Source organism: Narcine bancroftii, chromosome 3 (assembly GCF_036971445.1).
Source record: "Narcine bancroftii isolate sNarBan1 chromosome 3, sNarBan1.hap1, whole genome shotgun sequence".
In the NCBI taxonomy this organism is placed as follows: domain Eukaryota; kingdom Metazoa; phylum Chordata; class Chondrichthyes; order Torpediniformes; family Narcinidae; genus Narcine; species Narcine bancroftii.
Genome location: NC_091471.1, coordinates 76,673,331 through 76,745,419, shown reverse-complemented (window position 1 = coordinate 76,745,419; position 72,089 = coordinate 76,673,331). Strand labels below are relative to the sequence as shown.

Below are 72,089 nucleotides of genomic sequence, written 5' to 3'. Positions count from 1 at the left end.
TAACGTCCATGTAGTCAACATCCACTGCTCTTTCTTTGTCACCTTTCCTGGTATTAACCTCAAGAAACTCTATAAGATTTGTTAGACATGACCTACTACAGACAAAGCCATATTGACTATTCTTAATCAGGCCCTGACCACCCAAGTTTATATACAATCTCTTAAGATACCTTCTGAAAGCTTACAGATTACTGATGTCAGGCTCACCATCTTATAATTATCCAAATTATTCTTAGATCCTTTCTTAAACATCAAAAATCCAAATTCAATGTCCATGTTGAACCAAAGGGAGAAAATTAGAATAGAAAGATCACAGAGGGAAAGAAGAACAAAATAAGAGGAACCCTCCCACCCCCAAGAAACAAGAAGAAAGAAGAAGAAAATATAAGAAAAAAGAAAAGACTACCTTCACCAAGGATAAACACCACTCCCATCAAAGGATAAATAACCTGACTTATCTAGGGTCTTCAGCGCTGTGAGGACCAGGGGGGAAGAGACAGTGGGGGGGGGGGGGGAAATCATTAAAGTTTTACCCCAATGTACCTTCGGCATGAATTCCATATTCTTGAAAATACATCAACCTTTTTCTGAGGTTATAGGTGATCTTCTCTAGCTATGTATTTCTATCTTCCAGTGGGCTAAAGCTAATTGGAAATCATATTTCCAAGTAACTGCTATGCATTTTCTGGCCACTGCTAAAGCAAGCTTAACAAATTTTAATTAATTGACAGCCTCATTTTAGGTCTTATGACTTCTAAACTCCCCCAAAAAATAATTCAGGTACCTGAGGGTATTGAATTCCAATAATGTTTTCCAGGAGGTTACCCAAATCTTCCCAGAGTGGTCTCACTTTAGGGCATAACCAGGTTGAATACAAGAAAGTGCTTATTGTTTGACCACATCAAAAACATTGGTCTGATATTTCTGATTTGTATTTATGTAACTTTTGTGGAGGAAGGTATAGCTGATGCAATAAGTTGTATTGCACCAGCCGATACCTTACATTAATCGTGTTAATCATGATGTCCCGACATAAGTCGGACCAGCAAAATGGATCAATTTCTATACCCAAATCTGATTCCCCCTCTGTCTTGATTTATCAAGCCCTTGTTTTAAGGGTTCCCACCTGAAGTAAGGATCACATTTTTGAATTTTTTTTTGTTCTCCCCTTTCGAACATGAGTCTCTATTTCACGGTGGTAAGGTTAGTGCTGGACCTAATTTGTGCCTTAAATAAGATTTTAACTGAAGATAGCAGAAAAAAAGACATTTAAAACTCTATATTTATTCCTAATTTTATCAAATGTTATAAATTGTCCCTGCTCATAACAATCCTCAATAGACTTGACCACTTTCTTGGAAAATTGGGCTGAAAGATGACAGATGGAATTTAACGTAGAGAAGTGTGAGGTGCTTCATTTCAGAAAAAAATAATCAAAATATGACATATGTAGTGAAGGGGAGGACATTGGGGAATGCACAAGAACAAAGAGATCTTGGAGTTATGGTGCAGTATTCATTGAAAGTGGATTCCCATGTTGACATAGTGGTTAAGAAGGCATTTGGTATGTTAGCCTTCATAAATCATAGCATAGAGTATAGGAGCTGGAAAGTGATGCTGCAACTGTTTAAAGCATTGGTGAGGTCAGGTTTGGAAAATTGTGTTCAGTTCTTGTCTCCAAATTATAGGATGGATATAGATAAGGTGGTGAGGGTGCAGAGAAGATTTACCAGGATGTTGCCTGGCTTAGAATACCTAGTGTACAGAGAAAGATTGAAGAGGTTAGGACTTTATTCATTGGAACATAGATGGTTGAGAGGGGATTTGATAGAGGTGTTTAAAATTATGAAGGGAATAGATAGACTAGATGTAAGTAGACTTTTCCCTCTGAGAGCAGGGGAGGTTGAAACAAGAGGACACCAGTTGAGGATAAAGGGACAAAATTTTAGGAGAAACATTAGAGGATGCTTCTTCACTCAGAGAGTGGTGGCTGAATGGAATAATCTTCCAGAGGAAATAGTGAGTGAGGGTCAATTCTTTCATTTAAGAGGAGGGTTGATATATACATGGATAGGAGAGGTTAGAGGCTTATGGGCGGAGAATAGGTGGGGGGGATCTAGTGGAGTTGTTTGAGTGAACCAGCGTGGACTTGAAGGGCCGAGATGGCCTTTTTCCATGCCATAAACTGTTATATGGTTATATAAGTGTCCAGGAAATTATTATCAATTGTTAATGGAATTAACATATTTTGAGCCAGGGGTGTTTTAGGTGAAAGAACCACCTTGTCCCCAATTTGACCATTAATTTTATTCTGTATTGTAATTATATGCTTTAATGGGTGGGGGTGCTTCTTTAGGTCCAGATAATAATTTAGAATTCCATTTAGATATATATATATAAAACATTTTCTGCTATACTTTCATCAACTCCAATTTTACCCATGAAGACTTGTCTCTTCAGTCAACGAGGAAGGTAACAAACTTCAGTTGAGGTCGCCCAAAAATATTTTTTGAAATCTGGAAGCTTTCATCCTCCCAATTCATAATTCCAAGTTCATTTATCACTAGAGGCTCTGGAAGGCTTATTTTTCCACTGAAATGTCATGATGCATTTAATAAGGTTTTGAAAAAAATCACTGAGGTATAGAAAGAGACAAATTTTGAAAAAAATATTGTACTCTAGGCAGAATATTCATTTAATACTGTTGACCCTTACAACCAAAGTTATTGGGAAGGTCCTCCATTTATTAAGATCTTCCTCAATTTTATGAAGGGAGGAAAATTCAGTTTATATAAATTATGCAGGTTGTTATCTACCTTAATACCTAAATATTTAATCCCATTGAGTGGCCAGTTAAATTGAATTTTTTTTCATAATTCCCACCCATAAGTGGCATAACTTCACTCTTGTCCCAATTAACTTTATAACATGATATAATCCCAAAATCTTCCAATTTAGACTGAAAATTTTATTATGAGTTAACCGGTTCTGCCAGATATATCAGAACATCATCAACAAATAAATTGATTTTATGTTCTTCCTGATTGATCCTGAAACCCTTTATGTCTGGATCTAGACCATTAAGTAGCCAGGAGGAAAAGAGCTAGAGATAATGGACAACCTTTTCTATTAGATCTGGACTGTGGGAATGTTGATGAAATTTGACCATTACTTATTACTTCAGCTTTAGGCTCAGAATATAGAGCTCTAACCCAATTAATAAATGATTGCCCTAATCCAAATTTTTCCAGCACTTTGAATAAAAAGTCCCACTCCAGTCTGTCAAAGGCTTTCTCCCTGTAATAACACCTTTACCAATGCTACAGCAGTTTTGTCCATCCATCAACTAAAAACATCTATTATTACTTTATTTTTCAATCTTTTTATTGATTTTATAATAATAAAACCCATAGTGTATATGGAATAAATAATAAATACAGAAAGTAACAACACTTTATACAAAGCTATTTTAATCAGTACCCATATCACTAATCACTTCGTAACACTACCTAGACCAGAGTTGTATAGTGAGAAGTTTAATACTTTTCAGAGAAAAGAAAGTGTGAAAAAAGAACATAATATCATCATCAAAATTGTTATTATTCCTATCAGTTCTGAAAGTAATTCACAAATGGTCTTCACATTTTTTGAAAATTCATGTTTGTGTCAATTACAGAGCATCAGATTTTCTAAAAGATCTATGATTACTAAACACTGCTTATAACTATGTACATGTTGTAACTCAATAAAATCAATCTGTAAGCATGAAAATGGTCCATCTGATGAGGGTGTTTGTCCTAGAGCACAAAATATCCCCCCTTTTATGCATTATGCAGCTTTTAGCCTTTCTCTCTGCTGCCTGTGTTAATTTTGGGTGCCACCACATTTACAATAGTACTTCCACCATTCCCTCCTTGCCAAGGTAGGTACAAGTATGAAGGTAATCAAGCAAGAGTGGTAAAAATACATCTGGTACACATATTTTACCTGCCAGTGTTATCCACAATCCAGTGATTGGATGGTCTTACATCCCATTTCAACCCATGACTGTTGTTCTGTGGCTGGGGGAATCCCCCTGCCATTGTTTTATCTATGACATGTCTGGAAGTGCCAGTCTATTTGTTAATTCACATGCAATATCAGTGGAAACTCCACTGCCTGTTTTTCTGCTACATCTGCCATTGCATTGCCCTGAGAGACAGGGTCTGTTTTATTAGCATGTGTTTCACATTTAATAATGACCAATTTGCTTGAAAGGTTAATGGCTTTGAGCAGATTATGAACAAAAATTGCATTTTTGATAGGTATACCCACTGCCATCAAGAAGTCCATAGACTGACATAATGCACCATAGTTGTGATCCACCCCAAAAACATACTGGTAGTTCATATAAATGATCACAGTCTGGCCTTTGGATAAAACACATAGTCGAGTGAGGGCAAACAGTTCCGCTTTCTGTGCAGATACTGTTTGTGTAAAGATGGCTGCCTCAATTATCGCTGTTAGGGCAAATTTTATGTTCCATCCCTCCATTTCCTCCTTTGTCCAAATGATCAGCTGAGGGTTAGTGAGTAAATGAAAGGGAGAGAGAGAGAGAGAGAGAGAGAGAGAGAGAGAGAGAGAGAGAGAGAGAGAGAGAGCATATGGTGGTCCATCAATTCCACATGTAGCCTTAATAGCTGCATAGGGTTTATGTACAGTATGTGGTGATCTGGTTAGTGTTACTTCAATGTGGTGGAGACTTAATGACACTTTAATGAAGTGAGAACAGCTACATGAATTGCCCAAAATAGCAATGCCATTTAATATGGTTCAAGTGACGCCTTTGTAATTAACACAATGGTAATGAAAAATATTAGCTCGACATACACAGCCAGATAAGAGCAGAATAAATTGTAGGGACTGATCGCCACAATTTTCTGTTTTAAAAAATAGATCAGCATATTTATTTAGTAGCCCTTGAGTGAAATCTTGAAGAAAGCACATGAGACTTTCTGACCTAACTGGCAATCCTTCTACTGACACAGAAAGTCATTCACTCATAAAGTAGTAAAGCACCGGAACAGGTCGTTGACCCTAATTCATTCATGCCAAACAAATTGTCTAAATGAGCTGGTCTCATTTGCCTGCTTTTGCCCATATCCCTCTAAGCCCTTCCTCACCATGTACCTGCCTAACCTAACTACCTAGGCTGGATATGGGACACCTATTTCATTCGATCCAAGAATCTCTAATGGCTGTCATTGCATCATTGAATCTTAAGTGGCTCAATGAGAGAAGTCCTTCTCTAAATATCCCCCCTCTAGTCTTTGATGACCAGTAATACCAGTAATATCAGGAATTCACCAAGTATAATGTTGCAATTATTTTTCACCATTCTAAAATAGAACCTTAGAAAAAAATTACAATTTGTATATATTTAATAAAAATGAAAAAATATCATGAAATATAAACATGAACACAGTCACAATTAATAAAAACAAGGCATCAGTTTCCTATGCCTTTTAACCTTTGCCTACAATTCCCACAGAAACATTTAACTTGCATGGGATCTAAGGGGTTATTTCCTAATTCCATTATAACTGGGATCTTCTGGTGCATCCCATAGGAATTCCTTGCAGAGCAAACTGGCAGATTTATCTTTTTACATCTGTCTGTGAGTCCCAGGACTTTGCCTTTGGCAGTACTGGCACGGAGGTTTAAATCTTAGGCAGTTTTATGGCCGAGTTCTGAATCACTGCCTATATCCAGTCCAATTCTTTAGCGTATTGACCATTACTGGTATCAACTATTGAAGCTGCTATTCAATTGCTTTACAACCAATTTCTGTAAAAGACAAAGAAAGGAGTTAACAATGTGCACCATCATTGGGTCATGGAAGCCAGAATGAATACAGTGAAAATGCTGATAAATCTCCGCTCCATCCTCAACATTCATTGGAGCGACTTCATCCCTAACATCGAAGTACTCGAGATGGCAGAGGCCGACAGCATCGAGTCCACGCTGCTGAAGATCCAGCTGCGCTGGGTGGGTCACGTCTCCAGAATGGAGGACCATCGCCTTCCCAAGATCGTGTTATATGGCGAGCTCTCCACTGGCCACCGTGACAGAGGTGCACCAAAGAAGAGGTACAAGGACTGCCTAAAGAAATCTCTTGGTGCCTGCCCCATTGACCACCACCAGTGGGCTGATATTGCCTCAAACCGTACATCTTGGCGCCTCACAGTTCGGCGGGCAGCAATCTCCTTTGAAGAAGACCGCAGAGCTCACCTCACTGACAAAAGACAAAGGAGGAAAAACCCAACACCCAACCCCAACCAATTCCCCTGCAACCGCTGCAACCGTGTCTGCCTGTCCCGCATCGGACTTGTCAGCCACAAACGAGCCTGCAGCTGACTTGGACATTTACCCCCTCCATAAATCTTCGTCCGCGAAGCCAAGCCAAAGAAATGTAGAATGAAATTGAGTTATGATTATTTTCATTTCAGAATTCACAGTGCTTTGCATTTGCATGGAGACAATGTAACTGACTGGTCAGAAACAAACCTGCATTACCTTTATAGCACCAGCAATCGGGAACGGACCTTGGGTTAAAATCCTGGGCTGCCTGTAAGGAATTTGTATGTTCTCCCTATGTGTCTTCATGGGTTTCCTCCCACCCTTCAAAGTGTACTGGTGGTAGAGGTTAATTGGGTATAAGTTAATTGGGTGTAAATGGGTCTGCTTTTAAAAAGTTTAAATGAGTATAAGTCTGACCACTGCAGCAAGGGAATTAAAATTCAACTCATGAAACAACATTTTGGATATAAGGTTAAGGTAGAATCAGTATTGATGATCATGAAACTACCAGATTTTCAGAAGAAATGCATTTGCTTTATTAATGTCCTTGAGAGAAGGAAATTTGCCTGCCTTTTTTTTAAACCTTGCCCATATGTGACTCCAAATCCACAAACTGACTTTTAATTGCCCTTTAAAATGGAGCAGCTAAGCATTCAGTAAACTGTAATTAGAGATGGGAAAGAGTGTGTATTTCCTAAAATTTTCAAGTATTAAAAAAAAGCTGCAAGGCACAAGTCTGTCGTCCTGGTTGCCTAACCTCCTCCTGGCAATTAACATTTCAGAAAAGTATGTATCAATTAAAAGCATGCAGAGCATTTAGATTTGTTAAAATTACTAAATGTCTTGATTTATAATATTAGTGTCTTCTTATTTATTACTCTTTGATACAATTTCAAATTTTGGAAAGTTCTTTATTTTGTCTCTTATTTGTCATTTTTTACTAAGTTTTGAACACTCTTGAAATATTGTGGGCAGGTGAACTATGGTAAATATCCATAAACATGTAGGAAATTATCCTAGTCCTTAGTTTGATCCCTTCAACTGGTTGGCATTGATTTCACTCACTGAGAAATATTTACCACGCAATGATTGCAACAAACAAATATGGATTTAATTGAAAAGTTTAATAGGAGTACTTTACTGTAGTGTTTACATAGCTTCAGCAATGTTTTAGCATTTTTGCTTTGAGCATCAACAGGAAGTCCATTAAGAGGGTTGCAGATTATAAGATTATTTCATCACTTGGTGAATGTCAAGCCCCTTAAATTCAAACCTTGAAACTTCTGAATTTGTCATAAAAATCCATCTGATTCATTGACATCCTTTGGGAAGGAATAAAATTTGCCATCCTTAACCAATCTAGTCCATAAGTGACTCTATATTCGTTAAATGCTTGATTCCCAACTGTCCTCAGCATTGATTTACAAACCACTTAGTTCAGGCCTAATTAAGGATGGCTAATAAATGCTGTCTTCTCCAGCGCTTTCTGCATCCTCTGGAAAAAAAAATAAAAAGAAAGTGAAAAACCATTGTGATGAAAATCTTTTGCTTGTCACTGCCCCTTTTACTTGATGATCTTTGACTTCTGGAGAGGGGCAGAGTCCACTCCCCTGGACATATTGGCATTGATACACTCAAAATAGAATAGAGGATAGTACAGCACAGAAACAGGCCCTTTAGCCCACGAGTCTGTGCAGAACCTGATGTCCAAATCAAACTAAAAATCTGCTGCTTGCACCTCAATCCTCTTCATATTTATGTAGCTTTCTAGAAGCCTCTTAAACACGACTAATGTATTTGCTTCCACTGGGACTCCTAGCAGTCCATTTCAGGCACCCACCGCTCTCTGTGTAAAATACTTGCCTGCACATCTCTCTTAATCATCCCACCCCCTCAACTTTAATACATATCCTTTGGTATGTGTCAATTTTTCTGAATGTCTACCCTATCAACACCTCTCATGATTTTACACACCTCTATTAGGCCTCTCCTCGACCCCATTTATCCAAACTCTCTTCATAATTCATCCTATCTAACCCATGCAACATCCTGGTAAGTCTCTTTTGCAAAGCCACCACATCCTTCCTGGAGTGAGCGACCAAAATTTCAATCAGATCTAACCATGTGTAAGAGTGCACTGAACTCCAATTTAGCAATGCTAATCTCCACAGCGTGCCAATTAACTACTCTGCTGATCTCAGGATTAACTTCAAATACATTGACAAATTTCTGCTTTTATTTACCAAGAGGATGTCATCTGCTGAGTGCCTTGAGAGGTGATGCATGGCAAAGGTGCAAAACCTATAAGAAGCTTGCTACACTGGTGATAGTTAAAAAACGAGGCAAAGAAAATTGTCACGGTAATTTCCATAAGATAAAGAAATTCATACCTGTGGAGTAAAATCTATTGTTTTTATAGAATAATTTTAAGTTCATAATATTAATGATATACATGGTTGTGGTGAACTGCTGTGCACTCATTTATCTGGCTCCACTCTGCTTTGTGACTGTATCCATGGCCCCTTCCTCTTGACCCTGTATAAAGGCTCCAACACCATCACCCCTCTCCAGAAAGCCTGGGTCACAGCCCAGGATGACCTTCAAGTTTATTGTAAACAAAAGCCTATTGTTCTGTAACTCCAGTCTTTCGAGTTATTGATAGCGCATCAATGGTATTCATTTAATCATTTTTCTCCTCCTGTGCAGATGGAGTTTGCTCTATTGAACAAACTGCAATTGTCCACTTGTAGAATGGAGGGGTTTTTTTTCTGCACAGAGTGAAACACAAAAGTTTGCAGATGTTGTAATTGAAATAAAAACACAGAATTGCTGGAGGAACTCAGCAGATTTCACAGCATTCATAGGGGTTAAAGATACATAACCGACATTTCAGGTCTGAGCCCTTCTTCAAGGTATGATGTAGAATGCTTCCTGCACATTTTGTTTTGAAGGTCTGTCTATAAAATATAATCAGTTCCAGTTACATTCAAGTAACACTATTCTCAGACATCTGTTAATACACAATAGACAATAAGTGCAGGAGTAGGCCATTTGGCCCTTTGAGCCAGCACTACGTTCACTGTGATCATGGCTGGTCAACCACAATCAGTACCCCATTCTTTTCTTGTACTTCTCTTTTATTTTTGTACTGACCTTGACTTCCTTTGTCAGGCATGGTCACCCCTTACTCCCCTTAGGATCTTTCTTCCTCTTTAGAATGAACTGATGCTGCACCTTCTGCATTACTCCCAGAAATACCTGCCGCTGTTGTTTCACTGTCATCTCTGCTAGGGTATCTTTCCAGTCAACGTTGGCCAGCTCCTCTCTCATGGCTCCATAGTCCCCTTTGCTCAACTGTAATATTGACACTTCTGATTTTCCCTTCTCCCTCTCAAATTGTAGATGAAAACATTATATTATGGTCACTACCTCCTAATGGCTCCTTTAACTCAAATTCCCTTATCAAATCTCATTGATTACACAACACTAAATCCAGAATTGTCTTCTCCCTGGTAGGCTCTAGTACAAGCTGCTCTGAGAATCCATCTTGGAGGCACTTTCATGATATAATATTGCAGGGGTGCAGTGCTATTTTTTTTAGGTGCTGGAGCTCACCAAAAACAGTGACAAGGAGATTTCATGAGACCTGGCTTTGGGGGCTGCCATGTTGTATTTGGTGTTGTATAATTGAGAGCGAACTGCAGAATGAAAAAGGAGGATGACTAGTCGTGGAAGAAACAGGTTCCTTGTAAGTCCAGAAAAGTGCTTGGTGTGAGGGCACAGGAGGGGGGATGGAGGCAGTCGCCAGGAGCTATGAAGTGCCAGAATGGCCCTGGAGCGGCCCCATGAGGTGTCGGAGCAGCAGCGCTCCAATGAGCTCCGGCAGCTCTGCACCCCTGTATATATTAATATAATATCACTTTACTACCTCTGTGAGAATAGGAAGGAGACTGGAAATACTGACAATCATTCACAGTCTCTTTTAGAATCCACAAAATGTAGTTGTATCAAGGTCAAAGGACAATAGTGTTTTGCACCGTTACACCTTTACATTTTTCACTTAAGATTATTAAGAAAACACTTTAGCTAGTCACTTACAAGATTTTGTCTCCAGTGTATGGGTGAATGGTTGTATTTGGACCACAGTCTTCAATATGTCTATTGGCATGGTAGTCATAAAACCATTTTCAGTTGTAGTCTCAGTAATGTAGATGGCTGTGATAATAATTGGCAAATTGAATTATGCCTAAGGCACACAGAGGTCTTCGAGGCCATGATTGATATCTTTTAAATGTCAGATTTGATTCCTGAGATGGTGGTGCTTGAGTGTATCATGACCTCCAGACTCTATGATCTACAGGGTATTAGATTATAATTTACAGAATTAATATTATTGGTTTATTACCATCAAATCCAGTGTAGGAAAGATGTTTTGAAGACAATAATAGATGGTCTGCTCAGGAATACTGGGTCACTGAGTGCCAATTTCTTTTTGGTAGGAGTGGGTTTGACTCAGAATTAGGATTGTCAATTATACATGTTTGTAGTGAGTCTTTTTTGACTGTTTAAAATGGGATGCAAGCTTATTTTGTGTATATGGCAAATATTTCTGGAGATGGCAGTTGCTGACATCAGTTCTCATGTAGCACAGATTTAATACCTGCCCTGACAAATAGTAAATACGTCCATCTCGGTGCATTGTAAAGCACATGATGAACCTATCTTAACAGCAGGAAAAGCCAATCCTCTCCCTATTCTACACAACATCATTCTTCCCCAACATACACTATTCACAATTGTCTGCTTGCACTTTTAAGAGCTGAAGAAAAGTTTAGCTTGTAATTTTCCACCTGATTTGGAAATCTAAGGTGAAATTCAAATGTCTGTATGAATGCAAAATGTTCCCTCAGGTCCTGACCAGTTGATTTAATTATCATTTCAGAAGACGTCTGAGATGACCAGAAAGAGGAGGAGTTCAACACTGTAGGCTGCCTTTCTACTAGATTTCAAGAGAGAAGTGTTGGAGTCTCTCTAATCCTTCATGGGAGTTTAACTACCTCACATAGGAACAATGAGTTCAAGAGATACTCTAAAGAAGTGATCGCTAATAATTGGTAGATCTCCAGCCTCAGATCAAGGGCTAGATGTATCAGTAGAGGGAAGTTTATCTGTTCCTCCCAAGATAGAGAGCAGCAAGCAATGAGATTATGCAGATTGGCAGGGATAGTCTACTTCTCAATGGTTCAGGGAGTGAGTGATTGCATTTCTGTGGTTTTAAGAGCTCTACACAACTTGTTCTGCTTGGTTACAAATGTAAAGGGCTTTCACCTACTGCTTGCGTGATAATCCTCAAAGTATTTGGGAAGTAGTGGTCACAGTTGCACAGATGTGTTTTGTGCCATATCTGAGGTCTTGATCTTTAATGACCCTCTTCCACAATCATCCAGAGGCTGCGCTGATACATTGAAACGGGTGGTGAATTTCTTTGACCATGTCTGCCCTTAACAAGATTTGGTTCCAGTGATATTAGAATTGGTCTACATTTTCCAGGTCTTAACAGTTATTGTTGGATGACAGGGTATTCAGCAGTGGCAGAAGGAAAATCTTTGTCATGCGGATGTTGAGTATGAGGCTCATCCTCCTTGTATCCTTCAGCCAGATTTACTTGAAGCTTGACCTCTGAGCATGATGCAGCTGCTTTGCCAAAGGTTTGGGTCACCCTTATTCTGGTCTGCACTTACTGTGGGAGGGGATGGTAGTTGTTGAACACTTTATCATTAGTTTTGAGGATAAGTTCCATTTCAACAAGATACTTGTTGGAGATGAGATGCAGCTTTGTGGCAAGTGAGGTTGAACAAAGTATGGGATCATTGACAAAGCTTCATTTGACACTATTCTTCACTGATAATGATTCTGATATAGATCCTGTGGTTAATGGCAGGCTTGAGCAACATAATGGAGCATGTGTGAGATGGAGATGGATTTCCATGGCAGCTGAATTTGAAAAGGATATATTTATGGAAGGATCTTCTTGTTAGAGAAGCCAAGAGTCTCTTCATATGTGCTAGTTATATGTAACCCATGAATGTGCACAATTGGTAGCTCTGTGGGCTCCTTTGGGTTTTAACAGTCTTATTGTGAGGCACTGTCTGAAAAGACCTGCCTTTGTGGTGTCATTGAGATCCTTGCCACTGATCTTTTTACAACAAAGTATCCATCAACATTGATGCTTTGGGGCCAGGTTGTTGGAGATATTCTAGAGGTTGAGGTGGTGGGCAAACTAGCAGTTGTTAGTGCCTGTCACAGATTGACTAACGCAAATATCTTTGCATACCATTGGATGATGTTTGGTTGTGATATAATCTGGCTGGTATCACTGCTTGGCTGAGAGTGTGGCTAAGGCAGTTAATTCTTGTCTTTCTGATGATGCCAGATGTTGGCTATGAAGAAGCCACACTCTAAACATGAGAACCCCCAGTGAGCTTAGCCTTTCCCACTCCTTCCTTGCTGATCACACAGTGCCAGAGGATTGCATCCATACCTATCAAGTCAATGAAGTCACCCAGAAGATCAGTTTTGTTTTCATTTAGATCATAGCCCAGGGTAGTTTCAAGGTCAGAGTAAAAGTCCTCTTTGTCTTTTAATTGTCCATTTTGTGTGGGGTGGTCTCAGGAGCTAAAGGGCCAGAAGTCATTCATTAATCCTGGTAGATTAGTCATTGAGATGCCATTGCATACGATTCTTGAAGGCAAAGCTCACTCCATTTTCCCTTGTAAAAGGTCTGTTCATCCCCTTGTTCTTTAAACTATTTCCTGCCCTTAGAATAGGGCTGTCAGGCACAGGCATCTCATGGCCTTGGAAAAAATACCACAAATGCTATCTCCACAACATTCTCTAAATTATTTGAAAGGACAGTGTCCTTCCCAGGCCAATACCATATTCAGGCCCTTATTACAATCAGTCAACCACATTTGGGAGATAAGCTTGATACCATTCTCTCAATCTAGACATCCAAGTTCTGCTATGGCTTGAGATTACCAGGTGAACAGAGGAAAAGATTTAAGGATATGCTCAAAGCATCTTTGAAAATCCCAAATGGACATTTGAAATTCTCTGATTCATGGCTGCTCAAAGTAGAGAAGGAGCAGTTGAGGTAGATTGTGAACCTGGAGGCTTTAAATTGGGAGCACACAGAGTGTACACAGCTGATTAAGTTATACAAAATCTGATAAAGTGCATGACCTTATAAACCTCTTACCTGCCCTTTTGCCCCCTTCCTTTTCCATGTGCAAAACAGTTAGTGGTGTCCACATTGGCCACATCAGTCACCTTAGAATCCTGAAAAACATAGAGAAAGATGTCATTTTAAGGGACTGGCAAGAAAGAATTGCCAAATACAGCAGGAAATTACAATGTTATCTGTTGTTTGTGGCCCAGACTCTCTTCTGTCTTAACTATAACCTACTTTATGATCATTAATTTTCAACTATCACAGAGGACATTACGCAGGTTTTTGTGGGTCAAGATCAATGCCTGTTTCCCTAACTTAAGAATGGAGAATATTGTGGTGTAACATGGTACTGCGGGAATATCCAGGCATGACCTCACTGGGGTGGGCAGGCTGACCCACCTTCTGTATCTGTAGCCCCTCCCCATAAGATCCCCTAATAATATTTGAAAGCCCTAGTCTTCTGCCTCATACCTGTCTTGGACGTGAGCCAGCAGCATGTATAGGAATGTCTGGGTCTTCTGACCAATAAAGTCTTTGACTACCTGCTTCATGCCTGCGAGTGGTCATTGGACGCGCTACACATATTACCAAGTCCTCTTATAATGAGGTCAACAGAATAAGAAGGAAACAGGTTCATAAAAAGGTTCAAATGCCTGGACAAGTAGAGGGACTCAGTGCAGAGAGGATTACTAGCTTGTCATCACCTACTGCACCTTGCATAATCTAGCAATTATTCAGGAACAGAAATTGTCCTTTGCACCACAACAGAAGGAGGGAGAAAGAGAGGAGGAGGTAGAAAAGCAACATGTGGAAGATCAGAATGCAAGGTAGGTTTAACAAAATCTTACCTGCGTTCCAAAGATTCAATTATAAGGAGCGAATACAAGCTGCATTGCAAATAATTTAAGTTAAAGGACAATTTGACGTTTTAGTGACTTCTAGGAGAACTGTTATGCTAGATGGCGATGCACTTTTTTTTGTTCGGAAATCTGTCATTGAAAAATTAGAAACAGCCATTATGTCAATATAAAAGTAAGCTGTGTTGCTCTCACTATTTTGGTGAGACACAAGGCAATTTACGTCCATTTTGATTTATTGTGAAACGTAAGTGCAGGTCCTTCTGTTCAGAAGTCATTGAACTATTGCAGCATAGAAGGTCACATGATTCAACTAGCCTGTGACAGCCTTCTTTTAGCCCTCAAGCCAGTTTAATTCCCCCAGCTATACCCCATAGTCCTGATATTTGTTCCCTTTTAAACATTGATCGATTTCCTTTTAAAGTAAGACTACTTCCATACTCTTGCAATCAGTAAATTCCAGATCACATTTTCTTTTTGTGTGGGAAAAATGACTTATTCTATTGCCCTTCATTGTTTTGTATGACTATTAATGTGTGCCTTCTGGGTCATGATATGCTGCCTGTACACATCATATTTAGGCAGTTCAGACAGCTAAATGTCATTTCTCATGCAATGCTTCTCTGATGCCGATGATGTTGAAAACTGTGTCACAATGATCCACCTTGGCCCTGTTCCCAAATAACAAGTCACTTCAAATCTTTACCATACTTCAATGACAATATTGTGCTTTGGGATATTCTGATTGGGTTGAGAAAAGTGCAATGTGCATCCCTTTATTTAAATTTATTTGTTAACCACACTAAGGAGCCAAGTGCACAGCAACAGGATACTTGGTTTTATCCATCATCGATCCACACAGTGTATTACTAATCTCAATAATTCATGCATCCTCTAAATACTGATAGACACTAGAAACAATTTATTCTTATTTCCTCTTTAAAAGCTATTCCTGGCTAACATTCAATATCTTCTAACTTTTTGTGGTCAAAGGAGACCAACCATAGCATCTCCAATCATCCTGTGCCACTGACTTCCCACAGTACAGAATTTCTTTAAATTTATTCTTTAACCTCTTCATGGCCTTATTTTGGTTATTGGAACTAAACATAGTCTTTCATCTGTGACCTGATCAGTATTTCAGAGAAGTCCTATCAGCAAAGTAAAGATAAGATATGCATTGTAAAAGTGCTCTTTAATTTGTTCCACTACTTTCAAAGACTTTCAATTGTTCTGTCTCCCATTCAAAATTGTACCACTTAATTTATTTTGTTCTGATTGTCATGTATCACTCAGTAATGGTCTCTGTTAAACTTTACTTGTTTTGACAGCACATTTTGTCCTTGTTCTTCTGAACTCTGCCCCAACTCAACTTAGCGTCCACTATATTTTCAAGTCTTAAATTAATATTTTAAATTATTTGACTCTAATCTTTGGATCACTAGCTTTCCATTCTTACATTGCTCGAAAGATGAACAGCACATCTTCTGACTCAGCACATTTCAGCCTTCTGTGCTCCCTTTCAGCTGTCCTACATTCACATTACAAGCCTCTTCTAATTTGTAATATGTGTACAACATTTACACATTCTGCAGGATGACCTTTTGCTTCTTTGTCTCTACTTTGTTCATATTTGTTGGCTGGAACTGGATGTCACAGGCAAAGCAAGAGTTATCACTCTCCTTGGAGTGCTTTGATAGATTATTTAAGACTCAAACACACTGTTGAGTTTGTACTCATACAAAATGTGAACATTAGATTTCTTTCCTGAAGGGGATCATGAACAAAATTGTTTTTATGACAAGCTGGTAGTTTTATGGTGTCAGCCTTTAAGCCATATTTATTTAATCACTTGAATTTGAATTCCCAATTTGAAGGATATGAATTTTGTGTCCCTGGATACATTTTTGTACATTTGTCCATTAGCTTAACAATTTGGATGCAACATCTTTCACCTCAAACATTAAATCTGCTTCATTCTCCACAGATACTACCTGCCCTGTTTTCAGCATTTTCCAATTTAAACCCAGCATCTTTAGTTTTCATGATTTTCTTTGAACATAACCACAGTACTATCATACCCTAAATATTGTACCTTCTTTACCATTTTTGAGAAAGTTCATCAATTTGAAATGGCCACTCATTTCAACTACACAACTGCTTCTGGGAAAAAGGGAGAGTTGAATTGATGGGAATGCTTTTCTAGGGAGCTGGCATGAAACTGATGTATTAATTGGTCTCCTCTGTGTGACTACAAGTAAGTAAAGGACATTCACAAACTTTCAAATTCCTGCAGCCACTTTAGCTTTAGGATAAACATCATAAAATTGTAATTGTGGATAAAGATGTTGTTAAGTCTGTGGTCAAATAGAAGAATAGAAAGGTTGAATGTGATGGGAGTAATGTTCTGAGTTGCATCTATTTCAGTGCAAAGAGTATTGTAGGAATGGAAGATGAACTTTGAATTTGGATCAGCACATTGGAATATGACATTGTGGTGATTAATCAGACTTGGTTGAAGGAGGGGCGGGACTAGCAGCTCAAATGTTCCAGGGTTTTGTTGTTTTAGACATGAGAGAGAAGGAGGAATGAAAGGGGAAGGAGTTGCATTGATCATCAGGGAACATGTCATGGCAGTGCTCAGAAAGGACAGATTAGAGAGCTGATATCCTGAGGCTATATGGGTGGAACTGAAGAATGACAGAAGGATGACCATGTTAATGGGATAATATTATAGGGATTTGTTGTGCTTGGAAGAGTATCAGGTTCGGTGAGTTCAGAGCCAAATGAGTCTGGCCACAAGTGCTACGATCACAGGCAACTTTAATGAACCCACAGGAATCAATCAGGGGAGAACATCAAACGATACTCAATAATTATATCACTAAACAACTATACGTTCATTTACATTGGACCCAGGTTAGACTCCGATACCAGTGGCTGCCTATACTCTAAACACTCACACACATGTATCCACTCTACAGACAGGGACTTTCACACACACACACTCTCACTTCCCTGTGGTGGTGGTGATGGGGGTGGTGGGGGAAGGGGTGGGTACAGCTCTCTTCAAGCACTGATCTATCGCAGTACAATGGCTCAATTTAAGTGCAGTGCGCATCTTGCCCACGACATTTCCATCAATGTGCACAGTCATGACCTGGCATGGAGCGATGTCCAGGGTTTGGACCACAAGGTCTTGAGAGAGAATGTGCTATTTGTTGATGTTATATACAGTTCAGATCTGGGCACCTAGCCAATAATAATCCAAGGTAATTTAAATGAGGCAATGGCAAAGTGGGCACTGATGGATGGCGGGAGTCCAACCTTGATTGACAGATGATGTGACTTCTGAATAAGTTTCAGACAGGGAGGACATGTGATCACCTACAATTCACAATATTCTGGACAGGTAGGAAGGCCATTTGTTTCTCCCCAATCCACTTATAACATTCCGCCTTTTGGAATCACATCACTCTCCAATCACTACAAAGACAATCAATAATTGACTTCTATACAGTAAACTTTGTGTATATGTTTTAACTACATATATAAAACAAAAGAAAAGTGGGAGAAAAAAGTGAGGCAAACCAAGTGGATCAATATATAGACAAGAGCCTTCCAAATGCTGGACAAGGCACATAATCAAACTGAATGACAATGCCTCCCCAGCTTCCTGACACCCCCCTCCCACCCCCACCCCAAGCCAACCCTGACAAAACAGGGTTGTTGTGTTCCTGCTGGAGCAGGGTGCTGTGGAGAGCTACCCTCTCTTGACTTGTGCATTCAGTGCCTTGACTTCACATTTGGGAGCTCCAGAAGCACAGTACCCAATTGCGCGTCACCATGCTATTCTTTGATGAGGCAGGGGCAGGCCAGCAGGCTAACAACCTGGATATAGCCTTATCTCCTGTTTTACTGGGCTGTCGTCTGAAACCAGGATGCCGATGCTGCTCGCATTCCTTTTAAATGGGTGCCACAGGTGCCTGTGTTGGTTCCCTGTACAATAGCCAGGAGGAGTCAGGACTGAAAGTTGGCCAAATTAATAGTTTCAAATAAAAGCTCCTGAAACTCCCACCCTATAAGCTATTTTTTTTTGTTAATGGGATGGCTGGTGGGCACACTGTCATTGTCGAGTGGAAACAAAATATATACAATATTTCTTTGGTAGTATTTGATCTGTAACACTGTACTTATAAACTGTAACATTGTAACAGTGACCTGTAATTCCAATTCCCTGTAAGCTGCAGCACCCGGGGTAACCCTCCTGGGACCCAGGTGTGATTAGTGGAGCAAAGGTACCTCCAGCTCCTTTTAAGCTGAGGGGGGGATAGCCCCAGTAAATCACCAACCCAGTGATTTAAGGGGTATCCCGCCCCCGCGATGATGCGGTAAGTGATGCATCATGCAAATTAGTCTCCCCCGTTCCCCCCACCAGCTGTCAGTCTCTCTTCCAATGTCATTGCACTCCCCTGCCAACCCAGGGCAGCCGACCCCTCTGCCCCCATGGTAGTGTCCCCTCTCCTCTCTCCCCTACGACAGCCAACCCCTCTCCTCTACCCCCCCCCCCCCACCCCCACCACGGCAGCGACCCTTCTCTCCTCCCGATCACCACAGACACTTCAGCTAGGGTTTTCCTGTGATGCCAGTGCGCAAGTGCTGGCATCACAGGAGTAACCAGGTCAGGCATTTTGCTGTTCATGCCACTGGTCAATGCATCATGGGTAAGTTTAACTTTTAACTGTGTTCCCTGACTACCTCCAAGGTAGGGCAGGGACCTGCTTGACTTTGGTCAACGCTGACCAGGTCAGACCCTTTCAAGCTCCCTTGTGAATGGGGTACTAACTGGGCAAATTGCCTGGTCAACCCCATTTTACAAGGCAGTTTGAAAGCACCTATTATTAACACAGCTCAGGGGGCAATTAAAGAGAGAGAGAAAAATTTAAAAAAAAAGAAAAGATCCATTACAAAAGTTGCACTCAGAATGTGCATAACAAAAGATGCTGCCTTGTTGAGCTCAAGTGTCCAATGATGAGTTTCCATGGCAACAGCTGTCATATGTTTGCTTCAAAGTTATGTACATAATAAGTGACAACAGGTCATTGCTGGTTAGACAGAATGGTGTGATGGCAGGTAGTCTGTGAAGACCAGTGTGGGGATTCACAGCTTTCAGTTGTGATGAAGTGGACTTTGCCCTGCAGGGTGGGTGGGTGTAATTTCTTCACTCCCTCTTGGAGAGTTTGTAAGTATGGTGACATGATAATGCAGTTACTCCTGGGAACACAACCCACTGGATGCTTCGTGGTCCCTGAGTAACTGCATCCCCCTTTCTGGGTGGTCCCAGAAAGATAGTCTGATAGTATGGCTCCTCAGGGTCCTGAAGGTCAACAACCTCATCTAACTTTTGCTGTACCGATGTGGCCAAATGTCTAGAAAGCGGGGACCGCCCTGTGCTGTGGGGACTGAATTAAGATGGTCCACCACTTCTTGCAGCATGCTGAGACAACCCTTGTGTGAGTTGTTAGGCATCAGCATGCATATTGTTTGTTTGATAAGACAGTTCATTTGCTCTACTAATCCTGATGTTTGTGGGTGGAAGGGGATGTGCAACAGCCATGAGATTCCAGGTTCTGTTGCCCAGTTTTGTACCTTAGACTCATAAAGTGTGAGCCCTGATTGGACTGTACCTCCCATTTATGTTCCATAAATGCAGGAGAGGTATTTCAGGCCCCGAATGGTATTGTCCTGGTTGGCCCACTCACAGGGTACTGCCACCAGGATGACAGAGTAGGTGTCCACCATATGATGGCCTTTTTCTCTTCTTTTAGTGTGGGAGAGGACTGACATAGCCTACTTGCCAGACTTGGCCCTCTACCATGCCGCAATGATTGTGCCCCAGTGTCCCTGCCAGCCGGCCTGTGGTTCAATCCTACTGTCATGTTGGGCAATTTTCTACCATTGTCTTGGGTGCCTAATCTTGGGTTAATGCCAACCCTAAACCCTCTGCCCACTATCACGTTCTGTCGGACCCCAGGTATCTGTGCTTTCTGTGGACAATGTTGTCATGGCATCAGAGTCTACATTTTTAGAGCAGATAGAGGCTATGCTGCACCATCCACAGGAGCATTGTGGATGGCCTCCACTGTAGCCCTGTCAATGTGGGATCCATGTGGTGGACTGTGAGCACCCTCTACCCAGCCTGCTCCCAGATGTATAATACCTCCCATGCTGCTGACCCCATAGTGGGTAATTGTAGTCCTCCCATCCTGTGTCATGCCAATGAGGCATCCAAACCACCATCCTATTCGCCACTGCCTATGAGTCAGTGTGGATAGGCAGCAGACCTGTCATTGATTTGATTGCAAGTGCTACTGCAGCCAATTCCATGACCTGACTGGATCCCTCATCCTCTCTTGAGAGAGGGTCTTAATGCTACCTGGGTGGAGCACTGCCACTCACCATAGGTACTTCCTGTTTTTCCAACAACGTGAAACAAGCGTGAAACACGCTTGCTGCTGTTCTTTGGTGATGGAATCGAACAGCTGACTCCAAGATACAGGAGAGGAATTGAAGGGAGGGATTGGATGGAGATCTTGATGCTCCAAGAGGGACATAACTTTTTCATGTAGACTAATGACCACTTCTGGCCCTGCATCTGAATGGTCAGCAAAATACCAATGTCACTTGGCAATGGAGGAATTCTGCACGCGTCCCTCCTTGTGTTTTGGACATGCCCCAGCCTTGAACAGAACCAGAACTATCAATAAAAGAATTATATAAGAAATTGAAGGAATATGGAGAAGTGTCGGGTTACAAGATAAATGTAAATAAAAGTGAAGCAATGCCTATGAATAATGCAGATTTCTCAAAATTTAAGAAGGAATCTCCATTCAGATGGCAAATGCAGGCAATAAGATACCTAGGTGTACAAATAAACAAAAATCTAGGCCAATTATATAAACTCAATTATAATCCACTAATGAAAAAATTACAGGACGATTTGAGCATTGGAAAGATCTACCACTAACACTGATAGGAAGGATAAACTGTATTAAAATGAACATTTTTCCAAGGATATTATACTTATTTCAGGCACTGCCAATACAACTGACAGAAAAATTCTTCAAAGAGTTAAAGAAAATAATAAGGAAATTTTTATGGAGAGGGGGGAAACCGAGGATAGCACTAGATAAATTGACAGAATGGTATAAACAATTGCCAAACTTTAAAAATTATTATAGAGCCGCACAATTAAGATACCTATCAGATTTTTATCAAACAAGGGAAAAACCAGACTGGACGAGATTAGAATTAGATAAAATAGGGGAAAAGATACCTGAACACATATTATATAAATGGGACGAAAAATTGATACAACATAGAACTTCTCCAGTATTACATCATCTCCTCAATATTTGGAAGAAGATCCATGTAGAAAGAAATAAAACAAATTATCAATTACCAAAACTAATATTGACGCAAAATAAGCTACTCCCTTTTACAATAGACAACCTTTCCTTTAGAGAATGGGAAAAAAAAGGGATTAAAAGAATAGAAAATTGTTTTTCAGGAAGTAGATTCTTATCCTTTGAACAAATGAGAGATAAGTACAATATAACTGGAGATACAGCGCTGGCATATTACCAACTGAGATCCTACTTGAAGGATAAATTAGGAAGCAATCTGAGTTTACCACAGGGAAGTAACCTTGAATATGTGATTACAGATACAATGTTAATCAAAAGATTTATAACAAATATGTATATTAAACTGCAAGAAAAGGAGAATGAGGAAACAAATGGTAAAACTAAACAAAAATGGGAACAAGATTTAAATATAAAGATAAAAAAGGAAACATGGGAGAAATTATGTTCTGGAAAGATGAGAAATACAATAAATACGAGGCTACGTATGATACAATTTAATTGGTTACACAGACTATACATTACACCGCAAAAGTTAAATAAATGGGACCCAACAGTATCTGATAGATGTTTTCGATGTAAAAAAGAAAGGGGAACAACAATTCATGCAATCTGGACATGTGAGAGAGTAGAAAAATTTTGGGATGATCTCAATCAGATATTAAATAAAATAACAGAAAACAATATACCAAAGAATCCAGAGATCTTTCTCCTAAGTAACATAAAAAACAAAGAATTTGGAATTGATTTGGAGGATGCACAAAAAAGATTTGTTAAGATAGCCCTAGCTGTACCAAAAAAATGTATTATGTCAACCTGGAAATTGGAAGATAATTTGAAAATACAACAATGGTATATAGAAATGAATAAATGTATTCCATTAGAAAAAATAACATATAGTTTAAGAAATAATATTGAAATATTCGAACAAGTATGGGAGCCTTACATTAAATACAATAGCAAAAACCTACCGGGGACAAACATTACCTAAGTTGATGGAAGGAGAAGGAAAGAAAAGAATGGACTCTGTAGAATTTCTGGTGTATTTTTGTTGAATGACAACATTGTCTGACTGAATTAATGCAACCTAGATTGTATACCTAAAATGGATGAGGGGGGGGGGGGTGGGGGGTGGCTTGGGAGGAGGGAGGGGGTGGGGGAGAAAAAGTCACTGTAAATGTGTGAAAAAGAAAAAGTGTATATCATTGCTATTGTGATTTATGGTGTGAAAAAAAAAATTAAAAAAAAATAAAAAAAAAGAAAAATACTGGAGAGATGTTTTCCAAACCTTGTCCTTATTCCTTCATTTAAATCTTAAACCTAACCTTCTGGTTGATCTCTTTGGTACCACTGGAGAGGATGACTCCAATTAAATCTTGGGTTCTGTCTGTTGCCTCTCTTTTGGGCAGATGAGTGATATTACTGAAATAGAGGGACACTGCCCCGCCCACCCATGTTCAGTGACTGAGGGATATTATGCCTGGTTTAAATCTAGAAAAGATTCACTATTCTGTTAGTAATTTAGATACAAGATTTCAAAACCTGTGGGGACCTTCCCTGAATGACTTTCAGAACCTCTAGTTTTTTTTTTAATTAAACCTGTCTTCCAATACTATTACTCCAGGTATAAAATATACTTTAATTATAGAACTTCAGCTTGGTAACAGACTCAAGTGAGGGGGAGAAAATGAAAATATAATATTCAGGTTAAAATTGTAAGATGTTCTGGTACCTTATAGATGTCAATGAAGTCAAGTCAAGTCATCTTTATCATTCATACCATGCTTGCATGGTAAAGATGAGATAGCATTTCTCCAGGACCACAGATCATATTTCCATAAATATGTTAGAATAGAAGTTAAACACTTTGAATTATTAAAATATTAAGATACAGTAAACATCCAAAGTAAACTATCCACATATGTTCTGGGAATTCAGGAGCCTGATTGGTTTGGGGGAAAAAAAATACCATTGCCCAATCTGGTTGTAAGGACCTGAGTGCTATGCTACCTCCTACCAGTTGGCAGAAGGGAGAACAGTTTAGATGAGGGGTGTGTGGAGTCCTTCACAATGTTTATTGCCTTTTCCATGCATTGAGCATTGTAGATGTCCTTCATGATAGGAATAGAGTCCCCAATATTTTCTTCCGCTGATTTCATTATCCTCTGCAGCGTAATGTGGTTCAAGGAGGTACGACTACCAAACCGGGCAGTGATGCAGTTGCACAGGATGCTCTCGATACATCCTCTGTAGAATGTAGTGAGGATGGAGGGTGAGAGATGAACTTTCCTCAGCCTTCGAAGGAATTTTCTGTACATATCTGTTTATTTATGTAAAACTTAATTGAAAATATTTAGAAAGAAAAAAAATGCAGAAACACTGCGCTTGTCCCTCCTTGTGGGTGGCATCAGAATATGTGATCCACCACGTCATGGGCAGGTGTGGCCAGCAGTTAATGGTCTTGTTAGCTGTTTTGTGCTCCTGGGTGAGGAGAGCCAAATTTCACACCAGGAGCTGGCATTTGAAGGAGGTGTAGCAGGAGGTGGGCTCAGGTAGGGTTATCATCCAAAAGCTGAGTGGAACTCTGCGGCCATTGATCTTTTTTTTGCCAGAGGCTCCACTCAGCTGTTCTTCTGCAGCAGAGATCTGGAGTTCAAAGAGGACTCCAGTCTGTTGGGAGGCTAATGGCAGCGCCTACTCCATAGCTTGTTTTGACACCTGCTATTCAGGGTCTCAGTGAAATGTACTCTTCTTCCTGGAGATGGCATACAGAGATAAGATGGGGGATGTGCTTCCGCCAGAAGCTGGAAAGGCTGACAAAACTGTGTTTCGGCATCTTTGGTTGGCACTGCACTATTCAAAATTTTACTTGCAGTGTCTCTGGGATATCCCTCTGGCTTGAGTGCCACTGGATTCCCAGGAAGTGGACTGTCTGGCTGGAACCTTGTATTTTCTCCTGATTAATAGCCCAACCAGGATTGTGGAGCGCAGAGATGAGGGAGTCCTGTGCCTGTGCTACTCCCCCCTCCGTGGGGCCCTGGTTGAGGATGTCATTGATGCATCACTTTTTTAAAAATGTGGGCTATTAACCTGTGGGAGAGGGAGGGACTGTGGACAATACCCCTGGGGTAGGTGGCAAAAGGTGAATTGTGTACCACCCCAGGTGAAAGCCAACTGATCATGGGAGTTGGGGCTTAAGGGGAAAGAAAAGAATTCATTGGCGAGGTTGATCATGGCAAACGAGGGCTTGTTATCCCTGCCCACGATATCTTTGAACAGTGACCACGTCAGGAAAAGCTGCAGTGAGGAGGAGGGGGTGGAATTTGTTCACTTTGCAATAGTCAATGATCATGCACCACATGCCAATAGACAATTGACAATACATACCTAACTTTCTATCGTTTTGATAGGATGTATACACTGGAACATTAATTTCCCAATCCTGTCCCTCCTGCACCCATGTCTCCGTTACTCCGATAACATCATATCCTCCAATGTCCATTTGTGCCTCAAGCTCATCCATTTCATTCCTTTTACTCCGGGCCAATTTTCTTGTGGACAGGCCAGAATGGACGGTCATAAGGGGACATGGTGGGTCTTATCACCTCCTCATGGAGGGGGACATCAATCACTTCCACAATCTCTTCATTGCCTCCCAGCACCCAATACTGGTGGGTGCAGTCTACCTGGGGTTGGGGGGGTGAGGAATGACAAGGGGACTCCATCCGACTCTTCCAACAAAAATGGTTGCCCTGGGGATCCCAAATGTAAATTTTCCCTTGCTGGCTCACAGTGACTGCCCCTTGAGTATATTCATTCTGAGAATGCACTTGCTACCACAAGGGACAGGACAGGGAGGTTCATTGCTGATGGAGATACAGAGAGCGACTCTTCTGACAGAGAGGATGGAGCTGTCTCCTAGCCCCCTCTATACTAATCTTGGGCACCCTCCACCCCTCAGGATTTCCAGGAATAATTGTGTGTTCCGGCCCCGGTGTCAATCAGCGCCATCCAGCACTGCATATTTCCCTTTTTGTAGTGGATGGCCACTGGGATAAATGGGCTCTGAACAGATCTACCAGGATCGTGGCCTCCATCCTATTGGACAGGAACTGCATTGTTTTATACAGCGGGGCATGACTGGTGTGTTGGGGGGGGAGCATATGTTTCAGAATGGTGCCTTCCCCACCCACCCCTGCTCTGGGTCCGCTGCCACTTCCCCCTCCCTCTCTGGTCTGATGCTGTTGCCACCCCCTCCCCTGCTACAGTCAAATGCCACCACCCCCCATGGCTATGATGTTGCCACCACCACCACCACTCCGGTCCGATGCTTCCAAAATATCATTGTGGCCCCGCCATTTAACCACTGACTCACTCTCTGGTATGTATTGTGGTGCCTTTTTTATGTGCACACACTCCCTAATTTTAGAACCTGGCTATGCCCTGCCAATGGGGTGCCTTTGTTGGCCATTTCCTGCCTCACCAGGGAGATAATCTCTTCCCTGAGGGCAATAGCAACCATCTCAGCTGAGGGGAGGAGCAGAAGGCTGAGAAGTGGGAGGTGCATTGGCCAGCATGGTGGGAGGTGTAGTGTGTAGAGCAGTGGGCAGTGCAGTTTTGCGCAGTTTCTCCTGCAGAATTCCTGCAACATGGTGAATGGGGTGGGGTGGGGGGTCTAGAGATGCCACGTATGCGGGCATGGCCTATGCCAGCTCCTGTTAGGGCATAGAACACGTCCCTCCAAATACTCTAGCCTCTAAAGAAGGACAATGGCTTCATGGGCTGTTTTGCCACCTGGTTGTCCCATCAAGGGCAAAATCACCCACCCCTCTGAGATCAGGGCAGACAGTAGTGACTAAGTGCCCTGCTAAGGTGGGGGTTACTCTCAGGGAGGTTGCGCCTGGGAGCCCCGTGGTGGAGGATAGTGATAAGGGCCCATTCTCTGATGATGTTCGTGGCCTTGCTAAGTGGTACATCAGATCCAATTCTAAAGGCATGGGGAACCTGGCCTGAACCACAGTCACTGCCCAATCCCACAGAGTGCTCTCCTCCTCAATCCCCTTCTTTCCACTTGCAAGGAATTGTTAACCAAATGCTGTGTGGAATGATTGCCCAGAGTACTAGCCTCTAGGTGGGAAAGGCAAATACGGGGGGACCCCGTAACCCACAGCAGGAGTAGCCACGTGGCTAAATGCTCGCCTGGCAGCTGGCACATGTCCATCAGCTCAGCCGACTCCTTGGCGGAGTATTTCTGGGCCTCTATAGCCTTGTACTGGTCTCCTGCCTGTCTGCTCGGACTCTTGACATTCTTGGCAATCTCCCCATTGTGGAAAGCTGATGGGGGTGGATCCTCGTGACAAGTTTGGGATGACGTGGTTAACCACCAGGCTTTCAAAGTCTTTGGAACATGGGGGGGGGGGGGTGCATAATCAGACTCGGCCTTCTCAAAGTCATCATTGTCCATCCACACATCCCCATGTTCCAACCACGCATCACTCTCTTCCCCACGCATGTTGATGATTCTGATCCTGACAGGATTGACCTGCCAGCTGGATCAGTGGGCTGCCTGAAGATGCTGCACTTTGACTAGCTGCCCAGCAGCTTCAGTGCATCTAACTTCCAAGCTGCTGATACATCCTGGTGGCCTCGAGTGCTTCCTGCAAGGACCTTCACTGGAGCTTTAACAGTTTGATTTGCTCACCTTTCTGAGCACCACAACTACATAAATCAGACATCATAACACCTCAGTAGGGATATCAGTAGCCATAGGGCTCCCCCATAACTCCCCTGGTCCTGGGAAACCCCAATTTCTCCAGGCAGGAGATCATGTGGTGCTTCTCTCCTTGGGGGTCCAAACTGTCGACCCAGTTGACCAGCATGTCATAGCTTGCCAGCTACTCCGCCAAATAGTTGAACCCTGACGGTCATCGGTCCACTCGAGAATTTTACATTATGAACCCATGGATCCTCTCCTCTCTGTGAGTTACCTCCTGCTACCCCTGTTGGTGAGCAGGTACATAATAAAACAGGCACCCGACAGGACATCAACGCACACACTTGTTAGTCCAATCTCCCACATGGTTAGTACTCCACGTGTGTCTAGCCGAAACTGAACCTTGCTTGTAGCAATGAATTCTTTTCTATCCCCTTAAGCCCCAACTCCCATGATCAGGTTCAATTGGTTCACAGAGAGATAAGTCAGGCTACAAGTGTTACAATCACAGGTAACTTTAATGAACACATAGGAGACAAATAAGGGAGAATGGCAAACAATACTCAATTCTTTGGCTTGGCTTCGCGGACGAAGATTTATGGAGGGGGTAAAAAGTCCACGTCAGCTGCAGGCTCGTTTGTGGCTGACAAGTCCGATGCGGGACAGGCAGACACGGTTGCAGCGGTTGCAGGGGAAAATTGGTTGGTTGGGGTTGGGTGTTGGGTTTTTCCTCCTTTGCCTTTTGTCTGTGAGGTGGGCTCTGCGGTCTTCTTCAAAGGAGGTTGCTGCCTGCCAAACAGTGAATACTCAATTACTATATTATTAAACCACTATATGGACATTCACATCAGAACAGGTCGGACTCTGATACCAGTGGCCAGCTACACACTCACACATGTCTTCTTTCTTTGGCTTGGCTTCGCGGACGAAGATTTATGGAGGGGGTAAAAAGTCCACGTCAGCTGCAGGCTCGTTTGTGGCTGACAAGTCCGATGCGGGACAGGCAGACACGATTGCAGCGGTTGCAAGGGAAAATTGGTTGGTTGGGGTTGGGTGTTGGGTTTTTCCTCCTTTGCCTTTTGTCAGTGAGGTGGGCTCTGCGGTCTTCTTCAAAGGAGGTTGCTGCCCGCCAAACTGTGAGGCGCCAAGATGCACGGTTTGAGGCGTTATCAGCCCACTGGCGGTGGTCAATGTGGCAGGCACCAAGAGATTTCTTTAGGCAGTCCTTGTACCTTTTCTTTGGTGCACCTCTGTCACGGTGGCCAGTGGAGAGCTCGCCATATAACAGGATCTTGGGAAGGCGATGGTCCTCCATTCTGGAGACGTGACCCATCCAGCGCAGCTGGATCTTCAGCAGCGTGGACTCAATGCTGTCGACCTCTGCCATCTCGAGTACTTCGACGTTAGGGGTGTAAGCGCTCCAATGGATGTTGAGGATGGAGCGGAGACAACGCTGGTGGAAGCATTCTAGGAGCCGTAGGTGGTGCCGGTAGAGGACCCATGATTTGGAGCCGAACAGGAGTGTGGGTATGACAACGGCTCTGTATACGCTTATCTTTGTGAGGATTTTCAGTTGGTTGTTTTTCCAGACTCTTTTGTGTAGTCTTCCAAAGGCGCTATTTGCCTTGGCGAGTCTGTTGTCTATCTCATTGTCGATCCTTGCATCTGATGAAATGGTGCAGCCGAGATAGGTAAACTGGTTGACCGTTTTGAGTTTTGTGTGCCCGATGGAGATGTGGGGGGGCTGGTAGTCATGGTGGGGAGCTGGCTGATGGAGGACCTCAGTTTTCTTCAGGCTGACTTCCAGGCCAAACATTTTGGCAGTTTCCGCAAAGCAGGACATCAAGCGCTGAAGAGCTGGCTCTGAATGGGCAACTAAAGTGGCATCATCTGCAAAGAGTAGTTCACGGACAAGTTTCTCTTGTGTCTTGGTGTGAGCTTGCAGGCGCCTCAGATTGAAGAGACTGCCATCCGTGCGGTACGGGATGTAAACAGCGTCTTCATTGTTGGGGTCTTTCATGGCTTGGTTCAGCATCATGCTGAAGAAGATTGAAAAGAGGGTTGGTGCGAGAACACAGCCTTGCTTCACGCCATTGTTAATGGAGAAGGGTTCAGAGAGCTCATTTCTGTATCTGACCCGACCTTGTTGGTTTTCGTGCAGTTGGATAATCATGTTGAGGAACTTTGGGGGACATCCGATGCGCTCTAGTATTTGACAAAGCCCTTTCCTGCTCACGGTGTCGAAGGCTTTGGTGAGGTCAACAAAGGTGATGTAGAGTCCTTTGTTTTGTTCTCTGCACTTTTCTTGGAGCTGTCTGAGGGCAAAGACCATGTCAGTGGTTCCTCTGTTTGCGCGAAAGCCGCACTGTGATTCTGGGAGAATATTCTCGGCGACACTAGGTATTATTCTATTTAGTAGAATCCTAGCGAAGATTTTGCCTGCAATGGAGAGCAACGTGATTCCCCTGTAGTTTGAGCAGTCTGATTTCTCGCCTTTGTTTTTGTACAGGGTGATGATGGTGGCATCACGAAGATCCTGAGGCAGTTTACCTTGGTCCCAACAAAGCTTGAAAAACTCATGCAGTTTGGCATGCAGAGTTTTGCCGCCAGCCTTCCAGACTTCTGGGGGGATTCCATCCATACCTGCTGCTTTGCCACTTTTCAGTTGTTCGATTGCCTTATATGTCTCATCCAGGGTGGGAACCTCATCCAGCTCTAGCCTTAGTGGCTGTTGAGGGAGCTGGAGCAGGGCGGAATCTTGGACTGAGCGGTTGGCACTGAAAAGAGATTGGAAGTGTTCTGACCATCGGTTGAGGATGGAGATCTTGTCGCTGAGGAGGACTTTGCCGTCTGAGCTGCGCAGCGGGCTTTGGACTTGGGGTGAGGGGCCGTACACAGCCTTTAGAGCCTCGTAGAAACCCCTGAAGTCGCCAATGTCCGCGCTTAGCTGGGTTCGTTTGGCAAGGCTAGTCCACCACTCATTTTGGATCTCCCGGAGTTTGCGCTGAAGATGGCTGCATGTGCGACGGAAGGCTTGTTTCTTCTCTGGACAGGACGGCTTTGTAAGGTGAGCCTGGTGGGCAGCTCGCTTCTTTGCCAGCAGCTCCTGGATTTCCTGGCTGTTTTCGTCAAACCAGTCCTTGTTTTTCCTGGAGGAGAAGCCCAGTACCTCTTCAGTGGATTGCAGTATGGTAGTCTTCAACTGATCCCAGAGGGTTTCAGGGGACGGGTCCGTGAGGCGGGTTGCAACGTCGAGCTTTGCTTTGAGGTTTGCCTGGAAGTTTCCTCTCGCTTCGTCTGACTGCAGGTTTCCAACATTGAACCTCTTTCTGGGGGCTTTATTGTTCCTGGGCTTTGGCTTGAAGTGAAGGTTGAGCTTGCAGCGAACCAGCCGGTGGTCAGTGTGGCATTCCGCGCTAGGCATGACCCTGGTGTGGAGCACATCTTGTTTGTCACTTTCTCTCACCAGGATGTAGTCCAGGAGGTGCCAGTGTTTGGATCGGGGATGCATCCAGGTGGTCTTAAGGCTGTCCCTCTGCTGAAAAAGGGTGTTTGTAATGACAAGTCGCTGTTCTGCGCAGAGCTCCAACAGGAGGCGCCCATTGTCGTTGCACTTGCCGACGCCATGCTTGCCCAGGATTCCTGGCCAGGTTTCTGAGTCTTTGCCGACACAAGCATTGAAGTCGCCCAGGATGACAACCTTGTCGGCTGTAGGGGTACGTTGGATGAGGTTGCGCAGGTTTTCTGCTGGTTCCGCCTGGAGGGTTGGAGCATAGACACTGATGAGGGTGATGTGACGCTTGTTTTGAAGTGGGAGTCGCATGGACATGATTCGGTCCGAGAGGCCTGTCGGAAGGTTTTCGAGTTTGGAGGCAATGAAGCTCTTGTCCATGAAGCCTTCACCAGATAGGCGTCGTTCATCCGAAGGCTTGCCAGACCAGTAGATTGTGTAGCCCGTGCCGCGTTCTTGGAGGCTGCCTACATCTGCCAGGCGGACTTCACTGAGAGCGGCTATGTCGATGTCAAGTCTGAGGAGTTCATGTGCAATGAGGGCAGACCGACATTCAGGTCAGTGGCTGTCAGCCTTGTCTAGCATGGTTCTGATGTTCCAGCATGCTAGCTTGAGTTTGTGAGCATCTTTTGAGGGGGAGGACGTGGAGGGGGAGGACGTGGAGGGGGAGGACGTGGACCTGTCCTCGGGCCTGCGCAAAGGAGCTTTTAGGTGGAGTGCAGTGCGCGCAGTACTGGCCCCACCCTTTACACCCATGGTTCGTGTGCCGTGGCCAAGCAAGCTGGGACGTGGCAGCGAGGTCCTTGGGTCGTAGGTTTTATATCGGAGTGGCCTTCTCCTATGCATGTTTCTTACACGGGCTGGAGGGGCCTGCCTCCCCTCCTAGGTCGGTCCATACTGCCCGGACCGGGGCCGAGGCCGCCGCAGTTCACCCTGTGCCTGGATTGGGGCCGCCGCCTCCCACTCTCTGCCCGGATCGGGGCCTTCGCCTGCCCCACTCGACCGAGGCCGGGGCCGCCGTCTCCCCCTTGCTCCTGCCCGGATCGGGGCCGCCGCCGTCTACCCTTCGCCCGGACCGGGGCCGGGGCCGCTGCTGCTCTCCCTGTGCCCGGACTGGGGCCGCCGCCTCCCACTCCCTGTCCGGACCGGGGCCTCCGCCTGCCTCACTCGACCGAGGCCGGGGCCGCCGTCTCCCCCTTGCTCCTGCCCGTATCGGGGCCGCCGCCGTCTACCCTTCGCCCGGACCGGGGCCGGGGCCGCTGCTGCTCTCCCTGTGCCTGGAGTGGGGCCGCCGCCTCCAACTCTCTGCCCGTATCGGGGCCTACGCCTGCCTCACACGACCGAGGCCGGGGCCGCCGTCTCCCCCTTGCTCCTACCCGTATCGGGGCCGCCGCCGTCTACCCTTCGCCCGGACCGTATACTCACACATGTATAAACTCTCTATAGGCAGGGACTTACACAAACTCTCCTTGTTCCCTGTATCAACAGGGGTGTGGCTGTTTACTAGCACTGATATATTGCAATACACTCAGATAAAGGGCATACAATCGTGGGAAGTAAGTAAGAAGCAGCGAGGTCATGGAACCTTCACAGATTAAAGAGGAGGAAATGCTTGCTCTCTTAAAGTGAATAAGGGTGGATTAATTCCCAGGGCCTGACAAGATATTCCCTCAAACCTTGAGGGAAGTTAGTGTAGAAATTGCAAGGGCTCTGACAGAAATATTTAAAATGTCATTAGCCATAGCTATTGTGCCAGAGGATTGGAGGATAGCTTACGTTGTTCCATTGTTTATAAAAGGCTCCAAATGTAACCCTGGAAATTTTAGGCTGGTGAGCCTGGCATCAGTATAAAATAAATTATTGGAAAGTGTTCTAAACGATCGGATATACAATTATTTGGTTAGCATGGATTGATTAGTGATAGTCAACATGGCATTATGCATGGTAGATCATATTTAAGCAATCTTATAGAGTTTTTGGAGGAGGTTACCAAGAAAGTGGAAAAGGAAAGGCATGTTGTCTACATGGAAGGCCCTTGACAAGGTCCAGCATGGGAGGTTAGTCATAATGGTGCAAACGCTAGGTATTCATGGTGAAGTAGTGAACTGGATTTGATAATGGCTGGGCGGAAGAGGCCAGAGAGTAGTGGTGGATGATTGCTTCTCAGATTGGAGGGCTGTGACTATGGTGTGCCTCAGGGATCGGTACTGGGATCATTGTTGTTTTTCATCTATATCAATGATCTGAGTGATAATGTGACAAATTAGATTAGTAAATTTTCAGATAACAGTAGGTTTGGAGGTGTTGTGGACAGCAAAGAAGGTTTTCAAAGTTTGCAGAGAGATCTGGACCATCTGGTAAAGTGGGTTAAAAAATGGCAGATGGAATTTAATGCAGACAAGTGTGAGATGTTGCATTTTTGAAGGACAAATCAAGAAAGGACGTACATGGTAAATGGTCGGGCACTGAGGAGTGAGGTAGAGCAGAGAGATCGAGAAATACAGATATATAATTCCCTGAAAGTGGTGTCACATGTGGATAAGGATGTAAACAGAGCTTAGCATATTGACCTTCATAAATCAAAGTATTTAGTACAGGAGTTGGGATGTTATGTTAAAGTTGTATAAGAAATTAGTGAAGCCAGATTTGGAGTACTGTGTGCAGATTTGGTTGCCTAACTGCAGGAAGGATGCTAAGATGCTGTCCGGACTTCAGGGACTGAATTACAGGGAAAGGTTAAAAAGGTTAGGACTTTAATCCCTGGAGCGTAGAAGAATGAGGGGTGATTATGAGGGCAATAAACAGAGTAAATGTCAATGGACCTTTTTTCATTGAGGGTGGGTGAGATTCAAACAAGAAGACATAGGTTATGGGTGAAACAAGAAACGTTTAGGGGAACCATGAGATGGTGGGAGTGTGGAATAAGCTTCCAGCTGATGTGGTAGATGCAGGCTCGATTTTAATATATAAGGGAAATTTGTACAGGTATATAGATGGGAGTGGTATGGAGCGCCATGGACTGAATGCAGGCTATTGGAACTACTCAAGAAAAAGTGGTTTGGGACAGGCTAAAGTGGACTGTTTCTATGCTATAATTGTTCTGTGGTTCTATGGTTTTACGATGGCTCAGCTTGTGTAGTGCACACCTTACCCGTGGCACTTCCAGCAATGTCCATAATAGCATCCTGGCATGGAGCGATGTCTGGGGCTTGGACCACAATGCAGAGAAATGTGCTATCCATTGATGTTATATGTAGTTTTTTTTCTGGGCGCCAAACCAAAAATGACCCTAGGTAATTTAAATGAGCCAATGGCAAGATGTGCACTAATGGGTGGTCGAGTTCAACCATGATTGACAGGTGATGTGACTTCCAAATAAGTTTCAGACAGGGAGAACTTGTGACCACCCACAATCCACAATATTCCAGACAGGCAGGGAGGCCACGTGTTTCTCCACAATCCACATAAAAGAACATCCAATTAGTCAGTGGCTAATGGAAGAGCAAATTTGTAGAGAGGTAGCAGATAGCAAGAAACATAAAGACATTTTAACAGGATGGGAGGTAAAAGGGTGGAGTAGGATTACTGGACTGGAACAGTATCATGGCTGTAGAATGAGATGACCTGTAGAGGGAGTCAGTGTGATTGAAGTCAGAAATCAGAAGGGAACTATCACTGTACTGGAAGTAGACTATGGGTGCCATATAGACCTCAGGACACCGAGGAACAGATATGTAAGCAGATTTTGGAATGGTGAAGAAATTACAGTGTTGTTGTTATGGAAGACTTCAACTTCCATAATATTAACCAGCACCTCCTTACTGCAAGAGGGATACCTTGGGCAGAACACATCAGATGTGTCCAAGAAGGATTCCTGACTCAGTAGGTGGACCAGCCAACTAGAGGAGAGGCCATACTTGATCTAGTACAGGGCAAGAACCTGGTCAGGTGGTGAACCTCTCTGTGGGTGAGCATTTCACTGAGAATGACCACAAATCCCTAAGCTTTAGCATAGCTATGGACAAGGATAAAAGTAGACAAAATTGGAAAGTGTTTAATTGGGGAAGGCCTAATTATGATGGGATGAGGCAGGAACCAGGGGGAGTAAATTGTGAACAGATGTTCATGGGAGAAAGTACAGAAGTAATGTGGAGGATGTTTAAAGGCTACTTACGCTGGGTTCAGGATATGTTTGTCCCACTGAGATAGCAAAAAATGGTAGGAAAAGGTTGTCAAAACAATGAGGCAGCTGGTTAAGAGGAAGAAGGAAGCATACATTAGATAGAAGAAGCAGGAAACAGGAAGAGCTCATGAGAAATATATGGTAGCCAGGAAGAAACTTAAGAAAGGACTGAAGAGAGCTCAAAGCAGGCATGATAAGGCCTTGGCGTGTAGGATTAAGGAGAACTCCAAGGCATTCTATCCATATGTGAAGAACAGAAGGATGATGAGAATGAAGGTGGGGCCACTAAAGGATAAAAGCAGCATGTGCCTGGAGGCGAATGAAGGTGTGGAGGTCCTAAATGAATACTTTGTTTCAGACCTTGTTCAAATTAGGGAAGAGAAAGTGTTGCATCTTTATTGATGTCCCTGGGACTGGACCCATTATACCTCAGATTGCTGTGGGAAGGAAGGGAAGAGATAACTTGGGCATCAGCTATGATATTTAAGTCATCCTTGGCCACAGAGGAGGTACTGGAGGATCGAGGAATGGCATATATGGTTCCTGTTTTAAAAAAAATTGATTAGGTCAAATCCTGGGAATTATAGATCAGTGAGACCTATGTCAGTGATGTGCAAACTATTGGAGAAGATTCTTAAGGATAGGATTCATGGGCATTTTGAAAAGTACAGTATTCTCAGAGATAATCAGCATGGCTTTGTGAAGGGAAGGTCGTGCCTTATGACCCTAATTGAGATTTTTCAGGAGATTTAAAAGAAATTGATAAAGGTAACATGTAGATGTAGTCTATATGGATTTTTGTAAGGCATTTGACAAGGTCCCCCATGAGAGATTCAATCAAAATGTCCTGAGGCAGGAGATCCTTGAAACTTTAGCTGAGTGGATTAAAATTGGATGAAGCACGAAAGTAGGCTAGCAAATAATATCAAAGAAGATACAAAAAGCTTCTTCAAGTACATAAAGAGTAAAAGAGAGGTGAGAGTAGATATAGGACCACTAGAAAATGACACTGTAGAAATAATAATGGGAGGCCAGGAGATGGCAGAGGAATTAAATGAGAATTCTGCATTCTTCGCTGTAGAAGACATTAGATGTCGAAGCGTAATAGAGAAGGGAAATTAGTGCAGTTATGATTTCAAGGGAGAAGGTGCTCAGAAAGCTGAATGTTTTAAGGGTGGATAAGTCTCCTGGACCAGATGGATTGTACCCTCAGGTCCTGAAAGAAATAGCATTGAGAATGTAGAGACATTAGTTGTGATCTTTCTGTAATCTGTATGTTCGGCTCCGAATCATGGGTTCTCTACCGGCATCACCTACGGCTCCTAGAACACTTCCACCAGTGTTGTCTCCGCTCCATCCTCAACATTCATTGGAGCGACTTCATCACCAACATCGAAGTACTCGAGATGGCAGAGGCCGACAGCATCGAATCCACGCTGCTGGGTAGGTCAAGTCTCCAGAATTGAGGACCATCGCCTTCCCAAGATCATGTTATATGGCGAGCTCTCCACTGGCCACTGAGACAGAGGTGCACCAAAGAAGAGGTACAAGGACTGCCTAAACAAATCTCTTGGTGCCTGCCACATTGACCACCGCCAGTGGGCTGATATCGCCTCCAACCGTGCATCTTGGCGCATCACTGTTCGGCGGGCAGCAACCTCCTTAGAAGAAGACCGCAAAGCCCACCTCACTGACAAAAGACAAAGGAGGAAAAACCCAACACCCAACCCCAACCAACCAATTTTCCCTTGCAACCGCTGCAACTGTGTCTGCCTGTCCCACATCGGACTTGTCAGCCACAAACGAGCCTGCAGCTGACGTGGACATTACCCCTCCATAAATGTTAGTCCGTGAACCCAAGCCAAAGAGAAGAAAGATGTCTGAAATAAATGAATAAACAGACAGATAAATAAATAAATGTATATGCCAAAGATTTTATGTGGAATTTTTGCCAAGTGCCTGCTGAAAATTTATCTCAAAATATATATTTTCCTTACTGCGATATTATTCAACAGGCCATAGGTAATTATACAGGAAAAAGATAGAGAATACTGAGAATGTACAGTTTGACTTAAAGAGCACACTGATAAAATTTCATTGTGGCAATTTGCAATTTCATGTCTTTGCTTTGAGTGCTATTGCTTTGCAACACACTGTCAAAGTACTCATTATGTTATATTTCTTAACGTGATTAATTTCCAAACAGAAAAGAGTTGAAATTCCACCAGATAACATGAACATGAGTGCCTTTTATTGGACTTAGTACTGTAGTATGTCAGAATTTAGTCCTTTAACTTGTAAGAAATGTATGATTCTCCTCCAGACTCTTGCTTTTTAAATTTCCTTCCTCAAATGTTGGTTGGAGTTCTTCATGAGTGATTTTGGGAAGTCTCAAATCACCACAAATTAACTGTTTAGAACATAGCTTTGCTCATAATTAACACCTCTTGAAACTAAGTGGGCAATCATTTCAGTACTTGGAAATGGAACATTCTAGTCCATAAGGAGTGATTCTGATATTGAAAGTTTAAGAGAAAGTAGATTACAAAAAGGAATACCCTTGTCAGGTTGGGTTTAGTACAATGTTGGACCAGTGTGTAAACATCATGGCATTGGGTATCACTTGGATGCAGCTTGCAGAATAAAAACCTGTTCCTATCAGTTACTAAATCTGTGCTGCACTGCTTGGCACACCTTAAACCCACTAAGAACTCAAGTTCAAGTTCAAATGTATTGGCAGAGTACATACATTATATTACATACAACTCTGAGATTCTTTTCCTGCAGGCCAGGCAGATTTTCTAATTACCAGTAGCGTGAACTATACTCAAGAAAAAATATATGTATGCAAAATAGAGAACTGTTAACAAAGAAAGAAATGACTGTGCCAATGCAAAAAATAAATATTCAGTAATAAATTATGTGCAAAATAAGAATCCTTAAATGGGTCGCAGATTGAATCTGTTGTTTAGGAGTTAGATGATGGAGGGTAGCAATACTTATGTAGCACCTCTATCTCTTTCCTGATGACAGCAGCAAGAACAAAGCATGTTCTGGGTGGTGTGCATCCCAGTGGCATAGTTAGGGGAGGGTGGAGGGGGAGCAACTGCTTCCTCTAGCACATTCTTTGAATGCAGGGCCTTCTTCAACTGTGTGCTCACTGCTCAGTCCCCTGTGATGCACTGGTGGCCACACTTTTGAAGAATATGCTCAGAGGGAGCATGTGGTCTGGCAGCTGGCATCAGAAAAATGCCATGGCCAGCCGTCACTGATGGCCACAGTGGCTGACCAGCGAGATATCCTCTTATACGTCTGGAACACAATCTGTTGTTCACGGGTGTGGAGGTCAGCGTACTTCCCCCTCAGCCTATAATACCCGGAATGGGAAACCGGGCCCGCCCCTGAGGGCAGCGAACATCAGCGGCACCTGAACTTTTGGCAACTGCATCATCCCACTCTATCTCAGCAACAGCTGCTTCATGTGGACCACTCCTGGGCACACTGCCTACTGGTAGACCTAAAAGGGCAGCAGTTGGTACATGCCAAAACTTTCCAAACATTTTCCCTGGCAAGGCAAAGCTACCAGCACACTCCCTCCCACCCCTACCCTGACTCAATCACCCTCTTAGGCAATGAGTTCACCTGCATCCAAGTGGAATTCCCCTCCACAGTTCACCTCAACCAAGCCCAAGCACTGTGGTGAGGCACCACATTTTCTCAGAGGGGCCTCAGATTCACAACAGAGGATACTGCCTCCCTCCAGAAAAACTGAACCCTAGCCAAGGAAGTTAGAGGAGATGGGGATCATGCCCAAAGCAAATTGGGCATTATGCCAGACAGATATTTTGAACCGCACATACAGGATTTCACAGTAAATTTACAGGGGCCCTCCATATTCTCCAAAGTCAACATCATCCGGGACTATCATTAAATCCCGACCCACCAAGACAACATACCAAAGCCTGCCCTCATCACCCATTTTTGCCTGTTCAAGTTCCTCAGGATGCCCTTTGGACTCAAAAACACATTTCAGACATTCCAGAGGCTGATGGACGTGGTGGGACAGGATCTCAAGTTTGCATTTATGCAACTGGATGACACCCTAGTTGCCAGCTTCGACCACAATGAACATGCAGCCCACCTGCCTGAGTGACTTTGGCCTAACAATCAACCTGGCCAAATGCCAGTTCAGGCTCGAAAACCTAACTTCCTGGGCCACAGGATTAACAGGCACGGAGTAACACCACTGCCGGGAGAGGTAGAAGCTGTCAGGTTCTTCACCAAATCTTTCACAATGAAAGGCTTCCAAGAATTAGCCAGTATGATCAACTTCTATCACTGTTCCATACCAGCAGCAGCCCACATAATGTGCCCCTATTCAGGTTAATTGTAGGGAAGACGAAAGAAACCACCTTGGACAGGAAATTATTGGGGGCCTTCGAGAAGGCAAAGGAGGCACTGGCCAATGCCACATTGCTGGTGCACCACAGGATAGATGCCCCAACAGGCCTGATGGTGGAGCACGGCAGTCAGTGGAGTGCTAGAGAATTAGTCGAGGGACAATGGCGGCCTCTGGCTTTCTTCAGCAGGCACCTTCGACCACCCGAACTGAAATACAATGCTTTGATCGTGAACTCTTGGCATTATACCTCAAGGTCTGACACTTCCACTATTTTCTGGAAGGAAAACAATTCAAAGTCTTTATGGACCATAAACCACTGACTTTTGCATTTAATTAAGTGTCAGACCCGTGGTCTGCTCAGGAGCAGAGGCACCTGTCATACGTGTCAGAATTCAACACTGACATCGATCACATAGCTGGGAAAACGAATGTGGTAGTTGATGCTTTATCATGCCCAACAATGCAAAGCATACAGACCCTGTCCCACGGGGTAGGTTATATGGCTCTGGCAGAATCACAGCAGGCAGGGCCATATCACCTAGGATACAGGACCACAGTGTCAGGACTCCACCAGGAAGACATCCCAGTAGGTCCAGGTAACATAGTGCTCTTCTGTTTCCTATCCACCAGCCACCCCCCATTCCATAGTACCTGCAGTCTGGAGGCAACGTCTTCAATGTGGTACACAACTTGGCACATCAGGCCATCAGGACAACATTTCTCATGGTAGCCAGCAAGTTCTTGTGGCACGGCCTCCAGAAGCAGATCAGTTAGTGGGCCAGAACCTGGACACTGTGCCACACATCAAAGGTCCAACTGCCCACAAGGGCACCCCCACCCCAGTCCTTCGAACTGGCACAAAGGTTCAGCCACATACACATAATCATTGTGGGACCACTGCCAGTGTCTCGGGGGCATGATAGCTACTGACAATGGTTGATCGCTTCACAAGATGGTCGGAAGCAGTCCCACTGACAGAGACAATGACAGAGGCCAGCACCAGACCCCTGATAATCACTTCCCAGAACACATGACCACGGACAGAGGCACACAGTTCACATCAAACCTGTAGACAGCACTGGCAAACCTACTGGGGATGCAACTCCACCATACCACAGCATACCACCCCCAGGCAAATGGGGTGGTGGAGCGGTTCCACAGACACCTAAAAGCAGCACTGATGACTCGGCTCAAGGAACCCAACTGGATAGACAAGCTTCCGTGGGTCTTCTGTGGATCCATACAACTGCCAAAGAAGACCTAAATGCCTCAGCAGCAGAGCTAGCTCACCTTTGGGCATTCCTGGAGAATTCATGCCCACAGCCCAAGACCCAGACGAGTCACTCACAGCAATCCTGGAAAAGTTCAGGGAAAGACTGGATACCCTGGCCCCCATACCACCTATACAGCAAGGGCAAATAAAAACTTTCATCCCTGTTACAACAGCCCTTATGAAGTACCGTACAAGCTAGTCAGGCACAATGCGTCAACATGTGTGCTGGACGTAGCCTGGAAAGAAAAGACATTCACTGTTGTCTGCCTCAAACCAGCACACCTGGATGCAAGCCAACCGGTCAACACACAGCCACCACGTTACAGGGGTAGGCCACCCAAGCAAAGGCAGATCATAATCGAAGATGACAGCATCTGCATCACCAGTTCTGGGTGGGGGGTGGGTTGGGGGGAGAGACGTGTAGCAGCCTGCTACTCGGTAAGTGAACCAGCACTCAAAATGGAGGACTAACATGGTGAATGCAGAAAGCCTGCGCTCACTAATGGCCTTCACGGGCCAGGAGTCTGCAGGGCAGGAACACAGCCAATCAAAGGTCAGCTCACTGGTGACATCACATCCACCCGCAGCAGCGGGAATACTGGACCCAGTGGTGGGAATTTGGGGCTATAAAAGCAGGGTTGGGGAGATCAATAAATCAGCCTTGACTTCACTTAAAGCTGAGTGTGTGTCATCCTTCTCTTGCTCTGCAGTACCATCTTGCCACAATGCTTTGATTTTAAATACAAATAAAAATTATATACTTCCTTTAAAACTGTATCATTCTTAATTTCATTGTGTTTTGATGTTAAATACAAAATAAAAATGTATAATGAGTTTAAAATTATTTGGTATGATTTGTGGACATAGTGAGGCTGCCACCTCCACCTCCCTCCCCCCCAACCCACTAGGGGCCTGACGCCACCAAAAAATAAGTATGGTCCACCATTCCACCACTAACTCACCATGTTGTATGTATCATGGAGCTTTTTTATATGTGCTCATCTCCTTAATGTTAGAACCTGGTGCATCCTTGATGATTGCTGCTGCTCTCTGATGGCAGTGTTCCACATGGACGAACTCGATGGTGGGAAGAATTTTGCCTGTGATCTACTGGGCTGTGTTCTCTAACTTTTATAGGGCTTTTCACTCAGAGGTATTGGTACCCCCCCCCCCCCCCCCCCACCAAGAGCATAGCTCTAGACAGCATCGCTGTCGAGATCTCAGGACCACACAAGCTTCTCCACTCTCCACTGCGGTAAGGTCGAGGGTGATGTCCCTGACAAAGAACAATCCAACTAAGACCTCAACGGTGGAACAGGCATATGACGTTACTTTGAAATCTATGGCTGTGAAGGTGGATGAAGGCTGCAACAAATCCATCATCTCCAATCGTCGTAGTTTTCATGCCATTGGAATTAGTTGATTGATTTGTGAATTATCACGTGCTTCTTGGAGTGCGACATTACATGTTAAACAAATACACACGCAGGTATCCTCGCTCTGTGGAAAATGGAACAAAGTCTATCATCCTTGACCTCACGGGATAGCCATGACCAATGTTGAATGGTACTCCCATAATAGGCCGTGATGCATCTGCTCAGCACATTTTCCACAGCACAATTGTAGAAGTTTACCAAGGTATCTCATGTCATAGCGACCCCACCCCCCCCCCCCATAAACTCCTGAGGAAGAGGAGGCACTGATAGGCTTTCTTCACAATGACATTACCATGTTGAGTCCAGGAGAAGTCCTCCAAGATGGTGACTCCAAGTAATTTAAATTTGTTCTCCTTCTCCAATTGCACAGTGAGACCCAGATCTTGGAGTTTGCTGATCAGGTTTGAGGGGATGATGACACTGAATGTCAATCTGTAGTCAATAAAGAGCATCTGATGTATGCATCTTTGCTGTCTATATGTTCCAAGGATTTGTGAAGAGCCAGTGAGGTGGCATCTGCCACAGACCTGTTGCTCTGTTTGGCAAATTGGAATGGATCCAAGTCACTGCTCAGGCTGGAGCCACTATCACCCTTTTCAACTATCACCCTTTTCAAGAAAAGACAGAGACAATTACAGAAATACCTTTCTAAAATAGAGGAACTAATTGTCAAGGGTAAAACTGAAAATTACTTACATTAAAACAACGGTAAATTTTGAGAAAGGAGTGATTGTATTGATTGATGGAGCAGGCCGGAAGAGACATGCTCTCAATTTCTATGAAGAACCCCAACAATCAATTCTCTGATTTGATCTAAATAACAGCAGGTCTGATACACAATTATATTGTGACTTGTGATCATATTGAACGTGATGGTTTCTATTTAAATTTAAAGCTTTGGGAATTCAGGGAAAGTGGTTTAGGGAATGTAAAAGAGGTTGAATGATGAGTGCAAAACATCTGAGAAGTTGTTTTATTTGCAGTCTGGGGAGCAAATGAAAAGAATAGAATGCAATTGCTAGTTATTAGTGTCCAAATGTGATCTTAACCTTGAGTCTGTTAAACTAATGAGTGCTCAGTACCCTCTTTGTTATTAAGAGATTCTCCCAATTCCAAGATGCTGAAACCATGCTCCATCATGTCAGACTTTCAGGCAGAGTACATCATCCACATGTTGGTTTGTAATGTGAAATCACTTTCTTGATAATAGATTGAAAGGCAACATTTCTTATAAATAGCAAATTGTTAGTTGAAAAAAAATTAAGTTAAAATTGGCAGTTAATTGGAAACTTAAGTGCTGGAATACAAGGATTGAGAGTGCCGAATAAAGGCAAATTGTAACATTTCTTGTATCAGACTTGGAAGGGATACAAATATTTGATGGTCAAATTTCATCTGCCGGATGGTGGGATCACAGCACTTAAGCTTCTATTCCTATCTCCCACCTATTTTTGAAGAAGGCGTGAAATAGACAGCCCTGCATTTCATCCGCCAATTAAGTGGGGGAACTTTATGGCAATATTACAAGGCATTCAGTTATATAATGACAATTAATGAATCTCTGAATGGCTGAAGGTCCTAATGATGAACAACAATTGTTATTTTTCATTTCCTGGGGAGTAAAACAGATAAGGGGGAGTTTGGTGCATTTATTTCTGAGGATTTACGAGAATTAAATATTTTTCCAAGCATAATAAAATTATCTATGATAGCCTATAGAGATTGAGGCACATTTTTCATACCAGTAGAAGGTCATGATTAACTTGGGCATCTGATCATCAACAATGATTGTGCAGGCACAGAGAATGATTTATGATCCCATGTGTATAATTCATGCACAGAATTCCTCCATCAATTTTTTATCTAAATTGGGGCATTTTAAATTATTAGAACATTAGCATGAAATCAGCGGGATTTCATATTCATGCAATCACCAAATGGACTCTTTTCCACCTGGAAAGTTTCTCAGCCATGCGTTTGTTACCACTTCTAATGCACTCTCCATTTTCCTTCTTTGTTTTCATGTTTATAAATGAGGTACTAACATGTACCAGGACCCACTTATCCATTGTTCCTACTTCCACTGATGTACAGTGACATCCAATTGAACAACACCTCAATTTAAAAAGTCTCATATTTCTATTTGAATGTTTCCATGATGTCATCACTCTGCCCTATCTCCAGCCATACTAGAAACATCTCAGTAATCTCCACAGTGTAAAACCTGGCATTACTGCATATCACAAGGTAAAGGAACAGAAGTAGGCTATTCGGCCCATTGAGTCTGCTCCACCTCTCCATCATGAGGAAAACCATTCTCACTTCTACTTCCAATTTCCAGTCTTTTCCCTATATCCCTTGATACCCTGACTAATTAGATACCTATCAATCTCCTCCTTAAACTCCGCAGTGATTGGGCCTCTAAAGCTGTACGTGGCAACAAATTCCACAAATTCATGACCCTCTGGCTAAAGATATTTTTCCTCATCTCTGGTTTAAATGTCTAAGACTAAGACTGTACTCTCTTTCCCTGGAGTCATCCACCAAGGGAAACATCTTAATCACATCTACTCTGTCCAATCTTTTCAGCATTAGAAACATTTCTATGAGATCCCCTCTCATTCTTCTATACCCAAATGTAATTAGTTGCATAGCCCTGCCATCAGTTAGTAAACCTACCTCTCTTTCCTTTTTAGAGATTCTTCTTGAATCCTGTCTGATCACAATGAGTACAATGTGCATATGTCCCAAAATTCTTACTTGATGTAGCTAATCGGGTTCTTGTAATGGAAAACCAGAATAAAAAATAGTGAATTAAATTAGAAGAGACAAGAATTACATAGGATAGATCTAACAATACTGGTGCAAAAAAAAAAGACAGTCCATGATCAGTGACCAAGGGGAGAGCTTCAAGAGTCTGTTAGTTGTTGGATTTCTTTAATGTGGCTTTTACTCAAGTGTCCCACATCTCCCTATAATGGCTTGGCATCAGTTATTTTCTTTGAATTATTAACTGTGTTTGTGATGCCTTTGCTCTCTATAAGAGAAGCCATATTAATGTGTTAGTATTGTTGGAAAGAAGGGATTAATTTCCCCAAATTGCTAACTTAAGGGAAAATGAACTTTTATGCATTAATTTATGCATTATTTCTTCTGAATTATGTATCAAAAATAAACTAAGCATTTTTGTGGATTCTTTTAATGCTTATCTTATGGTATGTTTGGTGGGAAAAGGCTGCTGACCTCCCATCAAAGGGGCTACACATATATTGAGGCATCCTCAAGCAGCACTGTGGCTAGAAGACTCAGCTGCACACTGGAATGAGTTTGTAGGTGCTCTTACCCTCAATCCCTTCAGTTATTTAAAAGAGTGGAATGTGAGTTTAACAGTGACTACTTGCTATTCAATAAATTCAATAAATAAATTCAACATAGAATAACCTGCCCATTTTTGTCATTAGCTGGTTAAATCTTAATTTCTACTAATTATGATTTTTTTTAATGTCATTGACCATTAATTTCACATGTGCTTTAGAAAATCAATGTAGTCTCCAAGCAAAAAGTACATTGTAACAATCTGCTTCCTCCCCATTGAGAACTGGTATCAGGCGGGGATCACACAGGGCACCTCTTACCTCATATTAAGCATGTTGTTTAGCAGACAGGCATTATGATTCTTCCTGCCTTTATGTACCTGCCTATTTCCAAGTTGAGCTGAAATTAATTTCCATGATGATATGATATGAAAACATCAAATGATGGGAACATCAACAGATCAGATGGCTTTTTTGATAAAGCAGAATTAGCATTTTGGGTCAATGACCTTCCATCCAAATATATTTTAATGCAATAACAGCAATGCAAGGATTTATATATTAGCCATTGATCTGCAGTCTCTATGGAATTTAATACTTTTGGGGTGCACTTTAGTTGGGTGAATTGACAGCAATCATTCCTTCAGATGTTCTGTTCCCTGTCCCCAAAACATCAACCTTTCCATCTCTTATTATCTCAGTGGTTTTTCTTTGAACTACCACTGTGTTTCAATTTCTGGTGAAAGGCGTTGACCAGAAACAAAACACTTTTTCTCGGACCACAAAATGCAGTTTACTTCTGACTCATCTGTTTTATTTTTCAATATCTGCAGTACTTTTTTACTTTAGATGATTGGTGTGTTTGGTTTACAGCTCATCAGCACTGTTGGATGTAAGAACACATTTCAAGCTTGAAAGTAGTATAAATTACTTGATATTTCAGGAGATGAACGGGTTCTTGGTGCTTGAAACTCTCATATTCAGCAGGAATACAACATTTTTTGTCCACTTCTGCACAGCTTACATTTATAGAGTGTCTTTAATATAATAAAGATTCACAGGAACATTTTCAAACAGAATTTAGCACCAAGCTAACCTTAGAGAGCAAAAGCAAGAAAAAGGAAGTAGTTTTAAAGGTATGACTTGAAGTATGGAAATAGATAGCAAATCCAAAATGTACTCCAGCTTCAAATGTAATCCAATTTCTAGTCTGATGTGTGTAAACATCTGCCTTACAAGGATAACACTTTCTTCAGTTCACCTATTTTCTGTTCACTTTACGTATGTGCACTCATGTTTAAGAAGATTTTATGTGAAATATTTCTAAAGGGGATTTTGGGAACAAAATAAAATTCAGTTAGATAGGTCTTTTACAATCCAAAAATGTTGGTAATCAATAGGCAGAAATAAAAAAGAAATAAATGTTTGGTGTTCTGCCATTTCCATTGACACATGGCCAAAAACAATTGAAGCCTGCAATATCAAAAAAAAACAGATAATCCAAGACATGTCAATTTCTGAAAATGAATCTGGTTTTCAACGTTGGCACTGAGATTATCATCTACATTAGAAAGCCTATCAGTTTCTATGAAGCCTGGTAATTGTTCTGCCAATTTACAAACCAGGCAGTAAAGATGAAAATCTATCCTAATATGTACAATGACCCAAGTGATTAATTCAGGAAAAGTTTAAGTAAAACACAGTTTACATTATAATCATGAAAGGAAGGGGATGTACACTTATTTTAATTGGAAGATGGTCTTTGATAACATTTTGACAGATTATCCGCAGTCAATAGTAGCACCTTAACAATGAGTCACAAAGTGCTTACTCAAAGCATTTATTAAGCATATCTTGCTTCAATGTTTCAAATTCTTTTCCACAGAGAAGATCTTAAGGAAAAGAATCGGAAGAAATAATGTTTTCAAAATTGGGTTTTAAAGCAAATTATTTTCATCAGCTATTATGTTGATGTGATAATTTTTCTTATTACCAGGATGTGGGAGCCACTGACCAAATCACCTTTCACTGGAGGTGTGCAGGACACTGCAGGTGCTAGAAGTTGAAACTCCTACTACCATTTTCTAAATAAAGTGGTGAATCTTCTTTCTGAACTTCAGTAAATCAATAGGCAGAAATAAAAAAGAAATAAATGTTTGGTGTTAGCAGCTCCACATACAACTAGGCTTGTTGGTGTGAGGCTAGTGTCACATATAGCATGGACTGGGTAAAGACAGCCACAAAGAACGTTAATGAGGGGACTGGAATTTTAGAAAATAAGAGCTGCACATATTTACTGATATCAGCTTTTTATTTTCTTATATTGCCCTTAGCACGACTAGTCCAGCAACAAATTCCCAGCAACAACATGTGCAAAATTGAGCTAAGGCAAGTTGACTGTTTCCATGAAACTTTAAAACAATTCAGGTCATTAACCTAAAGCATTAACCCTGTTTCTCTTTCCTCAGATACTGTGAAGTAGTTCTAGCATTTCTCATTTTTAAAAATAATTCACTTTTCCTTCTCAAAACACAAAAAAGCCTTAAGATGCTCTAATATCCAAAAAAAGTGTATTCATACTGCAGCCTAACCTGTAGCAGAGATGGTTAAGAAATGCATTGTCTGTGATTCAGAACAAGTACAATTGGCAGCATCAGTCAACCTTTAAAGAGTTTTTAGAATTCTGCAAGGTACAATAAAGCTGACAATCTGGCACACTCAGGATTTTGATGGTGTTAGACCAAATGACTACAAATTATTGGATATTATTAAAATAAATTTAATTTCATTTATATTTGGTTGTTACAGAGTATTAAAATAAATTTCCCAGTGAATGTAATAAGTTCAAAGGAAGTACATCAAATGCGACACTAATTGTTTTAAAGACATTATGTGGAATGCAGGTTCCTGTGAGCTGAATAGGAGCTTTGGAAAGAAGATATTGCAGGAATTAGTGATCTGGGAGGGAAAATGGAAACTGAGGCACTGATAAGGTGGAAGGGAATGCAATAAAAATTACTTGATGAGCCAGATGGGGGCCTCCACACATTCAAGCTAATCCAAGTTTTTTTTAAAATCACCTCATGTGTTACAAGATCAAACCAGCCACCACAAAGAAGCCATATCACACAGGAGTAAAGATGAACAATTACTGTATTAACAAAAAATCACCTTCAAACTTTAATTCAAAATCTCCCCCCCCACTTTATAACAATGCCCACTGGTTTCTATGCAAATTTCTATAACAGTGTAAAACTAATAAATTCCCCAGCCTAAATATAACATAGTAATTAAAATCTAAGATATATTTCCAATCAGCCCACAGAAAAAACTTTAGACACAAAACAAACACAAAACACACAAGACTCACAAAACTTTGATCTCAACTGAAGCAAAGATCATAAACAAAATTCAGTTTGTTTGCTAACTGAAGCCCAAAGATCTTTGAGAGGGAGAGCACAAAATTCAAAGTTGTCTTCTTGTGCTGCTTGCAGAGAGGAACAATGGCTCAGTCCGGATCCTTCTGGCTGCCTTCAGAATGTTCATCCTTTTTGAAATCCCAACATTCTAAACTGTCCTCCAAACCGTGATTCATGCTCTGGGCCTTCTTCCTCTCCACAGCACCCCCAGTGGTGGTCTATCATCCAAGTCCAGAAATGTTTAGATCATTTTCTGCACATGCTCAGTCTGTCTCCCACTCTCTCAGTAGTCCACCTTCACCTTGGCTCTCTCAGGGAAACTGTCACTTTTTAACATAAAACCACACAACACATAGGTCAATATACAACACAAAACTGTAACACATGTAACATAAATATTTTTTCATGCTTTTTCTATAGTTAGTAGGAAAGAAGTATGAAAGAAAGGCGGCATGGTCAGGGTAGCAGTTAATGCAATGCTTTTACAGCGCCAGTGAATGGGACTGGGGTTCAAATCCTGCCCTGTCAGTAAGGAATTTGTATATTCTCCCTATGTCTGCATGGGTTTTCCCTGAGGGTCTCTGGTTTCCTCCCACCTTTCAAAAATGGGTGTAAATTGGGTGGCATGGACTCATGGGCCAAAATGGACTGTTACCGTGCTGTATCTCCAAAAAAAATCAAAACTTGCAAAATTTGACTGCTTCACAGGAAAGTGGGCCCATAAACTTTGAGCAGAGTCCAGGGGGAGGGGGGTGGTGGGGTGTCAGGCATAGGTGAAAAAAGATTGAGAATAGCAGCACCCAGCAGAGAAACAGGCCCTTTGACCCATTTAGTCCTTGCTGACCTATTTAATCCACATAATCCCATCAACCTAAACCCGGACCATTGCCCTCCATACTCCTCCCATCCACGTACCTCTCCAATTTTCTGTTAACTATCTAAATCAAACCTACATCTACCACTTCAGCTAATAGCTCATTTCACACTCTCATCACCCTCTGAGTGAAAAATGTTCCCCTTAACCCATGTCCACTATCCACTACATTTAACTTCATCATGATTGTTCCATTTCATATCATTTAATATTTTTATACAAAGCCAATTTGTACTGATTGAACAGAATGTATCTGATTCTATTCCCTTCTGATTATAACTATTGCTAATTAAAAATGAAAATTAACTTACAACCTTACCTAAATTGAATCAGTGACTTCAAAATAACTTCATTTAGTGTAAAGGGTTTTCAAATAACCTGTGGAGGCAAAATCTAAATGCAATCTTTCATGTTAGTAAATGCCCTTCAAGACCAGCTTTAAAGAAACTGAAAATAGTGATTATGTGAAATACATCATTATCATGCTCTTCAGTTATGATATGATGAATGCAGATATTGTGGTGCGCTGTGGTGCTGCAAGCAGACACAAAACAGCGAAAGACAATTCTACAGGCTTTAATCCACTTAAAGTCTTGTACACCAGTTTCAATCTCAGTGGTTCCACATGTGACTGGCCCAGGAGGGGCCAGCTCGAGGTCTATATCCAGGTTGGTTGAATGACAGCCAGCCAGGTGGTGTCAGCCTCCCAGGTGGTCTTCCTGCAGGTACCAAGGTCACCCCCTTCAGTAGGCTGGTTGGTTGCATCATCACAGATATTGGATACATAAACCCTATCCCTGTGCTTTGAAGGATGGATTCTTGACTTTGTGTAATAGTGTGAAATATAGAGTGGTGAATTACTGACCTTAATAGAAATTCTTAATAAAAGCTTGCTGGTCTGGGCCTCTTTTGGCTTATGTGTCTTTGGAAGCTGTCACTGCTTCATTTTTCTGACTTCCTAATAAAATAGCTGGTCAGGTCTTTATCAATGTTTTATCTCCATAATTAAACAGGAACCCTATACTTTCTCCTTGTTCAATTGGTCTGATTTGCCTTCCGCTCCTTGGGGGCCCTGCAATGGCGCTGCAAATAGTGCAGTGACTCATCGGCTAGGGTGTCTATTCCAAAGGAGGATATGGTTATAGGTTACCATATATACAACAAATTCAAACATACTGTATGTATGTGTGATATATATATTTATATATAGTAATATTGTATATGGTAACCTATGACTATGTTCTCCTTTGGAATGGCACCCTACAAAACCTTGGTTCAATCTTAAACTCTAGTGGTGTTCTTTATGAGGAGATTTTTTCACTGGTACCACTGTGTTTCCCTCAAGTCGCAGAAGACCAATCAGATCATTGTCTCAGTAAGTTTTCCTGTGATTTGAAATAGCCATATATGTATTCAACCATGCCATCTGTCATAAATTCAACAAAAGATTGTTGAACAGTTTATGAACATAACATCAGTGTCTCCCAAATATCATGCCAGGTTACACTGGCTGATTTTTAATAAATGCTTTAAAATCCTTAGAAATTGTGCATTGAACAGAAAAATTGTTAATATTACAAAGTTGACTAAAGGTTTAATTAATTAGTGAAAAACATAATTTTTCTGTGATGTGTGTTTTCTCTAGGTCCTCTGGTTTCCATCCAGATTACAAAGTTGATTGGTAAGTTAATTGGCATCTGTGAATTCCCCTTTGTGTAAATTGGTGGAAGGAAAATCAGTGGAGAATTTATGGGCATGTGAAAAATCATAATGTACAGAAAAATAGTGCAGGAGTTGGACTGATAGGAATGTTCAGATTTGATTGGCCAAATGGCTGCCTTCTACATTGTAAGATTATAGCATTATCTGATCAGAATTTTTTTAATGAATTGGACAAAGGCTATGGTGATAAATTTTCAGAAGGAATTTCACCTTCACTGTTCAGGTGGTGAATGGATGTTAAATACTTCACAGCAGTGGCCTGTGTCATTGTATTAGAAGAAATGAAAATATAGTTTGGTCAATTGTCTACAAACTTACATGTACACTTGGACAGCAGAATGAAAATCCCCTTCATTGTACCTAGGAATAAAAACAGTGAGATTGAACATGCTGGGCAAGATTTCAATTAGGAACATGCAATAAAATCACAAACTCACTTTTATTTACCTCATTATTGGGATTTAGATGTCAGTGGACACTACTTAGTTATCCTTGAGTTGGGAGTGCTGGTGATCCAACTCTCAGGACTAGAATAAACTCCAGAGGGCGGCTAACTTGGCCTGCGACATTACAGGCACCAGACTAAAAAGCAGCCTCTATCCTCAAAGACCCCCACCAGCCAGGCCATGCCCTCTTCACTCTGCTACCATTGGGAAAAAATGGTACAGGAGCCTAAAGATGAGCACTCAATGGCACAAGGATAGCTTCTTCCCATTGCCATCAGATTCCTGAATGATCAATGAATCAAAGACACTGCCTTACTTTTCATGCGCTATTATTTTTATTTTTACAGTAATGTCGTAAGACGGTTATTATAAATGTTTGCACAGAGATACTGCTGCAAAACCCCGAATTTCAAGACTTGTTCATGACAATAACTTCTGATTCTGATGCTGATCCACTTCTTGGACCACTGCAGTCATTCTGTCGATGTTATAGGTTAGATTATGGTTACAGTGCAAAGTAAGTTTGATAAATGGGTCGTGCATATTTTGTGGGTGGTATACACTGTGGTCATGGTTGATGGATGAGAGAGTGACTATGTCAGCTGAAGGGTGGAATGCCAGCTTAATTTGGAGTGTAGAGTATGTTATCAGATCAAACTGCCTCTGTAGAGTGTTCAACACTTCAGAGTTAAGCAGTAAGTTGCCTGTTGCAGAATACTCTGGCTCTAACCTACTCATTTAAATTACGAAACAACTTATTTTGTGTTTCTATTTTCATACAACAGAGAAGAAGGTGATTCATCCCATTAATTCAATGTTGGCAACCAGAGTCACAACAGAGTCATGGAGTCCTACAGCAAGAATCAGCTCCTTTAGCCCAACTGGACTCTTCTGATCAGAGTGGCATTCTGGACTAGTCCTATTTAGCTGCATTTGGTCCATGTCCTTCTAAGCCTTTCTCATCCACAGAATGTGCAATCCCTTCAACCCCAGTTCCCAATTTGCACTACCCTATTTTTCTTACATGTTCACTGCATCCACCCTGACTTTTCCACCACTCCCTTGCACTGCAGTTCAATTAAATGAACCAATTAACCTACCAAACAGCACACCTCTGGGATGTGGGAGCACCTGTAGCAAGCCCACACAGTCATAAGGAAAATATGAAAACTGTGCAGGGATTTAGCAAATTAATATGTTTTGCACGTCAAAGGAAAGAAGTTCAAAGTTTATAGGTCAGATGGTTACTGTTTGGCATTAGTGTATGAATGTTAGTTGCTGCTCATGTGGTCCAGATATTTGACATGCGGGCATACACTGTCTCTTTATTTATGAGCCACACTTCATGTTAGCCAATGAGACCTCCATCCAGACCATATTTTTCACTTTTGCCATCTCAGAGGTGTGAAATATAGAGGAGCCCTGATTCGTCTGCTGAGAGAGGGCAGTATATGGCATCAGCTACATGTTCCTTTGCTCATGGTTGACCTGATGCCTGGATACTTCATGGGATACAGTCAAATGTGAAGAATCTGAACGGTTGAATTCTGAGAATGTGATTATTTTCGGCTGTTAATTGAGTCACCCACTGATTTTAATGAGGAGTGCCTTGGAGGGCTGATTCCATTGGCTGCACCACTGTCATCTCCAAACCAGGTGAACAGAAGTTTAGTTGTCTGGTTTTCATTTTCTAGTTTTGATAGGATTGAATGATTTACAAGGCCAGTTCAGTGGTAGGGCAGTCAAACATAATTACTGATTATTGTACCAGTAATTTCAGCTGATTTTTGCAATCATTCAATGTTCAGATAACAGTATTTTTAGTCAAGATATTTAATTAATTGCTTTTAAATTTGCCAGATGCCATAGAGGGATGTGAAATCATGTCTATGCATCATTAGGTTTGATTCTGTTAATTTCAGCTGGGTCATTTAATCGACACCATAGTATATTATGCAAATATTCAAATAATATCAAGATAAGGTCCCCAGTAAGTGCCCTGAGTAAATACTTGAGTTGTATTCATTGGAGTATAGGAGAATGAGAGGAGATCTTCTAGAAGTATTTCGTATTTTGAAAGGTTTAGATAGGGTGGATGTGGTAAAGATGTTTCCCTTGGTGGGTGAATTGAGGACAAGGGGTCATAGTCTGAAAATTACAGGTTATCCATATAAAATCGAGATTAGGAAGAACTTCTTTAGCCAGAGGGTTGTGGATCTGTGGAACTCGCTGCCGCCTACACCAGTGGAAGCCAGATCATTGGGAGTATTTAAACAAGAAAGAGACAAGTATCTCATTAGTGAGGGAATCAAGGGATATGAGAAAAAGGCTGGAAATTGGAACTAGTGTTGAGTAGCTTAGCGTAGATTTACAGAACAGACTCAGTGGGCCTAATGGTCTGATTCTGTTCCTTTGTCTTGTGAATCTTGTGAAATGCCAATAATATTTATGGGTAATTAAATTCTTCATCAACTATGAAATCACTAATAAGACATCTAAAATGACATTTGAATTAGGAAATTAAAGCATTGTTTCCATTGTCATCAATCATTTAAGTGTATAAATTCTGAAATGAATTTGTAATTCTGAATATGGTTCCACCTTTCTAAAAAATCCACATTTTATAATCAAACTCTCAAATATCTTTTATCAGTTTGTTGCGTTTTTCTGAATTAAGTGTTTTATATTTTGTCAAGTATTTTAGAAAGCAAAGGTTAAAATTCTATTTTGTGTTCTGACATATGAGCTGATGTCCATTGCTGCTTATTAAATCTTTGGTTGCACACAATGGGGCCAGCTAATGGGTTCCTTGAAGGTGAAAAGATCTTGAAGGTTACCCACAAATAGTCAGAAGAGACCATTTATACCTCCATCAATTCGAAGCTTTCATCATTTTCATTTTTTAGCTTCCGTCATTTCTGAACTTACATAGAACATTACAGCACAATACAGGCCCTTCATCCCTCAATGTTGTGCTGACCTATTTGTTCCTACCAAAAAAAAACTGAACCCTTTCTACCTTGTAACCCTTTATTTTTCTTTCATCCATGTGCCTCTTAAATGTCCCTAATTGTTCAGCCTTCACCAATAGCTCTGGCAAGACATTCCAGGCACCCCACGTCTTGGAGTAAAAAACTTACCCCTGATGTCTCCCCTAAACATTCCTCCCTTTACTTTGCAGAGTGATGGCTTCCTACCTCATCTATGCCCTACCAATGTAGATCTTGATTAAGTCACCTCTCATCCATCTTCTCTCCAAAGAGAAAAGTCCCACCTCTGTAAACCATGCCACATAAGACTTATTTTACAATTCAAGAAACATCTCTCCTCTGCACCCTCACCATAACTTCTACATCCTTCCTGTAATGAGATGACTAGAATTGAACACAATGCACTAAGTGTGGCCTCGCCAGAGATTTCTAGAGTTGCAACATGACCTCTCAACTTTTGAACTCAACCCCCAACTAATGAAACTCAGCATCTCATAGGTCTTCTTAATTATCCTATCAGCCTGTGCAGCAATCCTGAGAGATGTATGGATTTGGACCCCAAGGTCCCTCTCTTCCTCCATACTGTTAAGTATCTGATTATTAACTCTGTACTCAGCTTTCTGGTTTGTCCTTCCAAAATGCATCACCTCACACTTATCCAAATTTCTATCTGCCACTGTTCATTCCAACTCTGCATCCTGTCTATATTCTTTTGTAACCTACGAGAACCTTCAACACTATGAACAACTCCTCCAAACTTTTTAATCATCCACAAGCTTACTAAAGCATCCTTCCACTTCATATAGGCCATTTCTAAAATTTACAAAGAGCAGGAGTCCCAGAAAAAAATCCCTGCAGAACTCCACCAGACAGAACACTTTCCATTTACAACTATATTCTGCTTTCTTCAAGCAAGCCAATTTTTAATCCACACAGCAAAGGTTCTATGAATCCAATGCCTCATGACTTACTGGATGAGTCTCTCATGGGGACCATGTCAAATTCCTTACTAAAATCCAAGTAGACTACATTTACTGCCTGACCTTCATCGGTTTCTTTGTTATCTCCTCAATAAACTCAATTAGGGTTATGAGATACGACCTTCCCCTTACAAAGCCATGCTGACAATCTCTGAGAATATTGTATTTATCCAATTGCTCAGAAATCCTATCCTTAAGAATCCTCTCCAATAGTTTGTACATCACTGATGAAAGACTCACCAGTCTATATTTCCCAGCAGTCTCCCTATTAAACAAGGGGACCATATTTGCCATTCTCCAATCCTCTGGCACTTCGCCTGTAGTCAACAAAGATGCAAAGATCATAGCCAATGCACCAGCAATCTCTTTCCTTCCTTTCCACAGCAGCCCAGGGTATATCATGACCCACCCTAGAGGCTTATCAATCTTAATGTTTATAAGAAGTTCTGGCACTCTGTCTTTTCTAATCTCAACATGGTCCAGCACACAAGCCTGTTCTATTCCATTCTCACCCTGATCAAGATCCTTTTCTCTGGTGAATACTGAAGCAAAGTATTCATTTATAACCTCCCTAACATGTGCCTACATGTTGCCTCCTTTATCCCCAAGTAGCCCTACCTTCACTCTCGTCATCCTTCTGTTCTTCACGTAAGCATAGAATGCCTTTCCAGCACATTGGAAATCTGATATTGATTCTGTGCAATCACTTTGTTTCAAGAATTATGCTTACAAAGCCTACCTTGTTTGTTGTTGTAGAAACACTGTTTTTTTAAAAATTGACCAGTTCTCCAAAAAAAACTGTTTATCCGAAATTGGCCCGGTCCCAGACATTTTGGATAATTGAAGCTGTAATGTATTATTGATAATTTAATCTTTTTTTCAGCATTTATATCTGCTTCAATAAAAAAAAGTTTATAATTTTTAGATAACTTGTTTAGATTCCTTGGATGAGGAACAGAATTAAGTCAAGCCAAAATGTGCAGCAAATCGAGTCTGCACTCCAAGCAGCGAGAGCAACCAAAGGCAGGAAAGTTGTGCAGGAAAGTACCCGCGTGCAGGAAACCCGCTTTTATTATGCATGTTGTGATGTCCACCAAGGGGGGGGGGGGCACAGCAGGAACAATGCAAGTATAAAAGTCAGGCCTGAGCCCTAATAAAACTCAGAGCTTAAACTGACTTCACTATGTGTGTGTTTCTTTTTTCAAGTAGCGGATGGCTACACAGCAATCAATATATCATTTGAGAAATACACACCATACACCTTTCAATAGCTATTGAATGGCAAAGGCAGCTTAAAGGCCAGTGACCCCAAAAAGGCACTGACCTTGCTGCGCAGCCAATAGACAGGGACAGTGCACAGGGAAGAAAGGCATTGTTATGCAGGAGAGTACCCGTGACTTGGCTAAGATCTCAGACCCCTAGTTAGCCTGCCAGCAACAACATCTGTCTTACATCTTGGAGTACACCACAGATGTAAGGCACATCTCTGGCAAGGACAGCATGGTGGCTGATCCATTGTCCAGGCAAAGTATCCACGTGCTATTAAGGGGAGTGGACTTTGTGGCACTGGCAGGGGTGCAGCAGGAAGATGAGGAGATGCCCCAATACAGGACTGCCATATTGGGACTACAGCTCCAGGACATCCCAGTCAGCACAGGTAACACCAGACTCCTGTGCATCATGGCCACTGGTCTGATCAGACCCATCGTCCCAGCGGCTTGGAGATGACATATTTTTTGACTCCATCCATGGACTGACTCAGGACCACGGTCCAGTTAGTGACCAGCAAATATGTGTGGCATGGATTGCAGAAACAAGTCAGTGGGTGGGCGGCATGCATGCAGAGCCAAACAGTCAAGGCACAGTGGCACAGTAAGACCCCACTTCAGCATTCCAAGCCCACAGAACAAAGGTTTGACCACATCCACATGGATATAGTAGGACCCTTACCAGTATCCGATGGTTTCCTCTTTCTGTTCACAATGGTCGACCACTTCACCAGGTGGCCAGAAGCAGTCCCATTGGCAGACACATCTACAACCTTGTGTGCCAGGGCCCTCATCTCGTCCTGGGTGGCACAATTCAGGTTACCATCCCATATCACATCTGACAGAGGAGCCCAGTTTACCTCCAATCTGTGGTATGACCTCACCAGCCTGTGGAATGCCCAGCTGCATCAAATTCCAATGGGTTGGTGGAACACTTCCACAGGCTCCTCAACACTGCACTCATGACCAGAGTCCAATTACCCAACTGGGTAGACGAGCTACCATAGGTGCTGTTAGGCATTCACATGGCACCCAAGGAAGACCTCAACACTTCTTCGGCCAATCTGATCTACGGAGCTCCACTGGAGGTCCCGGGAAAATTCATACTATCTCCAGGTGAACAACAGGACGGCTCTGCAGCATTCCTCAGAGGGCTAAGGGAAAGAGTCAGCAACCTGGCCCTGATTCCACCTTCCAGGCACGGACATGCAAGGACCAACATATCCAGAGAACTGCAGGACTGTGAGTATGTTTTCATTCAGAGGGTCCACATCATCCACCACTTCAGAGGCCATACGAGGGTCTGTTCTAGGTCATCCACAACAATGGGGCAACATTTGAGCTGGAGGTCGAAGGCAAGATGGAGATCTTCATCACAGACAGACTGAAACCATCACACTTAGACTCGGTGCGCCCGGTCGTGACACCGGCACCATACTGAAGAGGCAGGTCACCGAAGGCTGCAGAGACATTTCCTCTGGGCACCAAAGACAATAACAAGGACAATACCACCATTTCTGGGGTAGGGTCATGTGGCAGCCCACCTCCAAGGTGTTTGAGCCAGCTTTCCAGGCAGCGAGTTCAACCAAAGGCCAGCAGCCCGCGCAGCAGCGCTGGCACAAACAATTGAACTGGCAAGGGCACCTTAAAGGCCAGTGACCCAAAATGGCGCCGGCCTTGCTGCGTAGCCAACAGACAGGGAAAGTGCACAGAAGAAGGTCATTGTTGTGCAGGAAAGTACCCGCGTGCGGGAAACCCGCTTTTGTTATGCATGTTGTGATGTCCACCAAGGGGGGGGGGGGGGGCACAGCAGGAACAATGCAAGTATAAAAGTCAGACCTGAGCCCTAATAAAACTCAGAGCTTAAACTGACTTCACTATGTGTGTGTTTCTTTTTTCAATTAGTGGATGGCTACACAGCAATCAATATATCATTTGAGAAATACACACCATACACCTTTCAATAGTTAATGCAATATAGCTGACTATATTATAACAAATATAGCCATAGAGTCAGAATCATAGAGGTCTTCAGCATGAAAACAGGCCCTTCAGTCCAACATGTGCATGCTAACCAAGAAAGTCCCACTTGCCTTCATTTAGACAATATCCCTCTTAATCTTTCTTTTCTATGTACCTGCCTAAATGTCTTTAGAATAAATAATTGGCTCTGCTTTTACCATTTCTTCTGACAGCTTGTTCTATATACTCACCACCATCTTTATGAAGTAGATGCCCCTCAAGTCCTATTAAATTATTTCCCCCTCACACCCTCTGATTTAGATTCCCCACCCTATGAAAAAGGCCGTGACTTTTTACCACATCTCTGCCCCTTGTCATTTTGACATCCTCCATATGATCTCCTATTTGCTTCCTACACTCCAAACTGAGAAGTTCCAGCCTCTCCTTATAATTCAAGCCTGCCAACCATGAATCTAGTCCCATTTGGAAGCAATAGAGTTGTAATTTTTGTCAAAGCCACTATTAGAGTGAGCACCTTCAATCCAATGAGTCAGAGGGTTAGAGATTTCACATTTGATGCAAGTTGGATCATTTCCCGAGACAGGACTGTTTTTTACACTGGGAACTTTACCAGACTGGCACTTCAATTTTTTGGTAAGCTTTCTGCCGCTCTTGACATGCTCTAATGCACCTTTTGTTGAATCTTGTTTCTAAGCTGTGAATGAGCAACTTATACCTGGAAATGAGCTTTTAAAGTGCCCACCCTAATAACAAAAATGAAAAAATAAAGTTAAAACTCTGCTTGCTACTAAGTTAACATGTAATTATATCAGTTCTTCACATTTGTGAAATTCTAAACTAAATCACAGAGAGTTGTGAGCTCAGATGCCACCATTCATGGGCATTAGTCTTCACTCCATTAAGGAAATCTACAAGAGACGGTGTCTCAAGAAAGCAGTCTCTATCGTCAATGACCCTCTTCTCACTGCTACCATCAGGAAGGAGATACAGGAGCCTAAAGATGAACACCCAATGGTATATTAACAGCTTCTTCCCCTCTGCAATCAGATATCTGAATGGACAATGAACCACAGACAGTACCCCACTTTCTCTTCCTTTTCACTATTTAATTTATTTTTAAATAATGTAATTTATAGAAATTTTGTACCCTTAATGCTGCCACAAAGCAATGTATTTTGTAATATGTTCATGGCAAATTCTGATTCAGATTGAGAATGTAATTATATTGTACTCACATGACCAATGAGGGCAACTCTTTGTCCATCGAGCACCTTCAAGAGTTAGAAATGAGGAACTCAGTATATCAGGAAGTAATTGTTCCTATGGTTCAAAATAAGACTGGCTTGACAGATTGCCTTAGAATAAGTTAAAGTTAACGCCAAACTAAAAGCAAAAGAGAGGGCATTAAAGGAAACAAAAATAAGTGGGAAGATAGAAGACTGACAAACATTCAGAAACTTGGAAAAGACAAGTAAGAAGGTGATTAGGAAAGAAAAGATGAGTTATGAAAGAAGGTTAGCAAGTAATATCAGCGAGGAAACTAAAAGCTTTTTAGCTATATAGAGTAAAGGAATGACCAAAGTAGGCATAGGATTGATAGAAAATGATGCTGGAGAAATTATAATTGGAAACTGAATGAGTATTTTGGATTGGTCTTCACTCTGGAAGACATTAGTAACATACTGGACTCTCATGGTTGTCTTGGAAGAGAAGTGAATGCAGTCAAGATCACGAAAGAGAAGGAATTTGGAAAGCTAAATGGTCTAAGTGTAGATATTTCTCCCAGACCAGATGGAATACACCTTTGGGTTCTGAAGAAGGTAGCTGCAGAGATTGTGCAGGCATTGGTAATAATCTTCCAGGAATCAATGGATTCTGGCATGATTCTCAACTAGAGGATCACAAATGTCACTCTGCTGTTTCAGAAGGGAGCAAGGCAGCAGGAAGGGAATTATAGACCTATTAACCTGACGTTGTTGCTTGGAAAGTTGTTGAAGTCGATTGTCAAGGATGAGATTCCAGAATACGAAAAGATAGGCCCAAGTCAGCCTGGTTTTCTTAAAGGAAAATCATGCCTGACAAACCTGTTGCAATTCTTTGAAGAGATCACAAGTAGCATAGACAGGGGAGATGTAGTGGATGTGGCGTATTTGGACTTTCAAAAGACCTTCGACAAGGTGCCCTACAAATGGCTGCTTAACAAGATGAGAGCATTTGGAATTACAGGAAGGATACTAGCATGACAAGAGCATTGGCTGGTCGACAAGGAACAGATAGCAGGAATAAAATGATCCTATTCCAGTTGACTACTGGTTAACAATGGTGTTCCACAGGGGTCAGTTTTGGGCGCCTTATTTTCATGTTGTAAATAAATAATTTTGATTATGGAATAGATAATTTTGAGACTAAATTTTCAGATGATTCCAAAATAGTTTCTGTTTAGTTTATTTATATAATTTAAAACAATGCACATTGACCAAAGTGCTGTACAGATCATAAATTTAATTTCAACTTAAGCAGCTATTTAAAGTGCTGTATAAAATGAGTATTCAAGGTTTACAATTGTACATATAACTTGGTAACAATCAGCAATCACCTCAAAACACTGGTGAGTAAAAATACAGCTTCAACTTAGATTTAAAAGAGTTAAGGGAAGGGGCTGATTTGATGGAGGGAAGAATGTTGTCCCAAAGTTTGGGGGCTGCAATAGTGAAGGCATAATCTCCCCTGAGTTTGCGATTTGAGCATGGATCAACCAAGCACCCTAAATTGGCTGCATCTGAGGGGTCTTGAAGTGGAGTAGGAGATCAGTGATGTAAAAGGGTCTAATCCATTGATCGTTTTGTAAATCAACTGGAGAACTTTAAAATCTATCCTGAACCGTACTGGCAACCAGTGAAAGGAGGCCAGAATAGGGGTGATATGGTCCCTTTTCTTGACTCCTATCAGGAGCCTTGCTGCTGCATTCAGAACCAGTTGCAGACAGGATAATGATGACTGACTAATTCCCATGTAAAGAGATTTGAGTAGTCTAAACAGAAGAAAATGAGGGTGTGTATAACTTTCTCGAGGTCTTTTAGTGCCAGGAATGATTTGATTTTGGCAATAGTGTGGAGCTGGAAAAAAGCTAGCTTTTACGACTGCATTGACTTGTTTGTCAAACCTTTTTTAACCAAAAATAGACTTTATTCACAATAAATTCTTTACAAAAAGGAAACCAGTCAAAGTTTCCTTTAGTGTCCTGCCAATACATTCCCATTATTGTACATTGTCACATACACTCTTTATTTACACCATTTCCAATACTGTGATTCCTTGGTGAACTATTGGCTCATATTTAAAAAAAAAATATTTTTTTATTTTTCACACTGTGAACCATATCAACCAAAATAAATACAAACGTTTCTCATTAAATATACACAGTGGCATTTTCTCCCTTTTTTCCCCCTAACCTCCCTCCCCCCTTCCCACTCCCCTTCAAAACCAATAAATATTCAACATATACAATACAATAAAACCATTAAACAATGTCATCACACAATGAAAAATAAACAAGAAAATTGTGTCATTGACCTTTACACACTGGATCAAGTCGTTTTGTCTTCTTATCATTTTAGAGGGTGGAGGTCCGAGGCAAGCCCTCTCTGTTATGTTCCATGTATGGTTCCCAAATTTATTCAAATAATTTGTATTTATTTTTAAAATTATATGTTTTTTTTTTCCAATGTAATACATTTATTCATTTCCATGTACCATTGCTGTATTCTCAGGTTCTCTTCCATTTTTCAAGTTGACATTATACATTTTTAGCTAAGACTATCATAATAAAACTTCTTTGCGCTTTATCCAATTTGAGATCTAATTCTTTACTTCTTATATTACTTAGAAGAAAGATTTCAAGATTTTTTGGCATGTTATTTTTTGTGATTTTATTTAATATCTGATTTAGATCTTCCCAAAACATTTTCACTTTCTCACATGCCCAAATTGCATGTACTGTTGTTTCCATTTCCTTCTTACAGCAAAAACATCTATCTGATATTGTTGGATCCCATTCTTTTAACTTTTGAGGCATGATATATAACCTGTGTAACCAATTATACTGTATCATGCTTAACCTTGTGGTAATTATATTCTTCATAGTTCCAGATCATAACTTTTCCCATGCTTCATTTTTTATCTTTATGTTTAAATTCTTTTCCCACTTTTGTTTAGGTTTATAGCTTATTTCATCATTTTCCTTATCTTGCAGTTTTATGTACATGTTCGTTATAAATCTTTTAATTATCATTGTGTCTATAATCACAAATTCAAAGCTACTTCCTTCAGGTAATCTCAGTCTGTTTCCCAAATTATCCTTTATATAAGCTTTCAGTTGATGATATGCAAACATTGTACGATGAGTTATTAAATACTTGTACCTCAACTGTTCAAATGTTAATAAATTATTTCCCAAAAAACAATTTTCTATTCTTTTGATTCCTTTTCTCTCCCATTCTCTAAAGGAAAGGTTATTTATTGTAAAAGGAATTAGTGGATTTTGTGTCAATAACAATTTTGTTATTTGATAATTCGTTTTTTTTTTCCTTTCTAAGTGGATCTTCTTCCATATATTAAGTAAATGATGCAATACTGGTGAGTTTTTATATTGCACCAGCTTTTCATCCCACTTATAAAGTATATGTTCCAGTACCTTCTCCTCTATTTTATCTAGTTCTGTCTTAGTCCAGTCTGGTAAAAATTTGATAAATACCTTATCTGTGCTGCTCTATAATCATTTTTAAAGTTTGGTAACTGCAAACCACCTTGGTTGTACCTCTCTTAATTTAACTAATGCTACCCTTGGTTTCCCCCCTTTCCACAAGAATTTCCTTATTATTCTCTTTTGTTCATTAAAGAATGTTTCTGTTAAGGGAATTGGCAACAATTGAAATAAGTATTGTATCCTTGGGAAGACATTCATTTTAATTCAATTTATCCTCCCTATCAATGTTAGTGGTAATTCTTTCCAATGTTCTAACTCTTCCTGCAATTTCTTTATTAGTGGCTGATAATTTAGTTTGTACAGGTGGCTTAAGGTAATATCTAGCCTAATACCTATGTATCAGATTGCTTGTGTTTGCCATTTAAATGATGATTCTTTTTTTAAATTCTGTATAATGTGCATTACTCATTGGCATCACTTTACTTTAATTTGCGTTGATCTTGTACCCCAATATTTCTCCATACTCCTTCAATTTCTTATGTAATTCTTTTATTGATATTTCTGGTTCTGTTAAGGTATGATGTCATCTGCAAATAAACTGATTTTATACTCCTTCTCCTTTATTATTATCCCTTTTATTTTATTTTCTGTTCTTATCAGTTCTGCCAATGGTTCTTTTGCTAAAGCGAGCAATGAGGGGGATAATGGACATCCCTGTCTATTTGACCTACTTAATTTAAATTGGTTCGATACATATCCATTTACTGTTATCTTCGTCAATGGCTTTAATCCAATTAATATATTTTTCTGATAGATTGAACCTCTGTAATACTTTAAATAAATAATTCCATTCTACTCTGTCAAGGGCTTTTTCTGCATCTAAAGCAACAGCCACTGTTGGCTTCTTATTTCCTTGAACTGCATGAATTAGATTAATAAGTTTACAGACATTATCCGCTGTTCGTCTTTTCTTAGTTTGATCTTGTATTCTAATAATTTTGCTATTATCTTATAATCTGAATTAAGTATAGATATTGGTCAATATGATGCTGATGTTAATGGATCCTTTCCTGTCTTTGGTATTATTGTTTGGCAGCTTTTTAAAAATATCCTCTGCTTCCTCTATTTCAAATGGTTTTGTCAGTTTGTTTTGTTCCTCTTGCAATTTCGGCAGTTCAATTTTAGCTAAAAACTCTTCTATTTCATTATCTTTCCCTAGTTCTCAGTTTGGTATAATTATGTATAAAATTCCTTAAAGTTCTCATTAATCTCTATTGGGTTATATGTAATTTGTTTGTCCTTTTTCCTTGATGCCAATACAGTTCTTTTAGTTTGTTCTGTTTTAAGTTGCCAGGCTAATATTTTGCATGTTTTTTCTCCCGGTTCATAATACTTTTGCTTTATTTTCATTATGTTCTTCTCCTCCTTGTACGTTTGTAATTTTCGTATTTTTTTTTGTCCGCCAATTCTCTCCTTTTTGTTATATCATCCCTTTTTACTAGTTCCTTTTCTGTACTTACTATCTCCCTTTCCAACTGCTCTATTTCCCGATTATAGTCCTTTTTCATCTTAGTTACAATTTATCTGCCCTCTAATGAAGGCTTTCATTGCGTCCCATAATATAAATGTGTCTTTCACTGATTCTGTTCTTATTTCAAAATATATTTTAATTTGGTGTTCAATAAATGCTCTAAATTCCTGCCTTTTTAACCTCCATCTATATGTTCTTGGTGGGATGTCCTCCAGTTCTATTTCTGATAATAGGGGTGAATGATCAGATAGTAATCTAGCTTTATATTCAGTTTTCCTAACTCTCCCTTGAATATGGGCTGACAACAGAAACATATCAATCCTTGAGTACGTTTTATGCCTACTTGGATAATATGAGTATTCCTTCTCTCTTGTGTGCTGCCTCCTTCATATATCCATAAGTTTCATTTCCTGCATTGATTTAACCATAAATTTGGCCACTTTATTCTTTTTACTTGTCTTTTGTCCAGTTTTAGCCAACACTGGATCCAAATTATGGTTAAAATCCCTTCCTATCAATATATTTCCTTGTGTATTTACAATCTTCAAAAAAATATTTTGCATAAACTTTTGATCCTCTTCATTAGGCGCATATATATTGAGCAAATTTCAAAATTCTGAATATATCTGACACTTTATAATTATATACCTCCCTGCTGGATCTATTATTTCTTCCTCTATTTTGATTGGTACATTTTTATTAATTAATATAGCTATACCTCTTGCTTTTGAATTATATGATGCTGCCACTATGTGTCCTACCCAGTCTCTCTTTAATTTATTATGTTCCACTTCAGTTAGATGCATTTCCTGCACAAATGCTACATCTATTTTTTTTTCTTTTTTCAGTAAATTTAATAGCCTATTCCTTTTAATTTGGTTATGTATTCCATTAATGTTTATAGTGATCTAGTTCAACGTGGCCATCTCATATCCTGTTTGCACCTCATTTCTGCTTCCTCACCACCACCATCCCCCTTTCCCCATTTTTATCTCTCAGTTTTCCCTTTTTGAACTCAATGTATGACAACATATTTAAAGCATAAAATACTCCCACAACTCCCACATCCAATATTACCTTAACCCCAAATACCACCCCCTCTCTGAATTTCCCCTTATCCCTTGCCGGGCAACCACAACTCCCCTTACCATTTGGATTGCGATCCTGCTCACAAGCGTAAACTGATTTTGCAGTGACGGTTATTCTCTCCCCCCAACACCCCCAGAAAACACTTTTTTTTACACATATAACGAAGTTCTCCCTTTTTTCCCCTTACTTCCTTCCTTCCCTTCTCTTTCCCTTCTTTAGTTCTTTACATATACATTGTTTTTACATCTTTATATATACTTCATTGCCTTCTTCATTCTTATTACATCTCTTCATCTCTCCTTCTGTCCTACAAACATTCTGCAAATTCTTGTGCTTCCTCCGGATCCAAGAACAGTCTGTTTTGCTCCACAGGGATAACTATTTTAAGCACAGCTGGATGTCTTAACATGAATTTATAACCTTTTTTCCATAGGATCAATTTTGCTGTATTAAACTCCTTCCTCTTCTTTAAGAGTTCAAAACTTATGTTTGGGTAAAAAAATATTTTTTGAACCTTGTAATCCAATGGTTTATTGTCTTCTCTAATTGTATTCCTTGCCCGCTCCAGAATATTTTCTCTTGGAAATCTCAAAATTTTTACTAAAATGTATCTTGGTTTTTGATGTGTCTGCAGTTTCGAAGCTAGTGTTCTGTGTGCCCTTCCTATTTCCATTCCTTTCTGCATTTCTGTCATTCCCAGAAGCTCTGAGATCCATTCTTTTATAAATTCCTTCATATTTGTGCCTTCTTCATCTTCCTTGATGCCCACTATTTTTATGTTGTTTCGCCTACTATAGTTTTCCAACATATCAATTTTCTGAGCTAACAATTCTTGTGTCTCTTTAATTTTTAAATCACTTTCTTGTAATTTTCCTCTTCAGTCGTTTACTTCCATTTCTACAGCCATTTCTCATTGTTCCACATTTTCTACTCTTTTCCCTATGTTTCTGCTGCCCTGCGTTGGTTCACTGCTTCCTGAAGTTTGCAACCCCTTGTAACTGCTGCAGAGCACAGGCGCAGCCACCTTGGGCAAGGTTTTTATTTAAAAGCATAGTCAGTTCCTCTAATAGGCTGTTTAATGTCTATATGAAGCTGCTGGCATTAGGAGCAGATGGTTGAAGCCTTTGGACCATTGCTGTGACTTCATTTTTCACTTCCTGGTCCATGCTAGCAGCAGGCCCTGCCAGTATCGCCATTCTTTTTATCCTATATATTCTATGTACTTTGAACAGAGGTTACATTGGATTTAGAACCACACCATTTATTCTTACTCTATAATGCTGCTGTAGTGATATTGCATGTAGATGAGAGCTCACGACATAATACATGCTACATGATCAGATGTATGAGACAATGGATACAAATTCTATTTCATTTTTCAGTTTTGCAGTTTTTATAGTCTAAAACTTGATACATGCTAAAGAAAAGAACACCCATTGAATCGAGAGTTAATCAAACCTCGTAATTACACCTAATACCTGAGTTATTTCACTTTGAGTTAAGTAACCTCCACTTCAAACTGGACAAAGGAATGGTCCTGCTACGATCTGGCCCGGAACAAAAGTCCTTTGCTTGAGACAAAGTGATAAATCATGTTTGTAAACAGAAAGAATCCTGACAAGGTGACAGAGGTATACAGGTAGTTGGATTTCAAAGAGACAGTGTGGCACAAGTAGGAAACAAAAACTGCCTGAAAAATGAATGATTAGAGCTTGAAGCCAAAACTAAGGCCACTTCAAGTACAAAAGCTTTTTTTGTTCAAGGCTAGGATTCTACTGAGAACCTATTACCCCGACTAGTAATGATTTAAAATTTAATCCCTGACTGGATAAACCACACCACACACAACCGAAGCAATTCAGCCATTCAACAATCCTTTCCAAGATTCTCTCTCCATTGCAGTCTCTCTATATTCTGATACCAATATCAGAATCCACCTCATCACTGCCCCTCTCCAAAACCCCAGCAACTGGAGGAGGAATGGCTTCCTCTCTGGTCTCCGCTGTCAGCGCTAGCCATTTGAGTCAGACCTCGGCGACTTTTTAAGAGGTCTGCTTTTTTTGTGATGTCTCCAGCATTGCCTTTCCATATCCCCATTGATCTAGAGATGGTCCAGAGACCATCTATTTCACACCCGTGTCCGGAGATGCCATTGTGAGCTGCAGTTGTGCCGCCATCTTCCTTCCTTCCTTCTCAGCCACCCGACTCTGCAGTCATCTTTCATCCATCTTCTGTCTGATAGCAGATAGTTGAAATAAATGGTAGTTGCCTGCATTATTATTTAAATCCTAAAGTCACTGTGCAAAAACCATTTTCCTTCTTTTGTATTATATGACCAACGTGGATGTTAATCACCTTTCATAATTTTATTGTTTCTTTTTCACTTCAGGCTTACTTACATTTACTTGACATCTGCCAATTATTAACAAGGATCATGTTTTCAAATTGGCCTTTGGACCATAGATCCCATCTCATTAGGAAAATGACAGCTTGGATACTTTAAATTTGGGAATCTAAAATTTTACATTTGGCAGCATTTTTCATGGTCCATCAGGACAGTGGAGTGTAATTTTAGAGAACCTATCATAGGACTGAAATAAAATAACTTGTTGCAAATTTAGCTTGAATGTATCATTTCCACTCACCTACCACTTTAAGTAATCCCTATGGCATCGGTACTCTGTGATTAGTAAGGGATCGCTTAAGGTGATATGTAGGTGAAAAGAAATTATCTAATTGACTCGTTAGGTGCATGGTTTCATAACTCCAAAAGAAATGGGACAATGACAATTTTTCTCAAGTGAAATATTTCAGTAACCATTGGATCTAGAGCAGAGATTCTCAACATTTTCTTCCCACTCATATACCACCTTAATCAATCCCTTACTAATCAGAGACCACTGATGGCATAGGGATTATTTAAAACGGAATGTGAGCGGAAAGAAAATTTTTCAGAACCACTGACTTAGAGTCTGTTTAATATTTTTTCACTCTTCAAAAAGTAAAGATAAAGTGCACTCACCTTTATTATTGACAACTATTGTGTGCTCAAAATATTTGGAATATTTTCAGATGTCATTCCCATCTCCAACCAGCTATAAGGTACGGGTATCCCCCTGCTTCTCATCAGTTCGCTTTATGCCACTTCGCTTTTACAAAAGACTTACATTAGTACCTGTTTTCACTAACTGAAAGAAATCCAAAGAGGATTTTCACTTTTACAAAAAAGGGCGAAAAGTGAAAAAAGCATTCAGCGGTTGCTTTGCAGCGGACCATTAGAGCAGCAGCAAGAGAGTCGCAGCCAAGCTCTTTCCCTGGGAACTGCAATGAGCTTTAAGCCGTCACAGCTTTGCACTGTGTCAGTGGGCATCTGTGCTTTATTTCAATTTATTTTGTGCATCAGTTAGAAAGATGTGTTGCTAAGGTATCAGAGAAGTCTAAGAGAGCTCGAAAGGGTGTAACACAGTGTAAAACTGGACATTAATTAAGCATTTCAATCATGGTGAACAAAATAAAGACATTGTGAGTGCATTGAACTATATGTGTCATTTGGTATGATTTGGTAAGTTACTTTTTGGGTCCAGGAATGCTCAAAACATTTTACCTTATAAATTAGTGGTAATTTCTTCTTCGCTTTATACAATTTTGGCTCATGAAAGATTTCATAGATGCACTCTAATTTTGGATAGCAGGGGTAACCTATGAAGCAAATGTTCAATAAAGCAGTTGTTGTTTGTTGTAGGCTGATTAACACGGCTGAAAAAAACACATCGAGTCCTAAACTGAGGTTGGCATGTATGTATGCTCTGCACCTTAGTGCATAGTGATTGGATCAGTCTATACATTGCCAAGATTTATAAATAACCTCAAATTGCTTATAGATCGCATTTTATAGAATGAAGTTTTTCCACTAGTTTTTCATTTAGCATTTATAAGAGCACCACCACTATTTAATCCCACGCTGCTACAAAATGTATTAAGTTTTATCATTTGTTCTCCCTGGACTCATCATCCTGCCCTTGCATTAAAGTACCAAGTGTGGGAATGTGAATGTGACAGATGTGCCTACCTACCTTTATAAAGTGATTATGAATGGTAACATTGTGTATTTCCCTTGTGATTTCAAAGCCTCATTCTAGTTCACCACATCAATGTCATTCTCTCCCATATGTTTTGTCGTTGCACATAGGCGTACCCAAAGGAATAGCATACAGCATTGCATTACTGTGCTAGGTATACCAATCGAAATGAATCAACAGATGGTCCTTGGTTTGAACTATGATCTGCATAATTTAAACACGACAGTCCTTGTGAAAGAGCAATAAAATACAGCAGATAATTTGGAGAATTTTTCCTTTCTGGTATTCTTGTTCAATTGACTTACTGCAAGTGCAGAGTAGAAAGGCCTCAATAATCCATTCAAATTATACTTTCTATCGTGAGAATTGTTGAACTTCTGCATGTGTAATAATTCTGCACCAAAAGATGCTTCAGAGTTTCAAAGGAAGTTGAACTATATCTTGATACAATCAATAGCTTGAAAAGCATGGGCAAGGAACATAATTTTGCTTTTATGTTCTACAAATTTGATATGAAAAATCAAAATTTAGATCAAGGACTGACTAAATCAACAACTCGCCAATGGTCACAATAAGCTATGGCCAGTGTTTCCCTACCTTCCCAAAAACAGGCAACCTAATCAATGGGTTACATCCAGGTGTCTGATCTGTACACTGTGTCAAGAAAAGATCACCCCTTCATTGCATCTTCTCCCCTGTCCCTCTCTTTCCCTTTCTTCATCTCTCTTTATTTCTCAAATTTCCAACTACCCTCCTTCTTTCCTTCCTCACTTACTCCCTGCTTCATTTAGCCTGCTCCTCACCTCCTGAGTCTCACCTACCTTCTTACTACACGACGTGTTGCCTAGCAGTCTATGACTAAATGTTATTTACTTGCAATCACTGGTCAGAGCAGAGCAGGTAACCCTTTAGCTCTGAAGACACACAGAAGACTGCAGATGCTGGAATCTAAATCTAAACACACTCTTCGGGAGGAACTCAGGTGGGAGCTGATTGATGTTTGCATTGACTACTGCTTACTGTACCTGTGCAGAATTTGTCCACTTCCTCAATTTGCTTTGGTATTCACTTGGACCATTTCTCACATTTCTGCCCCCCTTTCTAGATCTCTGTCACCATCTCAAGAGCCAAGCTATAAACTGACTGTAGTCCCAGTTGATGAAGTAGACAAAGATGATGCAGTCAAACAATATTCATGGCTTTTATTAGCAGAAACCTATGGTACAATAATGAAAGACAATGGGTGCATACACAGTTATACCCAAGGGGAGTGTCTTGAGATTGTATAAGACGTTGGTGCGGCCTCATTTGGAGTTCTGT

General features: G+C 41.3%; 1 long non-coding RNA gene across 1 annotated transcript; it reads right to left on the bottom strand.

Annotated features, from left to right (window-relative positions):
• Positions 1-13,597: 13,597 nt before the first annotated feature.
• LOC138756139 (uncharacterized) lies at positions 13,598-49,162 on the bottom strand. The gene is made up of 3 exons (XR_011352793.1): positions 49,054-49,162; positions 14,419-14,559; positions 13,598-13,677 (listed from the first exon to the last, which is right to left on the bottom strand). It is a non-coding gene; the product is annotated as an uncharacterized lncRNA (long non-coding RNA).
• Positions 49,163-72,089: the final 22,927 nt, after the last annotated feature.